General features: G+C 42.6%; 1 protein-coding gene across 1 annotated transcript; it reads right to left on the minus strand.

Annotated features, from left to right (window-relative positions):
* Positions 1–39979: 39979 nt before the first annotated feature.
* Positions 39980–41212, minus strand: LOC128048029 (non-histone chromosomal protein HMG-14-like). The gene has a single exon (XM_052640482.1). The coding sequence runs from the start codon at positions 41075–41077 to the stop codon at positions 40775–40777; it is 303 nt and encodes a 100-aa protein (XP_052496442.1). The 5' UTR covers positions 41078–41212; the 3' UTR covers positions 39980–40774.
* Positions 41213–60980: the final 19768 nt, after the last annotated feature.

Genomic DNA, 60980 nt, shown 5'->3' on the forward strand with positions numbered 1-60980 from the left:
ATCAGTGCCTCTCAGGAACAACTTCATCCAAAGACTGATGGCAGCTAGTATATAAACACTCCAGCTCCATCTCTCAGGTGGGATAATTCTGAGGTGTGTGTTATACACTGACTTCCAGAGTTTTCCATGGAATTAAGCTCCAGGTGCTGACTTGTAGTAGCTGGCTTGGGTTGGCCAAAAAGCCGGTTAGGTTTTCCCATAACATCAAATGGAAGAACCCAAACGAATTTTTTGGCCAACTCAATACATCTCCTATCAGTTGCCCTTCCCATCCTGCCTTGTTTTCCTGCTGCCTATCTGGTGTTTCTTCTGCCTCCCAAAATGTCTTGGGGTCTACTTTTGAGGCAACCCCAAGTGAGACTGGGTTCCTAAGGGTTCTTATATCCTATCATGACTGGATGTTTGGATTCTCATGAAGGCAGGTAGTTAGATTTAAACTGCCTTAGGAGTTAATTCTTGGGCTAGTAGTGGTTTATCAGTGGGCTCCAACCAGTTTGGTACCAGGGACCAGTTTCATGGAAGACAATTTTCCCATGGACCAGGGGCAGTGCGGATGGTTTTGGGGAGATTCAAGCACATTACATTTATTGTGCACTTTATTTCTATTATTACATCAAGTCCAGCTCAGATCATCAGGCATTAGATCCTGGAGACTGGGAACCCCTGGTCTAATTCATTCTTACCATGACTTATGTGGGGTTGTTGAGAGCTATCACCTACAGGATCCTAGACTCTTAGTGGATATCAAAAAAAGGTAATGTACCAAGCTTTCTCCTGAGAGGAAATGTTCTTATCTTGCAGGAATTTACTTTGTGAGGCCCCCTGGAGCAAAGGAAACTTAGGGAACAAGGTACTTGAATATGGTATTATTTTCATTTTCTTGAATCTTACTGTTTCAAAGGATATGCTTATTGCTCTTGTTGTGAATGGAATACATCCTGAACTCATGCAGGGTTTGGGTGGGCTTTACCGGACAAGTCTGAATGGGAAACCTGGGAGCCATCCTTAATTTCCTTAGAGAGCATTTTCATTTTGTTGTCCAACAAAAGTTTATTGAACCTTTATGGGGCTGACCCCCAGGCTAAGCAAATGTGGAATACTCACAAACACACAAAATGGATAAAATGCACAGTTCCATCTAAAAATTCTGAGGTCTGGGACAGCAGTGGATATACCTCCACCACCCTCCCACCCTCACCCTTTCAGAGCTCATTTGGATGGTAATACATTGTGTCTTGGAGAACAATCGGACAATCAGAATGACTTGGTAAATTTGCCTGATTTTAAAAATATCATCTCAGGGAGGGGAAATAGTCTGTCTACGAGACAAATGGTTACCAATCTTAAAATAGTTCTTACTTTATTTTTACCCAGCCAACAAACATTCTCTTTTAGAGTCTTAACCTAATTTCCCAGAGTTGCCTGGCCTATCTTTCTCCTCTCATTTTAATGTTCTACTCAAGTCTTTAAGGTCTCAGTTGGTTAATGTTTAATGCGTTCCACAACCAGTGTTTGATGTTTCTACTTTATTGGGCTAACCAAATTTGTAGAGCAAATTAAAAGTGTGCAGGTCTTTGGCAAGCCACATTGAGATATGTGTTGCTCAGAAACCATCTCCTTGTTCTATACTGCATGCCCCAAATAGTTTCAATTAACTGTTCTCTGTTCTTGGCAATATATGCAGTTTTCTGCATTGCTTTTGGGGAGCAATTAACTTCCTAGATTTATAAACATCATACCCTCATACCCTTTCAGAAAGCAAGTCACAGCAGAGAGTACCGCTTCTATGTGAAGTGAGAGTGTCAGCAACAGGTAACCTATTAAGCCAGATTGACCAAGGATCATAAAAAGTGCACTTGAGAGGGAGTGGGGGAAGCTGGGAGGGGAAGATGGGGCAGGGCGGGGGAGGAGGGAGTCAGAATTGAAGAGCTGGTATTTTTGTTCAAGCAGAAACACACACATAATTTGAAGAAATCATACAAATGTAATCACACACAGATTAGGTAGAGCCATTACTACAATCACCTGAAGAAATATATTATTTCTCTCACTCATGGGTTTAATTTCAGTCTCTTATTTTGAACTAACTGAGCAGCGTCGTGCCATACAATGGACAGGGTGGGGGAAACCGAAGCTTGGAATCTCCAGCCTGCTCGCTCCGGTCTCCTGTTGCAATGCTGCTCTTAACCTCGCTGGGCATCAGCTACACCAGAAGAGCACTGGCTATGATCTCTGGAGTGTCTCCCACTTCAGGTATTTTTGGGATGTGATCCCATCTTTACTCTCGTTTTTAGTCATAAAATGCCTGGGGAATGGGACGTGGGGCTTACACTAATCCTTTATTTTTGAGTTGTTGTTGTTGTTGTTGTTTTTGATGTGGACCATTTTTTAGACTCTTTATTGAATTTGTTACAATATTGCTTTGGTTTTAGATTTTGGCTTTTTGGTCACCAGGCATGTCCCCGACCAGGGATTGAACCTGCACTCCTGGCATTGGAAAGTGAAGTCTTAAGGTCGGGACCACCAGGGAAGCCCCTACACCAACCTTCTTAAAGGACACAAGTTTCACAAGTAATTGCCCCAAAGATGACAACTTCACTTTAATTTTTTTCAAAGAGTGCCTTGATTGTGGCCAGCTATTAGCAATCTTTCTCTCCATGTTTTTAAGGCAATATTCTCTTTCAGCTTTGCCGAGGGACCCCAGTTTGACACAGTGTGAGATGTTAAGAAGGTTCTGGTATGTGATCAGCAGATGAAAACAAGGAATCCCCAAACTGCAGGGTCATTGATGGACCGGGGGCAGGGCGGGGGGCTGCGGTGGGGGGAGGCCTCAGATTTCCCTGGGGTCAGATTTCCTCTGTCTCCTCAAGGCTGCGGAGAGTCAGGCCAGGTCCGTAGCGATAGCTGCTTTCCTGGCACATCAGCAGTGGCTGAACACTAATGTGTTTAACAGTTGGACTTATTTTTAATCTACTGTATTAGGAGCACAAATTTAATCAAGAACAAAATGTTACCAATGTTGTTTTTTTTGTTCCCGCTTATGCATATATCCTTAACACGGTTTTGTATTCTCTTGTGATAGAAAGCTCTCCATCTGATATCTGACTTATTGCATAACATTAGTTTTTTTCTAAGTGCAAGTATATGTGGAGAAAAAAAAAGAGAAACAAGGAGCTGAATTTTCACTCAATGCAGCCCCCCTCGCTTAAAGAAATAACTGCAGTACAGATTTTAACAATTAACATTCCTGCAGTGGATGTCGTTATGGATGGAGCTAATAAATGTTTTCAAACACTCTTCTGCTCAAATACACCGTTCAGCTTATTTTCTGTCATTTGATGGCATGGGTGGGTTGAGACATTCCTCTAAGCTTTTTTTTTCTTCCAAGTCTAAGAAAGAGATCTTATCTTCTTACCCAGCCTCACTCACCCCCTTCCTCTGCCCTTCCCTCTCAGCGCCTACTTCACTGAAACCTGACTTGCAGGTCAGCGGGCTGGTAACAGATTAATTTTACTCTGTGAGGAACACCAAGCATTTTGGCCAGGAAACATGAGAACCCTGTTATAATATTACCGTTTTTCTAAATTAAATATTAGGAAAAATTAAACCAAATTGTGGCACAAAGTGCAATGGAAAATATTTCTCTTCCAAACACTACTCTGTGATAAATGCCTGTGTAAGTGAAAGCACAATAAATGTGCACTACATTAAAAACCTAGATTATTCAGGTTTTAAGACTTATAGCTAAAAGTGGTTTAATGTTTCATGCCTAATAATAGATTACTCCTATCACATTTCTAACCTTTATTTCTCCTAGCTTTGAAGTCCAGCCATATAAAGGTTGTTTGTAGAACCACACGAAAGTTAAAGCAAATATTACTTAGAATGATTCATACGGGCAAGAATTTGCAATGAAGGCAGAGGTATTTTTTTTTTTTTTTTTTTGGTGTGTATGTGTGTCTGAATCAAAGGAAATGAAATGTTTGTAATATTTTTTGGTTGATAAATTTATTAAAACATTTTAGAGGCTTGTAGTAGAGACACAGCTGACATAAACAAACTGACTGGAAACAGATTATATTCTGCTCTGTGGGGGAGGTGGAATTTAAAGGGGGAAAAATTCCCTGGATTTCAAAAATTGCCACCAGGTCACAGCAATACTTAATTAACTGAATACATTAACGGAAAGCTATAACGTAGATGCTAAAAAAAAGTGAGTGAGGGGGAGCAGTCAAATTCATTTAATCCTGTTTTTTGCTTACAGATTAGCCTTTCAGAATGAGCAACCTGATTTTTTTTTTTAAAGGATACATTTACCTTCCAGAGCTTTTCATAGCAAAACATTTTGCATGGTTGCAAAAGAAATTAATTTGTTGCCAGTTGCTCCATACTGGCAGGAATTCTGAATAAAGAATGTAAGCAATCTATCTTTGTTTGCAAGATATAATTAATCTGGCAGTTAAAATTCTTTGGAAACATTCTGATGACTTATGTGGAAAAGTAGCGCAGCATTTTCAAAGAAAACTCAGAACTGTATGCAGGGGAAGATAAAAGATATATGAAGTGTTTGTTCTAAGCAATACTATTCATTTAAAGATCATAATGTAACCCCACCCTAGCAATTATTGTGAAAAACAAGACAAATCTCTGTCTATAGCTTTCTGACACAGTCTTGATTTGAGAAACAAAATAAGCACATTACTGTTATAGTCTAATAGACTGCAAGCTGTTTTATTAGAGTCAGCTGAATCCTGTTTTGCATAAAAAAGAACTCTGTTTGCTATCAAGAACACATTTACATTAATATGACTTTGACAAAGTAAAATAAAATCGCATTAAGATGATGTAAGTAGATAAGACAATGAAATCTCTGTGAGAGAGTTTTGGCATACACTAATTACAGTCAAGTCCCTGCAGGAAAAGAACATATTTTTACACCAACTATCCATGTGTTTGAAAATGTAGAGAGCCCAAAATGCAATCCTTAGTTTAGGTATTTCCTGAATACATTGTGCTTCTGAGGTAGATTTTTTTTTTTTTAAAGGAGCCTGCCTGATAAATAATACTTTCAGTTACTATAACACAAGCAAGTTTCTTTCTGAATACCAGCCTGTAATCATCCTGATTATTTTAAGGGACTTTCCAATATAGGACAGCTGAAAACAAGGTTTTAGATTACATGGTAATTTAGGAATGCATGAAAAGCTAAGCAGTTACCATAATAGGGTCCTGGATAAACTTCATGGTTTTTAGAGCAAAACATAACAACATATGTTTTGTGATTTGTTTCAATGATTTTTCTATATTTTTTTCTGTTCAGGTTCTATCAAAATATTTGGAGACCTCCTCTGTGTACAGCGATTTTATAACCTTATTTTGAAAACTTTGATGTCTCTCTTTTTAGTTCGGTCATTAAAAGAAAGGCAATGATGGATGATGATAATGCTGTGGATTTTATGACTAATCAGTTCTTGGCAGCGGCCATATTTCTTCCGTAGTGAAACTTTAATATTCCTTTGGCCTTGCATAGGCTTAAAAAAAATTCTTTTTTGGAACTGTGCTACACCAGCTACTTATTAAGTGTTACCAAACAGTTCTTGCACAAAAGTTAGCACTCTGATTTAAAACCTGACAAAATAGAGCAATCAGGAAAGAGTATTTCTCCTCCCTCCTGGCTCCTCACAAATTTTGGGTGCCTTGCAATTGCGTTTTCCTCCGTTTTAAAGGCAAGCCTGTAGAGAAAAACTACACAGATGGTAGAAAATTTGAGAAGGAAAAAAGTCTCCCAAGGTTGAGATGGGCTACAGTCTGCATTTCCTGTCCTCAGATTGTCTTTGTGACTATGCAATTTTTATGAGGAGCCTGATTTTCTGCCTGGAATCTTTGATGTATTGTTCTTGAAGTTGCAACAACAAACACCAGGTGTCTCCACTTAGCTGAGCTAAAGGTTCTGAAAAGGAAGGTGGCTTTGCCAGGAAAAGTTGAAGCAGCCTACCCCGTTCCCCGTTCCCTGGTCCTCTCTGCTGCTGCCTGGACGAGCCCAGGAGGGCGGGCATGGGTCGGGGAGGGGAGTTCATTTTTTGATGGATATGCAGGTAGAGCTTGTTGACGCAGGTCACATCTGGAAGGGAGCCGGAATTTGAAGTCATGAAGTCTGGTGCCCCTGGAAACACTAGTGTGCTGGGCAGGGAGTCTAGTGAACCAGGTGCCAGTGACCCAGATGGCATTCTTGGTCTACTTTGATAGGGACTTGCCGTTTTGAAAGGCAAGAGACCAGCAATGGGTGGATGGGAGCCTTCTTCTTGTGGGAGAGAGACACCATGGGGACCTTTCCTTTGGGTACAACTAGTGTGAAAACCGCTGGTGACTCAGGAGGTAAAGAATTTGCCTGCAATGCAAGGAGACCCAGGTTTGATCCCTGGGTCAGGAATATCCCCTGGAGAAGAGAATGGCTACCCACTCTAGTATTCTTGCCTGGAAAATCCCATGGACAGAGTAGCCTGGCGGGCTACAGCCCATAGGGTCGCAAAGTGTCAGACGGGACTGACCAATTCACACTTTCACTTTCAGACTGAAGACCCAGGGGCTGAGGTGTTAGCTTCTTTACTAACACATCTTTACTTCCAAGTTGTGATTTCTGTTAAAATGTATTCATTTCTTCAACAAATAATTGTTTCATCTCTAGTGTGTGCCAGGTACTAAGCAGTGAAAAACTAGACAAAACCTGCTCTTTCATACCATGTGAATAAAAATATGACCCTTCCATTTGATGCCAAGGGTAACAATTGAGGCCAGTGTTTCTCAAGATGTGTTTCATGACATTCCAAATATGGTATTGTGCTGAGACGAGATTTCATGTTTCATTACATCCTAGAACTAGTGGGTAAGGAGGCATCTAGATGCAGACATTGTTAGTAGCCTTTATATACTAATTTGCATTATCTCTTTCCAAGAAATGTCCTCTTTCTCAAATGCACTTGATTAAGGAATCTTTTTTTTTTTTTTCCAGCCTACAAATTACCCGAGATAGAAGCGAATCTTTTGAGGAACATACTTCGGGGGAAATTGTGAGTGGGCACTCTGAATCTTTGTCTTTCCTGAGGTAGATAGGAGGTTAGATTGGATTGTGGAAGGAGGGACAAAACCTAGAATGTGCAGGCCGCCTGTCTAAGGAAGGAGAGGTCTGCCCTGGAGAATGTGACTGTGGAAGAAGCAGTGATGTCATTACAGAGAAAGGTCTGTTCCCCATCTGGTTCTGAGTAGCCTTTGAATGACATGGGAAGATGGGAAAGCCAAGACGTGGGTTCTGGTCTCAGTTCTGCCTCTAAGCATCTGTGTAATCTTGAGTACTTTGCCTACCCTTTTTGATCTTAATTTCTTATTCCTAATAATCAGCACTGAATCTGTGTTGTCCTTTAAACACCAAAACAGCTTTATGAGGTAGGTTATGTTATTGCCTCTATTTTATAGGTAAGGAATCTGATTAAGAGATTGATCAAGAATTGATCAACTGATTAAGAATCTGATCAAGAAACTTGCCCAGTGTCACACAGCTAGACAGTGATGGTGCCAAAAATATTTAAATGACAATCTTGGACCAGCTATTCCATTCTTCAAGATCTAATATTCCGTGATTTGATGAGAGTGACTTTAGATGTGTCTCATATATATTAGGATTGGACAGTCAGTCCTTTAAGCAGAAATCATTCATCTGTCAACAGATTTATTGAACATGTACTCTGCTCCAGAATTAACCAAGGCCCTGGGGAACCCACAGAGAACAAGTCAAAGTTCCTGCCCTCAGGACCTTACAGTCTAGTAAGGATGGAGGTGGGGACAAGTGAACAGGCTGTAACATCTATGTAACAAAAATATTAATGATCATTGACATTTCTATACTGAGTCCTATTATTAAAATATTAAGGCATACTGTTCAAAAAAGCTGAAAGGTAGAAACAACGTAAATGCCCATCAACTGGTGAATGAAATAAACAAAATGTGGTATATTCACATAATGGAATATTCAGTTCAGTTGCTCAGTCGTGTCCAAGTCTTTGCGACCCCATGAATCGCAGCATGCCAGGCCTCCCTGTCTATCACCAACTCCCGGAGTTTACTCAGATTCACGTCCGTCGAGTCAGTGATGCCATCCAGCCATCTCATCCTCTGTCGTCCTCTTATCCTCCTGCCCCCAATCCCTCCCAGCATCAGAGTCTTTTCCAATGAATCAACTCTTCGCATGAGGTGGCCAAAGTACTGGAGTTTTGGCTTTAGCATCATTCCTTCCAAAGAAATCCCAGGGCTGATCTCCTTTAGAATGGACTGGTTGGATCTCCTTGCAGTCCAAGGGACTCTCAGGAGTCTTCTCCAACACCACAGCTCAAAAACATCAATTCTTCAGCGCTCAACTTTCTTCACAGTCCAACTCTCACATCCATACATGACCACAGGAAAAACCATAGCCTTGACTAGACAGATCTTTGTTGGCAAAGTACTGTCTCTGCTTTTGAATATGCTGTCTAGGTTGGTCATAACTTTCCTTCCAAGGAGTAAGTGTCTTTTAATTTCATGGCTGCAATCACCATCTGCAGTAATTTTGGAGCCCCCGAAAATAAAGTCTGACACTGTTTCCACTGTTTCTCCATCTATTTCCCATGAAGTGTTGGAACCAAATGCCATGATCTTAGTTTTCTGAATGTTGAGGTTTAAGCCACCTTTTTCACTCTCCTCTTTCACTTTCATCAAGAGGCTTTTTAGCTCCTCTTCACTTTCTGCCATAAGGGTGGTATCATCTGCATATCTGAGGTTATTGATATTTCTCCCCAATCTTGTTTCCAGCTTGTGCTTCTTCCAGCCCAGCATTTCTCATGGAATATTATGCAGTCATAAAAAGAAATGAAGAACAGATATATGCTATAACATGGGTTAACCACAAAACATCATGTTATGTGAAAAAAAGCCAGATACTAAGGCCACATATTATAGAATTTTATTTGTATGAAACATCCAGAATAGGCAAGCCCATAGAAACAGGGAATAGATTAGTGCTTGGCAGGGTCTAAGGGAGAGGGAGAATGGGGAGTGATGACTTCCTGGGTAAAGGGGTTTTTTTTGGTTTTATTTGTCTTTGTTTGTTTTTTTGGCTGTACCACTTGGCATGCAGAATCCTAGCCCCACTCAGGTATCAAACCTCATGCCCTCTGAATTGGAAGCATGGAGTCTTAACCACTGGACTACCAGGGAAGTTCCCAGGGTTTCTTTTGGGAGTGATGAAATATCCTGTGAGGGTTGCACAACATTGTAAATGTAATCAATGTCACTAACAGTAAATTTTACGCTAAGTTGAACTTTACCACAATAAAAAAAAAATAGTGATGATGGATAAAGCCAGACTTATTATTCCATGTTTATAAATTCACATTCATCACCTGCATTAAGAAAAAGTGGCACCATTGTAGATATAAAGGTGAATAAGATGTAATTCCTGTTCTGATGGATTTTTTATTGGAATGATAGAAGGTCAACAATGAATTATAATAAAGTATAATTAAATCAGCATCACATTGGCAGAATAAGCAAAATGATGAGGAATATTTGGGAGAAAGAGACACTTCATCACCAAGGCCCTGAAGACACCATCAATGGAAGTCCTGGTCACAGAAACAAAAAGACCCTTTGGTGTCACTGTGGTCACATAAAGCAGGGGCTGGTACACAGCCACACAGCTGCCATAGGCTATGGTGGACAAGAAGTAGCAGTCAATGGAATCAAAAAAGGTGAAGAGGAGGAACCAAGCAAGACAGTGAGAATAGGGTAAAACTGCCCTGTGGTCCAGCAACGTGGCCATCATCTGAGGCACAGTGACAGACAAGTGGCAGGTGTCCATGGAAAGGGTGACAAGGTGAAAAAGAAACAATCCATTTTCAGCCGAGGTTTTTGGAAAATCCTCATGAAGGAAGTAGTTGTTCATATGTCTTGAAGGTTCAATAGCAATTCAGTAGATGGAGAAGAGGAAGCCATCAGACAGAGAGGATAAATAACTTGTTGGATGTTATACAGCAGTGATGGAGCAGAAATTGAATCATGGCTCCTCACCCGAGTTGAATATACTGACTGTCAGTCCTCCTTATTTGTGGATTTGGTATTTGCAAACCTGTCTACTCACCGAAATTTATTTGTAACTCCAAACCAATACTTGGGGCATTTTCACAGGTGTTCAATGGACCTGTGCAGAGTGGCAAAAGATTTGAATCACTGGACAAGCATGTGCCCAGCTGAGGTCAAACAAGGCAGTGTTCTGCTTACCTTTCTCCTCTCATTGCTGTAAACAAGTATCCTTTTCACGGTGTCTTAAGTGCTGTGTTTTCACATTTTGGTGTTTTTGGTGGGTGATTTCACTGTTTATAAAGGCCCCCAAGCATCATGCTGAGGTGCTGACTAGACTAGAGTTCCCAAGTGCAAAATGGCTGTGATGTGCCTTGTGTTAGATAAGTTTCGTTCAGCCTTGACTTACAATGTTGTTGGCTGTGAGTTTGATGTTAATGAACCAACAACATGTTTTAAACAAGGTGTCTTTAAGCAAACATATAAAAGTAGGTTGTATATTGATATGTAGATGAGACATGATCAGAGGCTCACAGGAACCTAACCCTCCATTTCCCCTGGGAGCAGTGGTTCAGAATTCACCAATACACTGTTGTCAACAACTTTATTGAACACAATGACCACCAAAAATGAGAATCAACAATATTTATCACCAACTCCCAGATTTGAAATTGGACCATTGTTTCTCTACTCATCACTCAGCATCAACTGCCACCTCACGGCTAAACATATACACATACTCACACAGGTATGCACGTAGGCACACACATTGCAATCTCAGGCAGGCACTCACATCTGTGCATGCACACATATATACAGGCTTCTCCCCAGAGTGGCTTACATCATTTTTAGAGTTCAGAACAAAACAAAAAGTGCAAGGCCCTTGTACAATCATTATGAAAAACTGAAAGACGGCAGAACAGAGTGTTAAGCCAACTGCAGTGTCCTGAGCTCACATTGCACACTCACGAAGCTGGCCCTGCCTCTCTCTCCAACTACTCAGTCATGACCTCACTGCAGCGCGTGGGCTTCTTTTTTCTCTGGAACAAAGAAAAGCTGATCACTGTTCACCCTACATCATTTGAAATGAGTTTATCAAGCCATTTGGACTTACCAAGTGTCTGCAGGGAAGAGGGTTATAGACCCACAGACATACACTGTGATGACTCGGTGGCTGAAGAGCTGGCTTGGCCTCTGGCCTCCTGGAATCAAGGGACTTGGAGGGGATTTCATTTTTCTCACCGACGACCAACCAGAGTCATGTGGGCATGCGTGTCAGAGCACAGCAGAGCTGCAGGGCTCCACTCGGTACCTCGCCAGTCCCCTGGGCCACATTCTCTGCAAGAAATCTCCTTAATGAGTTGATCGGTCCTGATTTAGCCTCCGTGAGGTTCCTGGACAATGCTTGGGACTTGGCAGCCTCTCTCAGGTGGCCTCCATTCAAGGAGTGTGGACTCTCCAGAAAGATGTTCAGACTTCCAGGACAGAAGCAGGCGGAAGGCGGCTGCTAGACTCCTGAAGCTGATCTGCTTGGCTCCGAGTTTACTCTTTATAAAGGCTGTGGCTTAAGTCTCCAGGGAGGAAAGGAAGGGAGGGGGAGAGCAGACATTCTGAAGCAACTCAGCGAAGGCAGATCCCTGGGCTACAAACATTTATCTGGGCTTTCCTCACCCCTCATCTCCCCCAGACATGACAGGAGGGAGATGAAGTCGGGCAGCCTCGTAGGCTCCTGAGGAAGTAGGCTGGGCTTCCTTCTGGAGGGGAGGACCCAGGCAGGTGAACAAGCTCACTGACTGCACCCTGCAATCTGCAGACCTCTTCACTTCTCTCCACTCTGCAGCAACACATCGCAAGACCTTCAGAAGCATCTTCTTCCCAAAAGCTTTCTGAGCCATGGGCAGGGAGCAAGCTGTACTATTTGTATCTGTATTCTGTGGTGTGTATGCTTTCTGTGAAAGTTGCTCAGTTGTGTCCCACTCTTTGTGATCCCATGGGCTGTAGCCTGCCAGGCTCCTCTGTCCATGGAATTCTCCAGGCAAGAAGACTGGAGTGGGTAGCCATTCCCTTCTCCTGATGGCTCAATCAGTAAAGAATCCACCTACCAATGCAGGAGACGCCGGTCTGATTCCTGGGTGGGGAAGATCCCCTGGAGGAGGGCATGGCAACCCACTCTAGTATTCTTGCCTGGAAAATCCCGTGGACAGAGAAGCCTGGTGGTCTATCGTCCATAGGGTCACAAAGAGTTGGACATGACTAAAGTGACTGAGCATGCTCATACGCCTTAACAAAGTGGCAGAGACTGGGTGGCTTAAACAATAGAAGTGTATTTTCCTGCAGTCCTGGAGTCCAGAAGTTCAGGATCAAGGTTTTGGCAGATCTCGTTCCTGCTGAGAGCTTTGAGGGAGAGTTTGTCCCAGGCCTCTCTCCTTTCTTCTTGTAGTTTTCCGGCTGCCTTGGCGTCCCGTAGCTCATAGATGCATCCCCTGATTTATGCCTTTGTCTTCACCTGGTGTTTTCCCTGTGTCTCTGGTTCCAAACTTCCCTCCTTGTATAAAATACGTATAAGGCCCACCCTTCTCCAGTATGTCCTCCTCTTAACTAATTACATGCCGTGACCCTGTTTCCAAACAAGGTCACATTCTGAGGTATGGGGATTCAGACTTCAATGTAGGAATCTGGGAAAACTCAATTCAACCCAGAACAGAGTTTGTGGTCGAAGTGTAGAGCAGAGGTGGGATTTAGCAAGCTGACGCTCGCAGAGATGGGCCAGACCAGAGTGCTGCTTGGACAAGAGGAAGAGGTGGGCCATGAAGTTTCACATGGACTGTGGAGCCAGATTGTGGGCTATTTTAGAAGCCAGGCAGAGTAAATTCAGACTTGGTGCGGACGGCAAGTGGGAGCTGCTATAGACTCTTGAGCTGGATTATAATAGTATAAAAATGGCATTTTTAGAGCAATGGCTCAGGCAGTGGTGTTGAGGATGGATCTCAGGGTATGTTGGTAGTGTCAGGGGGTCTAACTGGAATCCAGGAGGAATAACAGCAGGAGGGGAGTGGAAAGGATGTGACGTTTTTAAAGGAAAAGAATATGGTAGGACTTGATTAATTAACTGGGTTCAGGAGATGGGAGCATTAACAATATGTACTTGAGTTGATGATCAAGTTGAGAAGGGAAAGTGTTCACACAGACGCGCATGAATATACACGCCCAGATGAAGATCTTAGTTTGGAATGTATTGCGTTTAAAATGATGTTTAGCATCTAAGAGGACATGTGATCTATTCAGAGGTCAGCAAACTTTTCCTGTAAAAGGTCAGAAGTAATTGTTTTAGCCTTTGTGGGCCAACTGATTCTGTTGTACTACTCAACTCCTCTGGAAAGCTGCCACAGACTACATGTAAATAAGTGGGCATGGTGTCACACCAATAAACCTTTACCAAAAAATGAGCAGCAAGCTGGATTTGATTTCAAGGCTATATAGTTTGCCAACTTCTGCTCTAGATGATTGGATATACGATACAACCATTTGTTAAAAGGAGAGAGAGCATACATGTCCTTTAAAGATTTTGTTATGTCTTTTGGATGTTGAATGTTTAGTATTCATTGGAAATTTATGCTATCAACTGAAACCTACCTATTTACTCATGCATGCAACATGTTATTGAGAACCAGGTAGGTGCCAAGAATGTTCATATATTATTATGACAATCAGTCCCCACCAGCAACTTTGTGAATGGGCAACTCTTATTCCCATTTTATAAATGAGGAAACTGAGGAAGCCCTCATCAGGCAGTTTGGAACTTATAAACTTTCTTTCTGACTAGGAAGTATAATTAGTCTCTGGGTAGAGGCCTACTACTCAAGGCAAGGCTAGGCTTGAGAGTCTGCATGAGACAGTGTCAAATTTAACATTTGCTTACATGTTGTCAAAGTTTTACATTTGCTTTCAGGGACTTCCCTGGTGGTCCAGTGGCTAAGACTCTGTGCTCCCAATACAGAGCTCTCAGGTTCAGTTCCTGGTCAGGGAACTAGATTCCACATGCCACAACTCAGATCTGGCACAGCCAAATAAATAAATAAATATTTTTTAAAAATTTGCTTTCAATTAATGGTCTTCAGGATAGTTGGACTCTGTGTTCTTGCTAGAGAGAAAGGTCTTAAAATTTTGTGATACCTACAACCTGTCACGATCCGGGAAGTGAAAAAAAACTGAGGGAAGATAATTTAAGGCTCATGAAGCTTGCCCTTTTCTCTAGATTACCTACATTTTTTCCTTTGACCCAGTTGACTGCTAAGTCATTCACAGAATCTATCGTGTATAATTTCAGACAACATCATGATCTCTGTGCTAGGTTTGCTACAAAAAAGTTGTGTAAATTTTGCTCCTGACTTAGCTGAGAGTTTTTATTGAAACATTCCTCCATATATTGCTTCCTATGAGAAAATGATCTCAGAATTTGACATAAGAAAAATCCTTGCCTTCTGAGAAAATATGATTCTGCTCCTCAGTTAAAATGAATTATGCAGCTAATTGTGTTTCCCTTTTTGACTGGGTTTCTAAGACACCCAGAGCCATGACTAAAGTACAAAGATGACAACTGTTGTCATGTACTACCCAACGTTTTCAAGGCCATAGCCTCTTGTTGGTTACTATTTTATTAATTTTATTTTTCCTCCCATAAGCTGCTTCAAATAGTCCTTGGAGAGATGAATATTAAATTTTTTTATGTTAAATTGATTCAGAATCAAAGTCAAGTCTTTCAGCCAATCAAAATAATAACCTAATATCCATTAGACTCAGGAAAAAATGTTGTGAAGGACTTTATGATTAAGGATAAATATTTGCTTTGGTAACTTTTAGAGGATACATGGTTTTTGTTCTATGATGACAAATGATTGCATATCTGCTAAGTGACTTGCCTAAAGGGACTCCTATATGTTGGGCTGGCCAAAAAGTTCATTTGGAATTTTCCTTAAGATATTATGGAAAAACACAAACGAACTTTTTGTCTAACCCAATACTTTAGCCATAACACTAAGGGCTGGGCGAGGACCCAGAACAAGCATGAAGTTTGGAGTTAAAAGATCTAAGGACTCTAGATACTCAAGTGACTTCAAACAAGTCTCACAACCTCAGCTGGATTGTTTTGAATGTCCCTTCAAATGTCACCTTCTAGGAAACGATTGCATACTTGCTGCTGTTTGCCATCCACTCCCTTGCACTGTTCCTCAAGTAAATCTTACTCTTCTAGCAACACTCTAATAAGCATCTGGGCGTCAGGAGCTATATCCAGGCTTGGTTCTATGTCTGTGCTAAACATATCAACATATATATATATATACACACACACACATTATATATATATATATATATATATATATATATATATATTCACTGAGTCATATAAACTACATTTCAAATGGACTTAAGATAGTTCACAAAGATGAATGCAAAAATATAAGATTAAATAAATAAAGAGTAGTTTTATGCAGAGCAAAAAAAATAATTAAGACTAGAAACATGAGAAGGTATGTAGATAGGTAGGTAGGTGGATAGGTAGTAGGAAAGCACCTGGTGAATGAAACCCTAGCACCCATCTGCCTGCAGAGAGCACATTTGGTTTCTGCTCAAACACAAATTGCCTTGGAAACTGAAGCAAATGGAATAAAAGTGTGAAGAAATTTCTTTGTCTTAAATTTAACAAACAGAAAATGGAAACATAGCATGTATTGATTGGGTGTTAAAAATCAGTTGCTGAGTCACTGATCTATAAAGGTGCTTACAGGATGCCGTAAATGGAAATTCCTTCAGTCCAAAAGGGCAGTATGGAAGTTCCACAGATTTGCTACAGTAGAACAAGAAGAAGCGATATTTCCTTTCTGAAGGATTATGTTTCACTGAGGAAAAGTTTTAGTTCTTAACGGCTGCCTATGGCTCCCACAGAATGAGGAGCTTCTTGGAAAGCAAAGCAAATAGTGAGTAGCAGGGAAAGGGAAAAACAAGAAGGAAGCAGGTTGAGGGAATTCAGCAAACAGCGCTTCTTATGAGATTAGTGAGTAATAAGATAATATATGGCCCATTCCTCTTTATGGGGAATATTCTCTGGTGAACTCTTCAAATGGAAAATTCTCAAATACTGTAATGCACTGATATGAAAGATTTATGTAGCAAGAAGCCAGAACAGATAGCAGAAGAAATTTGAAGCTATGAAGGTTGGCAGTCCTGCCATTAATACTTCATTCATTTAACAAATATTTATAGAGTCATTACCATGTACTAGACACTGTGCCAATCACTTGAGGGAATGGGGGCAAGGGAGATAATGATGAGTAATACATCATATCTGTCTTTAGAAGCATGCATCCTAATGGGAGAGCTGGCATAAGAGAATTCTTATTAATGCATTAAAGGTATTTATTGAGCATCTATTATGTACTAAGGCTAGTGCCAGATACTGCAACAAACTAGAATGAACACAATCTGTACTGAAATGCTAAAGTAGAAAAGTGCTATCAGAAGTGTTTTTTGTTTTTCTTTTTTGGTCTCAGCAGAGAATTAACACAAAGACCGCTGATAATTGAAGAGATTAAATGGAATTAGACAGGGTCCATGTAGACATGCAGCAAAGCATCAGGAAGTGAATCAGGTCAGAACTTAGAGCCATTTCTTTCTTGAGCTATTTCTTGGTATACTTCTCATGAATAACTATTTAATTTTATATAAACATAAGATTTTCTTAGTTCTGAACACTGAGATTGTTGGCGCCCTAAAATAGTGACCTCATACCTTATCTAGTGGCAGAGTCTGAATGAATGATCTGAGTCTCCAGAAGAGAATCCAGAGGTAGCAGGTACTCCGTGTATGGTGCAATACCTTCTGCCCCATGGCCAAGGCAGGCATCACTAATAGATCACAACAGTTTTTCCTGCTATGCCAGGTGATCAGGGGTGGTCTTGGCACATAAAGATGAAGTTTTTTGCCCTCTGAATGCCCTTTAGCCCTTGGGATTTTCCTGGACACTTAATACTATGAGAAACAACTGAATACTTGAGTTTCTTCTGGTCTCTCTCTCTCTGTGTCTTTATTGTTTTTTCTCTCTCTGTCTTGCCCACACATTATGCTATGTGCTTACATACATATTTTAGGTAATACTCACAGTAATCCAGTCAGGTAGGTGCTATTACTATCTCCTGAAACTAACTTGCCTGAGGTCTCACCAGTAGTAAGTAGTGAAAAGTGAATTCAAATCCATACCGTGAGCCTAATCCCGGAGCTGAAGCTTGTTCCTGCCTGCAGAATCAGAAATGGGAGGCCGTCTCTCCCAGGAAGTAGGGCTCTTCTTGTCAATGGAAAATTCACTCCTTGTTTTCTAAACCTGAAGGCATCATCTGTATTTCCAGAAGAAAAGGCAGAGTTGGATGACCCCTCAATCTCCAGTTGAGTTCAGTCTCTCAGTCGTGTCTGACCCTTTGTGACCCCATGGACTGCAGCACACCAGGTTTTCCTCAGTTCAGTTCAGTTCAGTCACTCAGTCGTGTCTGACCCTTTGTGATCCCATGAATTGCAGCACCCCAGGCCTCCCTGTCCATCACCATCTCCCAGAGTTCACTCAAACTCATGTCCATCGAGTTGGTGAGGCCATCCAGCCATCTCATCCTCTGTCGTCCCCTTTTCCTCCTGCCCCCAATCCTTCCCAGCATCAGAGTCTTTTCCAATGAGTCAACTCTTCACATGAGGTGGCCAAAGTACTGGACTTTCAGCTTTAGCATCATTCCTTCCAAAGAACTCCCAGGGCTGATCTCCTTTAGAATGGATGGGTTGGATCTCCTTGCAGTCCAAGGGACTCTCAAGAGTCTTCTCCAACACCACAGTTCAAAAGCATCAATTCTTCGGAGTTCAGCTTTCTTCACAGTCCAACTCTCACATCCATACATGACCACAGGAAAAACCATAGCCTTGACTAGAGGACCTTTGTTGGCAAAGTAATATCTCTGCTTTTCAATATGCTGTCTATGTTGGTCATAACTTTCCTTCCAAGGAGTAAGTGTCTTTTAATGTAATGGTTGCAGTCACCATCTGCAGTGATTTTGGAGCCCTCAAAAATAAAGTCTGACACTGTTTCCCCACAGGTTTTCCTATTCTTCACCAACTCCTGGAGCTTGCTCAAACTCATGTCCATCAAGTCCAAGATGCTTTTAACCACCACACTTTCTCTCCAGGATATGGTAAACTTCTTAGGAATAATTTGGAGTAACTGTGATTTTCCCCCACACATAAATGAAACACACTGTTATCACTAAAAAAATATAACAAAACTCTTCCATTTGAAATCTGTGAATAAAAACATAATATCAAATATACATATGTAAATGCAAACATATACATATAAGACAAAAATAAAACACCTTTCCAAAACAACAAACCCATCCAGCCATCTCATCCTCTGTCATCCCCTTCTCCTCCCGCCTTCAACCTTTCCCAGCATCAGGGTCTTTTCCAATGTGTCAGTTTTTCACATCAGGTGGCCAAAGTATTAGAGTTTCAGCTTCAGCATCAGTCCTTCCAATGAATATTCAGGACTGATCTCCCTTAGGATGGACAGGTTGGATCTCCTTCCTGTCCAAGGAACTCTCAAGAGTCTTCTCCAACACCACAGTTCAAAAGCATCAATTCTTCAGCACTCAGCTTTCTTTATAGTCCAACTCTCACATCCATATGTGACTACTGGAAACACCATAGCCTTGACTAGATGGATCTTTGTTGGTAAAGTAATGTCTCTGCTTTTTAATATGGTTTCTAGGTTGGTCATAGCTTTTCTTCCAAGGAGCGAGCATCTTTTAATTTCATGGTTGAAGTTACCATCTGCAGTGATTTTGGAGCCCCCCAAAATAAAGTCTCTCACTGTTTCCATTGTTTCCCCATCTATTTCCCATGAAGTGATGCCATGATCCTAGTTTTCTGAATATTGAGCTTTAAGCCAACTTTTTCACTTTCCTCTTTCACTTTCATCAAGAGGCTCTTTAGTTCTTTGCTTTCTACAAAAGGGTGGTATCATCGGTGTATCTGAGGTTATTGATATTTCTCCCGGCAATCTTGATTCCAGCTTGTGCTTCACCCAGTCAAACATCTCATGTTCCTGCTTCTTAACCAGACAAAGGAGGAAATAAGATGAGAGGCCCAAGTATCTGTGCCTGCATCCACACTTCCCCACTGCTCCCCCTCCCCCCAACCCCCAGTGTCAGTGACCATTACATGGAAGCAACAGCTGATATAAAAGAGTTGGCCTAGAGGAAATGGATTAAGTGCTTGGAACACTAATGTCTTTATCTTTTTTATGGGGAAGCTGATTTGAATTCCATTTCTCATTCTGCCCCATACTCATTTTTTGGGTAAAACAGATTAAGAGGACAAGGTAGGCATTAGAAAAGAGAAACAAGAGACAAGGACTTAGAGAATCATAATTCCTGCCAAATCAAGAGTTGAGTTTTAAGGAGAAAACCTCATTTTCTGAATAAATATTCACAGAACTCAGATGCAGATTGAATAAGAAGTATAGGAAATAAAGCTCTTTCTATATGGTAAATACTTCTTTTAAAATATAAATTTTATTTGTTCATGGCTGCACTGAGTCTGCATTGCTGTGCATGGGCTTTCTCTAGTTGTGGTGAGTGGGGGCCACTCTTTGATGCTGTGCAACAGCTTCGCCTTGCAGTGGCTTCTCTCGTTGCAGAGCACGGGCTCCATAGTGTGTGGGCTTGGTAGTTGTGGCACACAGATTGCTTCGCCCTCCAGCATGTGGAATCTTCCCGTGTTCCCCACAATGGCAGGCAGACTCTCAAGCATAGGGCCATGAGGGAAGTCCATCCTACTTCTTTAAGTGTTTTTCATGGGTTAAAATATTTGCAAAACCTGTAAAGTTGACATTACTCTTTTTTCTTTTATAGGTTGCGGAAAGTGAGGATCAGAGAATTTAAGACACTTGCTCACGATGACACAGCTATAAATGGTCAATCCAGGAGTCAAACCATGGTCCTTAACCCCTAAAGCTCTTAATCAATTTAGTACATCCATGTGAAAATGGTATAAACTATCAAGCACCAAAGCCCAAAGATACTATGAAGTTAGTGAAGCTTAAGCTTCAGGGGTCCTTTCTAAGACCCTGGGAAACACCCCAGTAGTTTTTTTGTTCATAATTTTATATTCATTTATGTACAGAGGCTGTCTTCAATTATATAAGCTTTGGGCCACACAAAACTTGAATCTGCATGGAAGCACCCTATCATTCTAGAGTAGACTATCTCATCATCCTTCCATTCTCATCTCCCACCAGCCCACAGAAGGTCTAGTACAGCATTCTCTCCTCTTGGGTATTAGTCATCATCCAAATTCCCAGTGTTTTCCTCCTCTGGAATCTCATTTTTTGAGACAGCAAGTTGTGTTGGGTGCTGACAGTTTCCAGCCACTCAATAAAGAGTATTAATCTTTTTTTCTGGCATCTCATATACGACATTGCCAATGGTGTGTTTGTAACTCCTTGTGAGAACGGCCAGTCTTCTAATTATAGTAAATTTAGTCAAGGAAAAGGGCCCAGATTTTAAACAAACATCCATTAATTCTGCATTTGCATGTCATGCTCTGAAATCATCTTTTTCTGAGTCACGGATTATCTATTTAGATCAAGCCACAAAAAGCATCGTGTTTTGTTAATTTGGGGCCTTAGGGAAGGGTAAAAGAATTCTAGTCAAATATCCTAAGAGATTCTGTCCTCTTCAAAGTAAAACATCTTGGTAAATCATTAATCGTTCTTGAGTGACTACACATTTAGGACAAGCATATATTTATGCTAAGTGAACTACATTTCCAGAACCACAACAATGTAGAATATACAATTCTTGAAAGAGTCAGCGAGCCCTGGAGAACACTGAAGTAAGGTAAAACTTGATTTGGAAATTAATTTGGTCCATATGATTATTGGGACAAGACTTATAAAACTACTTCTGTTTTTTTAGTTTTTAAAAATGTATGTATCTTTAGCTGTGCTGGGTCTTTGTGGCTGCCCTCAGGCTTTCTCTCACGGTGAGTGGGTGCTGCTGTCTAGCTGCGGGGCACAGGCTTCCCCTGTAGGGCTTCTCTTGTTTGGAACACGGGCTCTAGAGCACCGGCTCAGGAGTTGTAGCACGCAGGCTCAGTTGCTCTGTGGCGTGTGGGATCCTCCTGGACCAGTGATCAAACCTGTGTTCCCTGCATTGGCAGGCAGATTCTTAACCATGGGGCCACAAGGGAAGTCCCAATAATTAAAGACATGTATATGTATAAAACAAACCCAGGTATGTGGAAGAGAGTATTAATTTAGGCAAGAGCACTATAACTAACAATCTGTAGTGGTAACTAACAATGGTGCTGATGATGAGGCTGATAATGATAAAAGTTAGCATGATTAATTATTCACTATGTCAGGTACTGTGCTGAGCACTTTAATGCATCATCCCATTTAATCCTCCTGAGTCTACCATCATCACCATTTTCCAGATGAGGACACTGAGTCCCAGAAATGTCGAGTGGCTTGCCAACATCATTTGATAAGTTATGGGCTTGGGATCTGAGCAAGGTCTGTCTCATAGCAGAACCCAAGTTCTTAGACACTTTTCCAGCTATTTTATCTTTTGGGGCTCAGTTTCCTAATTTGCAAAATGAGGGGCTTGACCTCCCTAATCTCTGCTGTTTCTTCCAGCTCTACAGCTCTAAGATGCTACGATTTCAAGTTGCCATCCTCTGACAGCAAAAGAATGCTTGTTTTTTCTTTTTTCTTTACTAATATGTTTGTTTATCAAATTGATCTCTACTGGCTCAGGGTAATTAAAACCCCACAGCTCTTACATTCCCCAAATAAACACAGGCATGCACATCCAGCATCCCTCACAGCACCACACATGGCATCTTACATGAAAACCAAGAGTAGATGGAAAGTAGCAAGCTGTGCAAACAGAGGAGTAAATATCTGTGTACCCCAGCCCAATGTACTGGAAGTTTCTGCTTATTTGCTGACAGCACCAAGTGCTGACCTGGCCAGGGCTCCCATAAACAACTTCAGATGTTCAGTTGGCAAAGCGTAATATTCATGATTCTAATATTGATGATAACCAGGTGGCACTAGTGGTAAAGAATTTGCCTGCCTATGCAGGAGATGCAAGAGCCACGGGTTCGATCCCTGGGTCGAGGAAGAGTGCATGGAGGAGGAAATGGCAACTCACTTCACTATTCCTATCTGGGAAATCCCATAGACAGAGGAACCTGGCGGGCTACAGTCTATGGGGTCACAAAGAGTCAGACATGCCTGAACAACTGAGCACAGCGCAGCATGCAATAAAGTGGTGGGTTTAGAAATGCAGCATATTGTTCAGCAGCTTGTGATCCAGGTAACCATTTATTAGGTCCAGAATAACAGAATTAACAATATGAAAAAAATGGTCAGGCCTTCCAGATTAAGAAACTCTCATGGCAGTGTTCGTGGTGCACAACCTTAGTTACCATGGGAATCGAGATGTAGAATGTTCCAAGTTCTTGTCATTTCTGGACTTTGAGTATTTGTTTACCTTTTGTCTAAGGTTACATTCCTGAATGGAGGCAGGAGCAGAACAGGATTTCCTACAAAGAGTATGGATGACGGTTCTCTAAGTATAGTCTATTAGGACTGGGGAGAGGACCTTTTGTTTGTTTCACAGGAGCTGATGTGTACTTCCCTTGCTGGCTTAGCTCTTGGACTATTAAGATAAAGTGTGTGAAGCCTTGCCCTCAGGAGCTTGTAGCATGGGTGAGAAGATGTACATAAAAATCTATTTGTATGCTTACTGGGTACATACTTCTTTCTCTGTCTTATGTTCATGAGAAGATGGCATTGGATCTAGGCCTTAAAGAATAACAATTTAAACATACAGACAATGGGATGAGAGTGGAGAGGACAAAAAGGTAGGAAGAGAGGTTAGGTGAGGGAAGATAAACAACAGACTGGACCTATAACAAGCCTGTCTGTGTTTTTCTATTACAGCATCATTACATAGTTGTCATTGTGGTATTATTTGTTGACTGCCTCCCTCAACTGGATGGTAAGCTCCTTGAAAGCAGGGACAAGGAACAAATCTGTTTTATTCACTGGCACATCTCCAGGGCCTATGACCCTGTCAGATCATTAGAAGGGGCTCAGTAGAAATGTATACCAAATAGAAAGGAAGACAAATGTGTAACAGGACTGACCCAGAGTGGAGGCACACGCAGAACCCTTAGATCAAAGACATATGGTAATTCAGTTGTCCAGAACACCAGACAAGATTAAAAAAAAAAAAAAAGTCAGAGCCTTACCTTGGTGTGGTCATAATGCTGGCTAGGCAAAGAAAAAGAATTAAAGAGAAAAACAAGCAGACATTAAGGCTAGAAACAGGGACCAGAATGGGGGACAATCTAATTAATTTCATCAAATATGGGTCAACGATGAGCCAGGCATTATGGAGGTCAAGATGAACTTCAACAGTGTTTCAAAGAAAGAAGATTATGTCTTTTAGGTAAATAATAGCTTCATAGTACAGGCAATGTTTCAAGTAGAACTTGAACGATAGATAGGATTTTCTTCTAGAATGGAAATAGAGAAAAGAAGGACATTCCAAAAAAAAAAATATTAGAGATGAGAAGAGAAAAAGCATTTATGAAGAACCAAACTGTGTGTCCAGTATTAAGTATTATACTTAAGTATAAAGGAGATCAGCCCTTGGTGTTCTTTGGGAGGAATGATGCTAAAGCTGGAACTCCAGTACTTTGGCCACCTCATGGGAAGAGTTGACTCATTGGAAAAGACTCTGATGCTGGGAGGGATTGGAGGCAGGAGGAAAAGGGGATGGCAGAGGATGAGATGGCTGGATGGCATCACCGACTCGATGGACGTGAGTTTGAGTGAACTCTGGGAGTTGGTGATGGACAGGGAGGCCTGGCATGCTGCAATTCATGGGGTTGCAAAGAGTCAGACATGACTGAGTGGCTGAACTGAACTGAACTGATACTTAAATCTTATCTATTCTTTGCTGTACCAAATAGGGTAAGATTATAACTGAGCAAACTGATGTTCCCAGTAGAGCTGTGACTTGAGTCAATGTCTATCTGACTTAAACCTGGTAAATGATGATAATAATATGTAACATTTAGTGTGTCGTCTTCCTTATCCTCTTGGGAAACCCCATCTTTCATGAGTCAGGCCAAACATCACTTCCCTGATAATTTTACCTGTAAGCCTCTGCACTGAGTGTTCTGTAGATACCCTAATTAAAGTAGCTGTCTCACTGTATTGCAATTGTCTGATTATATCTATTTAAGACACATCAGATGGTGAACTTGATATGGTGAGGGACTGGATGTATCTGCCACCTTCTATAGATGTGCTTTAAGTGGCACTTCTTTGTATAATCAAATTTTGAACTCACCATCAGACGAGCAGAGTCTAAAATAAATGGCTGTGTGCTAGCTGCAAGGGAGGCTGGTAAAGTGAGTTTCTATCATCAGTTTTGTGGTGAAATGGACTAAGGTGGTAGAGAATCTCCCAATATACATGTGGTATTCGGATGAACTAAACATTCAAAAAAATAAAAATACAGAAGTCTACCAGAGAAGGCAAAGTTGTTAAATCATTCCCTGATGTACTTTTGAATAAAAAATAAATAAATCCTGGTTTGGCTATGGGTTATGGATAAAGAAAGAATGGGAGAAATGTCAAAGGAATGACCATCCTCACAAAGACCCAGGTAAGCCGGCTACATGGGCAGGGGCAGCAGGTTGCAGAGTTGACCCCCTGAGTTCAGTGTTCACATCACTGGTGGGATACCAGTGATTTTAAGGGTTCATGAATTTTAAAAGTTTTAAATAGTTTTTTAAATGTGATGTATATTGGACAAAAATAATTAGCACATCAAAGCTGTGAGTTCACAGCTGGTATTGTTTAGGAAAAAGGTTAAGTTAGGTTCAGTTTAAAAGGACCAGTTCAATATTAGAAGCATTAAATAAATAATACAGCAGGGGGCATGGAGCTGTGGCATGGTTTCTGAAGGTAGCAGAGGAACAGCTATAGTCTGGGAAAGCTCCCACATGGAGGTGGGGACAGGGCTTTACTCACTGCCTACATGACTTTATCTCAGTGGGTCTCAACCTCATACATTAAAGGAATATGAGAAACCTCAAAACAGGGCCAACATGAGACCTCTTGTGGGGTCTTCATTTGGTTTGCCATGCTTGCCGAGACTGCTTGTGAATTTTAGAGAATTGAATCTGTTCATCTTCCTCAGTCATTCATGTCTGGGAAATGTCAGACCCCCAAGTTATCAATCTTTAAATGTCGATCTGTATCTGAGTGGCCTTTGGGGGAGGCATCTTCATGGGCAGGTGTGTTTTTGGATTTGATGAATGATTTACACCCAAATTTTAGAACTTCCATGGTGGTCCAGTGGTTAAGAATCTGCCTTGTAATGCAGGGGATGCAGGTTGGATCCTCAGTCAAGGAACTAGGATCCCACATGCCACAGGTCAACTAAGCCCATGCAGAGCAACTACTGACCCCACACACCACAACTAAGTGAGGTCGTGCACTGCGACAAAAGATCCCGCATGATGCAACGAAGGCCCTGCAGCCAAGACCTGATGCAGCCAAAATTAAAAACAGAAAGCCCTGCAAATTTTGATTTGCTCTAGATATGGATCTGCTCTCTGGCTCATTAGCATCCTCCAGCTTTCTCATCTGTAAATCCTTCCCTTGAGTTACTGGCCACTCATCCTCAGTTTGTGCATTGACTTGGTTCTGTGCAGGCCCAGAGTTCAGCTGCCAGTCTAGCTCACCAGAGGTCCATGGTGGAGGTGGAAACAAAGTTCCTGAGAATGACATTAATCTGCTTATAGAAGTTCAGCTCTAAGGAAGCTGCATTACCTTTTTTAATGGCTTCCCCTCCCTATCATTTAATTCCTTTGGGACTTTTATGTTTCAATAAGACCTGCTACTTCAGGAAGCAAGAGAGGAAAGAAGTAAATCCAGATTGGAAGAATAACGCGGATGGATACTGTGGAGCACCTGACATTGGTTACAATAGTGGAGCAGCTTCAGCGTGGGGAGACTCTGGCTGAAAACGAAGTTGTAGCCGTGAAGATGGGCTTCCCTGGTGGCTCAGATGGTAAAGAATCTGCCAGCAATTCAAGAGACCTGGGTTGGATCTCTGGGTTGGGAAGATCCCCTGGAGAAGAAAACGGCTACCCACTCCACTATTCTTGCCTGGAGAAACCCGAAGGACAGAGGAGCCTGGCAGGGTCCATGGGGTCTAAAACAGTCGGACACGACTGAGCGACTAAGCAGAGCACAACAGAGCTGCAGCAGTGAGGATGGCCTAGAGTCACTGCGCTGTTGTGAGGCAGTAGCTGAAATTGTTTCATACTTGGATATGTGCATAAGAGAGAAACATACAGTTGCCTTAAATGAAGGATCTTTTTAGATCTTACATTTGGATTACACTAGGAGGGGCTTTTGACTCTACTAGTTAAGCTGGGTGGACTCTCAAAGATAGTGGGGCTAAAGATTATACCCTTAGTAAGTTAGTAATTGATTGTATGGTTGATGGTATTACTGCTCACCAAATGTTCCAGTTTCCTTGTGGTGCATTTTCTGTGGGGCTTTCCTGATGGCTCAGCAGTAAAGAATCTGCATGTAATGTGGGAGACAGGGGTTCAATCCCTGCGTCAGAAAGATCCCCTGGAGAAGGAAATGGCAACCCACTCTAGTATTCTTGCCTGGGAAATCCCAAGGACAGAGGAGCCTGGCGGTCTACAGTCCATGGGGTCTCAAAAGAGTAGGACACAACTTAGCAACTTAAATAACAACAAACTTTTTCTGCAAGGCAGTTATACATTTCTACCGTGTTAAATATGCAAGTGGCCAGGATGCTTTAGCTAATGAAATATGGGTCAGAATGATGCATAATTCCTAGGCAAAGGCTTTAACAGCCAGCAGTGTTTGTTTTTTTTCTTCTCTTTTTCCTCTGTCCCAAAGGCTAGCAATGTTCCAGGTTGGGTTCCAGAGAAAAAGGGACTTGGAGCAAAGGCATAGCAGACCTTCAGAGGATATGCAATGAATTCAAGAAGTCAATCTTTGTTCTTGTAAACCACTAAGACTGGTGTTGTGTGTCAATGGCAGGACAATCTAGCCCATCCTGGCTTATGAGTTAGTAATGATAATAACCCCAGTAATAAGACAATTGCCCTTTTTGAGCACTTGTGTGTACGCATGCTCAGTCACTCAGTTGTGTCTGACTCTTTGCGACTCTATGGACTGTAGCCCAGCAGATTCCTCTGTCTATGGAGTTTTCCAGGCAAGACTACTGGAGTGGGTTGCCATTTCCTATTCCATTTCCTACGCCAAACCCTGAGCTAAGCATTTTATATACTCCATCTCATTTAAGTTGGTAACAACCTTGTAAGGTAGATTATTTCCTCAGTTTACAGATGAGGAAGTTGAAACTCAAGAGGGCTAAAAAGGTTTCTTGTGGGTGCACCATGAGTGTATGGTCAGGATTTGAATGAGCCCTTGCTATTAGCTGCTTTACTTTATTATACATCCGGATTCCAGTAACTGTTGTTAAGCTGTTGTCCCATGTAAGAGCCAAAGGTTCAGATACTCTGATCCATTGGATATGGGTCCTTATAGGGAACTTTTACTGTGTGGATAACAACAAACTGTGAAAAATTCTTAAAGAGATGGGCATACCAGACCACTTTACCTGCTTCCTGAGAAACCTATATGCAGGTCAAGAAGCAACAGTTATAACCAGACATGGAACAATGGACTGGTTACAAATTGGAAAAGGAGTACACCAAGGCTGTATATTGTCACTGTCTTATGCAATTTATATGCAGAATACATCATGCAAAATGCTGGGCTGGATGAAGCACAAACTGGAATCAAGATTGCCGGGAGAAATATCAATAACCTCAGATATGCAGATGACACCACCCTTATGGCAGAGAGTAAAGAGGAGCTAAAGATCCTCTTGATGAAAGTGAAAGAGGAGAGTGAAAAAGTTGGCTTAAACCTCAACATTCAGAAAACTAAGATCATGGCATCTGGTCCCATCACTTCATGGCAAATAGATGTGGAAAAAATGGAAACAGTGACAGGCTTTACTTTCTTGGGCTCCAAAATCACTGCAGATGGTGACTGCTGTCATGAAATTAAAAGGCCCTTGCTCCTTGAAAGCAAAGCTATGACAATCCTAGACAGCATATTAAAAAGCAGAGACATTACTTTGCCTACAAAGGTCCATAAAGTCAAAGCTATGATTTTTCCAGTAGTCATGTATGAATGTGAGAACTGGACCAGAAAGAAGGCTGAGCGCCAAAGAATTGATGCTTTTGAGCTGTGGTGTTGTAGAAGACTCTTGAGAGTCCCTTGGACTGCAAAGAGATCCAACCAGTCGATCCTAAAGAAAATCAGTCCTGAATATTCATTGGAGGGACTTATTCTGAAGCTGAAGCACCATTACTTTGGCCACCTGATGCGAAGAACTGACTTGGGAAAGACCCTGATGCTGGGAAAGGTTGAAGGCAGGAGGAGAAGGGGACGACAGAGGATGAGATGTTTGGATGGCATCACAGACTCGATGGACATGAGTTTGAGCAAGCTCTGGGAGACGGTGAAGGACAGGGAAGCCTGGCGTGCTGCAGTCCATGGGTCACGAAGAGTCAGACACGACTGAGCAGCTGAACAACAACAACAGGGAGCAAACTTACAAAAGCAAGGCATGGTCTCCCATAATCTGGGGGACAAAATATGAAAATGTAGCTAATCAATTGCTTATAATTTATAAAACCTATTATTTATCATATAAGAGAAGAGTCATACGTAATGATTTTCCATTGTAAAACATGCCCTACACCCATAGAAATAACCCAATAATTATACCACCTTGATAGTATGTTGGAATCTATATAAAGTTATATAAAGAGCACAAATATTTACCACCAAAATTCCACTGTGCAGGAAATTTGGGGGGAATATTTGGAGAGACTATTTAATATATAAATATACTACATATGTGTGCTTTCCTGGTGGCTCAGTGGTAAAATTTCCGCCTGCCACTGCAGGAGATGCAGATTCGATCACTGGGTCAGGAAGATCCGCTGGAGGAGGGAATGGCAACCCACTCCAGTATTCTTGCTGGGAGAATCTAACGGGCTGAAGAGCCTGATGGGCTATAGTCCATGGGATTGCAAAGAGTTGGACACAAATGAGTGACTAAACAACAACAACTACATGTGTATGTTTACAAACACTTTAAATTACATCATTTATATGTACATGCTGCTGCTGCTGCTGCTGCTAAGTCGCTTCAGTCATGTCCAACTCTGTGCGACCCCATAGACGGCAGCCAACCAGGCTCCACCATCCCTGGGATTCTCCAGGCAAGAACACTGGAGTGGGTTGCCACTGCCTTCTCCAATGCATGAAAGTGAAAAGTGAAAGTGAAGTCACTCAGTCGTGTCTGACTCTCAGCAACCCCATGGACTGCAGCCTTCCAGGCTCCTCTGTCCACGGGATTTTCCAGGCAAGAGTACTGGAGTGGGGTGCCATTGCCTCCTCCATTATATGTACATATATATTTATAAATACACATATATGTGTACATATCTATTTATCTATATATAATATGCTTTAGAAATAATGGTCTGGTTGACTCACATTTGAACCACAATATATTGTGCCTTAAAGCCTAGTTATTAGATAATTATAGGCCAAAAATACTCTTGGTACAGTATGCAACATTACACACAGTAAGGTTTAACAAACTACTGACGACCAACTAAATTAATAAGATATGACAAAACCACAGCCATTTGCAATTAAAAAACAAGAATAGCAGCAATTTGAAAAGCACAATCAACCAACTCAAGACCACATGGATAATACACTGACAAAAAAGGATCCTTCTCGACACTTGTGGGAATTCCATCCAAGTGAATGTGAGCTTGTGGTGGAGCTTGCACTATTGCCAAGCATTGTGTGGGAGCCAGAATTGTTAGCAGAGTAATGAATTAGCAGCCTCAATAAACTTATAATGTACTAAATTGAATCTATGAAGACTAAAATTTAGTGACCCCCTTATGCCTACAAATTAAATCACGATCAGTTTTCATCCATTGAAATGGCAACTGATCAACAAATTTCATTGGTCACAGTTTAATAATCACTGTTCCAAGATGTCTGGTCAACCAGTTGCCCAGCTTTTTTCTATTTTGACCTTCTCTTTTGATAGATCTTCTCGCAGATGCTTCTGTACTTGAGAGCCCATGCATCTGCTTCCTATGTATTTTCAAAAATCTTTGGGGATCTACTGCTCACCTCTGAGAACACATTTGTTTTGCCAGGTGCTTTAGTGCTGAGAGAGAAGTGCCTTGTGTTGAGGGCTTGCATGGTTCGTCCTGACCCAGTGGTTAGCATCACATTTCCTAAGGCTGAAAGAATGCCAGCCCCTTCGTGGACCATACCTCCAACCTGCTCCATAGGTACAGGGCGAAGGAAGGAAAGGGTGCTTCAGACCTTGGTGGAGAAATGTTTTTTGGATTCCTAGCTGCAACAGCCAGGCTAAAAGCCTTTGTGTGACTTTTCCCCAGGGCTCTTTCTGGACCACGATCCAGGTAATTTTGCAGGCTTCCCCATTCCCTCTCCCCTACTCTTACACCCCGGTACCCCTTCTTGATCCCAAGCAGAGGTGAAGGGTAATGGCTGACTTGGTTTCTGCTCCAATGAACACTGAACAACTGAAGATGTCATTTTCTAAGATTCAAGTTTGATGATTCTTAGTTTGAATCCTGCTGGTACAGCTGCCTGTATATTTTCTCAGCATATATATTACTACTTAGGATACTCTGTGTTACGTGTGGAGTCATGTCCCCCAGAACAAAAATATTGAAGTCCTAACTCCCTGGGACCTCAGATTGTGATCTTATTTGGAGATAGGGACTTCACAAAGGCGATCAGATTAAATGAGGTCACTAGGATAGGATCCAGTCCACTATGATTGATGTAATTTTACAAGGGGAAATTTATACCCAGAGACAGACATGTCCAAAGGGAAGATCATCGGAGACACAGGGAGGGCATTATCTACAAGTCTAGGAATGCTCAGGGCCACCAGACGCTAGGAGACAGGCAAGGAACAGACTCTCCCTCACACCCGTAGGAAGGAATCAACCCTGACAATACCTTGAGTTGGAACTTTTAGCCTCCAAAACTGTGAGACAACACACTTCTGTTGGTTAAGCCACCCAGTTACAGCAGCCCCAGGAAACTAATACACCATGTAACTTTGCCAGTGGTATTAATTCATTAAAATTTAATTCAATTTAACAAGTGCCTGTAAATAAATTCAGGAAGAGGTGGTGATATCCGATAATGGCTTAATGTGCTTCTCCCTCCCCCAGCTCTCCGAATCTCCTCTTCCCCACTGCGACCTATGCCCTGTTTATCCTCCCATCCTCTCTCTGTCCCTAAATCCCCTCCATATCCTCAGTTCCCCCTCTGCCAGCTTAGACTCCCTGGCCATCATTAGAAGCATTTTCTTGCATTTTATCGGCTACCTCACCCTCTCTCTCTGCACTTTTCTGGAAAACCTTGACCTTGATTAAATCCCATTCTGCCTTGACACAAACAATTAAATGTGGCTGGGAAAACACACCCGTTGAACAATAACACTTTAATGAACAGCCGCTAACCTGGGTTACCTGTCTAGCCCTTCATTCTCTCTACAAAGGACTATTTAACTACTACTTCCCCTCCTCAAAATTCTGGTATCTTCTCCTTTCCCCTTCCACTCTTCACTCTCAAAAAGTGACCTTGCTTCTTGTTTGACAGAGAAGCAATGAAAAGAAGACGTCTAAACATTCCAATTTCCACATCTCCCCAAACTTATGCTGTTGCCCTGATTGGCCTCCCTTTACCGTGAGTGGGCCATCCAAGCACCTATCTCAAGCCAGCCCTCCTCCTGGGTGCCAGACTTCAGCTCTTCTCCCTGTGGTGGCCTCCTTCTCTCCTGCATCATCAATGTTCCCTGTTTACTCATCTACTGGATATTTCCCATCAGCATACAAACACGCTGGGAGTCTTCACATTAAAAAAAAAAAAAAGAACTTCTCCCCACACATACCTCTTCCAGCTGCCTCTCCATTTCTCAGATCTTACTTATGGAAAAACCATTGAGCAAATTGTCTTTAGCTTCTCCTCTAATTTCTCTCCTGTTATTGTCTCTTGAAGTCACTCCAGTCAGTCTTTTGTTGCACAGGATTGTCACAAGACTAATCCTGTGATGGTGCAAAGACTTCCAAGTCAGTAAGTCCATTGGAAAATTTTCAGTCCTCATCTTGCTTGACTTACTGGAAGTAGTATACATGCCACAATGATTACTTCCTTCTCATTGAAATATTCTTTCTTTCAGTTCAGTTCAGTTCAGTCACTCAGTTGTGTCTGACTCTTTGCGACCCCATGAACTGCAGCACGCCAGGCCTCCCTGTCCATCACCAACTCCCAGAGTCCACTCGAACCCATGTCCATTGAGTCGGTGATGCCATCCAATCGTCTCATCCTCTGTCATCCCCTTCTCCTCCTGCCCTCAATCTTTCTTTCTTTGGAAATAATCTATTGCCCCCTCCCCCAATGTCCTTTAATGCTTTCTCCTCATTTCCCAAACTCAACATGTTGGCATATCCCAGGACTCAGTCCACATTGAATTTCTTATCTTCTGTATTTGCTTCCATTCCCTAGATGATACCATTCCATCTCATGCTTCAAATATCTAAGTGATCATCATCTCAACTTTATTTTTCAATTTTTCTCTCTCCCTAAACTACAGACTGAGACGCCCACCTGATACTTCCACTTAGATGTCTAACAGATCTCAAGTTTAGTATATATCCCTGGGTTGGGAAGATCCCCTGGAGGATATGGCTATCCACTCCAGTATTCTTGCCTGAGAAATCCCTTGGACAGAGGAGCCTGATGGGTTATAGTCTATGGGGCTGCAAAGAGTTGGACATGACTGAGTGACTGAATACACACCCATATACACTTTGGCCATGCAGTATGGCATGTAGGATCTTAGCTCCCTGATCAGAAATTGAGTGTGGAGTCTTAACCCCTGAACCACCAGGGAAGTTCCTAGATCTCAAGTTTTTAACATAAGCAAAATTAATTTGTAATTTTTTCTTCCAGCAATAGCCTTAGTAAAGTTTTTCTTCCAGCAATCAGTTCAATTCAATCACTCAGTCGTGTCCAGCTCTTTGCAACATCATGGACTGCATCACACCAGGCTTTGCTGTCCATCACCAACTCCCAGAGCTTACTCAAACTCATGTCCATCACGTCAGCGATGCCATCAAACCATCTCATCCTCTGTCATCCGCTTCTCCTCCCGCCTTCAATCTTTCCTAGCATCAGGGTCTTTTCCAAATGAGTCAGTTCTCCGCATCAGGTGGCCAAAGTATTGGAGTTTCAGCTTCAGTATCAGTCCATCCAAAGAATATTCAGGACTGATTTCCTTAGGTTTGACTGGTTGGATCTCCTTGCAGTTCAAGTGACTCTCAAGAGTCTTCTCCAAAACCACAGTTCAAAAGCATCGATTCTTTGGTGCTCAGCTTTCTTTATAGTCCAGCTCTCACATCCATACATGACTACTGGAAAAACCATAGCTTTGACTAGATGGACCTTTGTTGGTAAAGTAACGTCTCTGCTTTTTAATATGCTATCTAGGTTGGTCATAACTTTTCTTCCACATAGCAAGCATCTTTTAATTTCATGGCAGCAGTCACCATCTGCAGTGATTTTGGAGCCCCCCCCACCCCCGCCCCCCGGCCAAATAAAGTCTCTCACTGTTTCCAGTGTTTCCCTATCTATTTGCCATGAAGTGATGGGACCGGATGCCATGATCTTAGTTTTCTGAATGTTAAGTTTTAAGCCAACTTTTTCACTCTCCTCTTTCACTTTCATCAAGGGGCTTTTTAATTCTTCTCCTTCCATAAGAGTGGTGTCACCTGCATATCTGAGATTACTGATATTTCTCCTGGCAATCTTGATTCCAGCTTGTACTTCATTCAGCCAACATTTCACATTATATTCTCTGCATATAATTTAAATAAGAAGGGAGACAATATACAGCCTTGACGTACTCCTTTCCCAATTTGGAAATCAGTCTGTTCTTCCATGTCCAGTTCTAACTGTTGCTTCTTGACCTGCATACAGATTTCTCAGGAGGAAGGTCAGGTGGTCTGGTATTCTCATCCCTTTAAGAATTTTCCACAGTTTGTTGTGATCCACAGAGTCAAAACCTTTGGTGTAATCTGTAAAGCAAATGTAGATGTTTTTCTGGAACTCTCTTGCTTTTTCAATGATCCAGTGAATGTTGGCTATTTGATCTCTGGTTCCTCTGCCTTTTCTAAATTCAGCTTGAACGTGTGGAAGTTCACAGTGCACATACTGTTGAAGCCTGGCTTGGAGAATTTTGAGCATTACTTTACTAGCATGTGAGATGAGTGCAATTGTGTAGTAGTTTCAACAATTTTTAACATTGCCTTTCTTTGGGATTGGAATGAAAACTGACCTTTTCCAGTCCTGTGGCCACTGCTGAGTTTTCCAGATTTGCTGTAATATTGAGTGCAGCATGTTCACAGCATCATCTTTTAGCATTTGAAATTGCTCAACTGGAATTCCATCACCTCCACTAGCTTTGTTTGTAGTGATGCTTTCTAAGGCCCACTTGACTTCTCATTCCAGGATGTCTGGCTCTAGATGAGTGATCACACCATCGTGGTTATCTGGTTCATGAAGCTCTTTTTTGTACAGTTTTTCTGTGTATTCTTGCTACCTCTTCTTAATATCTTCTGCTTCCATTAGGTCCATACTATTTCTGTCCTTTATTGTGCTCATCTTTGCATGAAATGTTCCCTTGGTATCTCTAATTTTCTTGAAGAGATCTCTAGTCTTTCCCATTCTATTGTTTTCCTCTATTTCTTTGCACTGATCTCTGAGGAAGGATTTCTTATCTCTCCTTGCTCTTCTTTGGAATTCTGCATTCACATGGGTTTATCTTTCCTTTTCTCCTTTGCCTTTAGCTTCTCTTCTGTTCTCAGCTATTTTTACGGCCTCCTCAGACAACCATTTTGCCTTTTGCATTTCTTTTTCTTGGGGATTCCCTTTAAAGATCATAGTAACCCCCCAACAGTTGTTCATTCCTCAAAACTTACATTCACCTAAAACTTGTATTTCACACTTAATCTTTCAGAAATAAAGGATATTGTCTCACCTTTTAGAAGGTATATAATACTTAATGAGTCTCCCACCTTTGTAACTCACTGTGGTCCAAGCCACCATCATCTCATACCTGGTTTTTGCAGTAGCCTTCTAACTGACATCCATGCTTATGCTCTGTCACTATACAGTTTTACCTAAGCAGCCCTGATAGTAGTCTGAATTTATTTTTATAACAGCTTAATTGAGATATTATTCACATACTATATATTTGCCTATTCAAAGTGTATAATCTAATGGCTTTAAGTATATTTACAGAGTAGCACAACTGTCAGCACAATAAATTTCAGGGTATTTTAACTGCCCCCCTAAAGAAACCCCGTGCCCATTAATAATCACTTCAGATTTCATCCTAACCTTCCCTGCCAACCCCCTCATCCTTAGGCAAGCTGCTGATCTAGTTTCTGATTCTATAGATTTGCCTATTTTGGACATTTCAGATAAGTAGAATCATATAGTATGTGATCCTTTGTGTCCGGCTTCTTTCACTTAATGTGTTCAAGGTTCATCCATATTATAGCATGATTTTGTATTTCACTGCCTTTTTCAGTACCAAATAATATTCTATTAGGGCTTCCCAGGTAAAGAATCTGCCTGCAGTGCAGGAGATGCAAAAGATGTGGGTTCGTTCCCTGGGTCAGGAAGATCCCCGGGAGGAGGGCATGGCAACTCACTCTAGTATTCTTACCTGTAGAGTCCCATGGACAGAGGAGCTTGGTGGATACCATCCATGGGGTCGCAAAGAGTCCGACATGACTGAAGTGACTGAGTGTGCACACATGCAATATTCTATTGTGTCGCTATATCACACCTTGTTCATTTATCCATCAGTTAATGGACATTTGCATTGCTTCCACTTTTGATTTCTGTGAATAATACTGCTATGAACATTTGTGTACAATGTTCATATTGGACATACACTTTCATTTCTCTTGAGTATATAAGGAAGAGTGGAATTGCTGAGTCATATGGCAGCTCTATGCTTAACCTTTTTGAGGAACTGTCAGATTGTTTTCCAAATCACTACATCATTTTACATTCCTACCAACAATGGATGAGGTTCCAAGTTTCTACATCTTTACCAACACTTGAAATTATCTGATATTTTGTTTATAGCCACCCTAGTGAATGTGAAGTGATCTCTCATTATATAAATCATTCCTTTCAAAATGTAAGTTACATCATGTCACTCCCTTTTCCTCAGTGCCCTGCTGGCACATCACTCATTGTGAACTCTGAGTTTTCACAATGGCTGTTAAGGCCTTGATTTGCCCCCCACCTTTCCCAACCCAGCCCTCTTACCTGCTACTTTGGCTCTTTCTCTTTTTGCCCAGTTTGGCCACAGAGCCTTTGTAGTTACTGTTTATCTGCCTAGAATATGTTTCTTTCACATCCCCACCTGGCTTGCCCCCTTATCTGCTTTGGGTCTCGGGTCACTTGCTGCCTTATTGAGGAGGTCCTCCCTGAGCACCCAGTAACTCTGAGCCCTCCTTCACGCCTTTCCTTTACCCACCACAGCCAGCAAATGGAAGTACTTGGGGTGGGAGACTTTTCAGTAGGTATCCCAAGCCATGTGAATTCGGCAGTCTATACCTCCTACTGATAAGGTCTACACTGCCTATGCTCTTGAAAGACTTGACATTTGAAAAAGAAAAAAAATTTTTTTGACTTTAAGTCTCAGATCTCTCTCTCCGCCCCCGCCCCGTCCCCAACCTTTAAACATTATTAATTATTTTCCTTTTTGGCTGTGATGTAATGGCGTGTGGGATCTTAGTTCCCTGACCAGGGACTGAACCTGGGCCCTCAGCAGTGAGACCAGAGTTCTAACCACTGGGCTACCATGCATTCCCTTTAAATTTTTTTTTTTTTTGTGGGTGTGGTGTTTTGTTATGAATTTTTTTAGTTCTTTCAGGATGAGAGAACATGAGGTGAAGTGCAAACAGCTACCGGATAGGCCATTAACATATAACCTATAACACTGCCAGAGGAGCGTTATTGTCAGAAATTTAGCTCCGTTTATTCCCTGCCTTGTCACTAAATTGCTGTGTGACTCTGGGTAGATCACTTCACCTTCCTGTGTATATTTCCCCTGTTTGTAAACAAAGGGGCGGGACTACAAGATCTTTGGTGTCCCCGCTAGCCCTGACACTCTATATTCTGTCAAACTTTTCACCTAATGAGATATTAACTCTGGCTTAGTTTTAGGCCCTGGGGTCCTGGGAACTGGCAGCTATCAGCAAAAGATCTCCAAATGCAATTTGAACTCAGTGGAGCTTAATGTATTTTTGTATCTGGGCTTCAGGAGATCAAGCTTTGAGTTGGCAATATGGGGAATTCAGTTTCTATTTTTGACAAGCTGTTGGATTTCTTGAATGATACGTTGCATCTGGCAGCATTACTGATGAAGCAGGGAACAAGGACAGAGTTAAGAATTTCAGAATAGTTGAAGGACCTTAAAAGATTGACCCTAATGAGGACAGTAGGTTTAAGAACCAGAGGGTTTGCCTTCCAAAACTCATTATGCAGCACGAGCTACTTCAAGATGGGAGGGAGGTAGTATGAGGGGAGAAGGGTTAGGTGGAAAGCTTTAGGAGGGCCAGGACTCAGGTAGGCTAGACAAGAAGCCTGTTACTCTTGCTCTTAATAGATTAATTGATTTCTTATTAATATGTGTCTGTTGGCAGGAGAGAGAAGTGACATTTATGAAATTGTGAGGGTAGGAAAGGTTGAGGGTGGTTGGTCTCTATGTTGCTTGTAGAAATAAATGATTTCATTCCTGTAAACGAAAGGCCTCTTAAGGACAAGTAAATATCAGAGCTAATTTGCACTAATGTGATGACACATTCTAAAATTGGCTTTCTCTGTGATAGCCTCACCCTGTGTGATTGTTCGACATGCCCTAGGGCCACCTCTACAGAAGACTTTCTTAATGGGCCAGGTTGGGGATGGTTGGGGCTGGAGCCTAAATGCATGTACGAGACCCCTGGCCCCTGCCTAGTAAGAGGCAGAAAGGCTGAAGACGTTGCAGAAAGTAGGGACACAGTCTGGAATTCCTGCCTCAGTAGCTGGGTTTCCCCAGGGCCCTGGTGATGCCATGAGCTTCTAGGACATCTATATACAAGAGTCATGTTGGCTACGTTGGTTTGTGATACATGGCTCTGAGCATGAATCACAGCTGTCTGGATGGAAGAAGGGAGCTTTTAGTACAGAAGGGGCCTGCAGGTTTCATGTTAACTATCAACAATGATTCATTAGCAGTGATTTTCTGGAACATGTTATTGAGAAGGACTCTAAGTTTCTTATCTAGGCACAGGAGACGTGGATTAGCAATGTCTCCAATGAGTGAAAAAGGTCACAAGGATGTGCAACCTAAGTATTTGCTTAATTTTAGAGAGAAAGTTGAGCCCACAAGAGGGGAAGTGACCTGCCTGAGGTCACAAAGCTCACTAGACAGTTGGGAGGAAACCCAGGTCTCTGTTCTCTGATGCCTAAAGTTGTGTCATGCTGGGAGCTGTCTCATCAACAGCTAAGGAAGCCCAAAGTTAATCTGGTTCCTTCCTTTTCTAAGCCCTTTAATGGCTATTGTTGTCTTTCTCTTTTTAAGTCCTTATTTGTTTAACCCTCTGGTTAAGTTGATGCTTTTGAACTGTGATATTGGAGAAGACTCTTGAGAGTCCCTGGGACTACAAGGAGATCCAACCAGTCCATTCTAAAGGCGATTAGTCCTGGGTGTTCTTTGGAAGGAATGATGCTAAAGCTGAAACTCCAGTACTTTGGCCACCTCGTGCGAAGAGTTGACTCATTGGAAAAGACTCTGATGCTGGGAGGGATTGGGGGCAGGAGGAGAAGGGGACGACAGAGGATGAGATGGCTGGATGGCATCGCCGACTCGATGGATCTGAGTTTGAGTGAACTCCGGGAGTTGGTGATGGACAGGGAGGCCTGGCGTGCTGCAATTCATGGGGTCGCAAAGAGTCGGACATGACTGAGCAACTGAACTGAACTGGTTAAGTTTATGTGTTTAGGCGCCAACGGTTTGAAGTAAGGTACATGATGGCTTAAGGAATTCAGTCCATTCCAGTGGAAAGTGGCCCAGGTTCCTACAAGTTCCTGAAAGTCAACAAGGGACTTTTATACTTCTAGGGTAGGCTAGGGTCTGCAGCCCTTGTCCAGCAGGAATAAGTTTCAGGATAAGAGACCTTAGCCCCTTACCCCTTAAGAATAAAGGTGTAGGACTCCCCTGGTGGTACAGAGGATAGGGATCCACCTGCCAGTGCAGGGGACGCAGCTTCAGTCCCTGCTCTGGGAAGACTGCACACGCTGCGGAGCAACTAAGCCTGTGCTCTAGAGCCTGTGGTCTGCAAAAAGAGAAGCCACAGGAATGAGAAGCCTGGGTGCTGCTACAAAGAGTAGCCCCTGCTAGCCACAACTAGAGAAAGTCCATGAGCAGCAACAAAGAGCCAACGCAATCAAACATAAAATAAATTTTTTTTTTTTTCTTTTATAACTGAGATTTTATTGGTTGTTTTGAGGATCACTACACAGACATTTCAATTTGTACACAATTCTTCACATACGTACCAGAAATCTAAAATATCATGTAGTTGTGATTCTTAACAGTTATTCCAGTGACTTTCCAGCTTAAAATTTGGAGCAAACTTTCCTTAACAGGATATCAAGTACCAGTATCTTCAAATATTGATATGTTGTTACATCTTAAGTCCCACTGATTCACAATTTAATATCATATATACTACATACCCAAACTGTCAATCGTTCACAGCACATTAACCAAGTTACTAGGAAAACTGGACTACCACGACCAAAGATGTTATAGTATAGTGCACAAAATTCTGACCAGGAGAGCCAAGATCAAAAAGTGGTTTTCTGTAGGAAATAATTCTACCAAAACAATATGGGAAGAGAAGTAATTTAAAGTGTTCAAGACATTAACTGCACAACTGACTCCAAACTGCCATTTAGAATGCTTTTGTATTATAGGATATAAAAGCTACCCCCCATCTATGGAATGTTAAGCTGACACCCAAGACAATCAAAGCCTCCCGTATCCAATATCCCACTATTTTCTGGTTGTACCAAAAAATAAACAACCAGCAAATGATTTCACCTCTTAAAAAAAAGCATTTACACTTAAAAAATGGGATGAGGTGGGATTCCCTCCTTTTTAAAAATGTTTCTAAAGCTACTAAAAAACTTGCATTTACAAAATAGTTGATAAAAATATTCCTCTGGATTGTACAAGAAGGGAAACAGGGACCACTGACAGGACTTGGTGTGTGGTTATTAATCAGACTTGGCTTCTTTCTCTTCTGCTTCATCAGAGGCTGGGCTCTCCTCGTTTTTAGTCTCTCCATTTTCTGCAGGTAAGTCTTTAGTCTCCTGGTTGGCCACTTCCGCCTGTTTTCCCTTTGCTCCTCTTTTCCCTTTTGTTTGCACTTTTTTGTCTGAAGATTTATCCTTTCCCGCCGCCTTTTTTGGCTTCGTTTCCACTTTCGCAGGAGCCGGTTTAGCTGACAACCTCGCCGATCTCCTCTTGGGCTCCTCCTTCGCCGCCCCCTCGGCGGAGCTGACCTTCCTCTTGGGCATCGTGGCGACGGGGCGGGCGAGAGCCGTGTGCCTGAAGGCCGCGGCGCGCCGAGAGCCTTCGCGAAGCCGAGTAGCCTGACCGCAGCCGCTCCTCCCGCCGCCCGAGCTGCTGGGACCCGCGGCGGGGGTGGTGGGAGAACCAATAAATTTTTAAAAAATACAAAATAATAAAAATTTTAAAAAAAGCAGTCTCTTGGGGGGGGGGTGGGCGGCGTGGAATGAGACAGGTCTAGGACCTGGACCTTTTGCTGCCGTGCTACAATGTTTGCACCTGGACATACCTCTCTTGGAGCAACAAAATACAAAGAAACTATCTGGGACTAAAAATAACTGCATGCATGCAGCAATTAGGAAAAATTTTGGATGAAAGATACAAAAAGACCAAAAAGCCAAACTGCCACTTCTGAAAAGTCCTGAGCAAAAGCAGAGTACCTCACATGCCCCCTGCACACACCACCACCTAAGGGGTGGGCAAACCACCTAAGCCATCCCGCCGACCTGACCTGTTGACACCCCTACCCTTACAAGGAACCGGCTTGCCCACATTCAGGGAACTGGGCAAGCAAGGGAAGCTGTTGTTTGTTCTTGCTGCCTCCTGTTGCAGTGGAGGCCCAATAAAGCCTTGCCTGAAAAAAAAAAGGCTCTGTTCCAAAGGATATTCACAAAACGTGTAGGGAAACATGAAGCTGGGGCTGACTGGCATGTAATGACACCCTGCTTTGAGCCACATCATAAAGTTTCTTTTGCTGTTGCTTCAGCAGGGATGGGAGTAGCACCTAACTGCTTTCATTCTGTGAAAGTGGCACTACGACAGAGGTCGTGGAAACACTATTCTTGGAGCTATGAAACTTTTGAAGGGAAGGTTCATTGTTCTACAGAGACACATCAGGTATCCATATTTCTTTCAAATATTTCCCCTCATAAGTTATGATTTGCAAGCTTTTAGTCTCTGGAATTCTTAGTACCTGCTTTCTTCCTAAACGTGAAGTTGCTAACCTAGACTTGCTGAAGATTTTCATCTTATTATGAGGGTTTGTGTCTAATGGACTCTTTAGTGGCTGTGGGTCCCTGGTCCTGCTCCCTGATGCTGGCAGTATAGATTGGTCTTCAGGAATTGCCTGTGGTAGAAGGAAGCTATCCCACGATGGTATGGCCCCTTCTTGAAGGGTGGTCTGTGTCAGGGGCTATATGTACAGGGGTTCAAGAGCAACCTTGAAGGGCTATGCCAGTCGATCAGCAGAGGCCTCCGTTGCAAATGCATCTGTTGAGCATCTTTTCTCCCTAAGCTCAGTTCTGCTTTCCCCACCTTCTTAGAGGCATTGTTCCTGAGAGCAAATCCCGATAAACATCCTGTGTGCAAATGTTTGTCTGAGAGACTATGTTACAGAGAATACCACCCAAGACAGACTAGATTTTGAGGATGTTAAACAACCCTGGTGGCTCAGATGGTGAAAAAAAAAAAAAATCAGTCTGTGATGTAGAAGAGCCAGGTTCAATCCCTGGGCCCAGAAGATCCCTGGAGAAGGAAATGGCAACCCATTCCGGCATTCTTGCCTGGAAAATTCCATGGACAGAGAGATCACAAAGTCCATAGGGTCACAAAGAGTCAGATACAAATGACTGACTAACACTTAAACTCTGAAGGGTGAGCTTACTGAAATGAGAACACTTTCCCTGGCCACAGATTTAACACACTTTCAATGACTTGAGGTAGTGCTAGGAGGGCTTTTGCAACCTTGGAGAATGCAACGGTCCATGCCAAACAAAGTAGAAATATCAGGACTGCCCAGGCAGATGGTAGAGGAAGTCACGGGATGGCTCAGAGAAATGGGTCTGCTAGAATGAATATACTACATAATGCCAGAATATTCATGAAAGTGTTAGTCGCTCAGTTGTGTCTGACTCTGTGATCTCATGAACTGTAGCCCGCCAGGTTCTTCTGTCCATTTGATTTTCCAGGCAAGAATATCCATTAGCTGACTAATTTCCATGGAAGGGTCAAGTGAACACTCTTTTATCCAAGCAGTAAGGAATGTGTTCATGAGGTGAGCATGGATACCCCTGAGAACTTCAGGGGTGTTAGTCCTCTGGAGCTAGGACTGACAGTAAGAGATGCTGTTACAGAACTGGGCTGTCTAGTTATAACAAAGATAGTAGGATCCTCAAATAATAGAGGCCACGTGGTGACACTTAACACCAGGAGCAAGGCAGGTACAGTTACTGGAAAGAGGAACAAGGTCAAAGTAGCCAGTGGGGGATCTAGCTTGCACAGAATGTTGGAGACATTAAACAGAATATGGTGTTTCTGTAAATCAACCATACTTCAATTAAAAAAAGAATATGGTGTTCTTTAGGTACAAGATATTTCCCTGGTGGCTCAGTGGTAAATAATCCACCTGTCAATGCAGGAGACACAAGAGACGTGGGTTTGATCCCTAGGTAGGGAAAATCCCCTGGAGGAGGAGGAGGAAGAAATGGCAACCCACTCCAGTATTCCTGCCTGGGAAGTTCCATGGGCAGAGGAATCTGGCCAGCTACAGTCCGCGGGGTCACAAAGAATCAGACACGACTGAGCGACTGAGCATACACACAAGATAGACAGGGAACCAACGGGTATTACTTCATGCATACGATAAAAAAAAAAGGATAGATGGTCAAGAAGCTGAAGGCAGCCACCAAAGGGGGAAGAAAGGTCATGATTCTTTACCTATTTTCTGGACTTGAGCCAGTTCTTGGACCTGAAGTCTATTGGCTAAAGGAGAGGTCCGCTCACCTTGAGGAAAAAGGCTATGCCATCATAGCAAAAGTATGCAGTATTAATTCTTTCTGTTCCTTGTGGGCACACTGAGGCAAGGGGATTGCCCAAGCATTTTGAAGAATGTTAGACTTCCCTTGTGGCTCAGCTGGTAAAGAATCTGCCTGCAAAGCAGGAGACCTGGGTTTGATCCCTGGGTTGGGAAGATCCCCTGGAGAAGGGAAAGGCTATCCACTCCAGTATTCTGGCGTGGAGAATTCCATGAACTGTATAGGGTCACAAAGAGTCAGACATGACTGAGCGACTTTCACTTCACAGACACAGGGCTGGAACTGACATCGATGCCAAAAGCAGAAAAAAGTCATCCTGGTCTCCTTATTAGAGTAAGAGAGTTCAGGAGTCAGGTAGTAAATGGAATCCTATCTCTTCCTGGTTCATAGTGAGTCCACATGTTCCACCCAGTGGTCATTTCCCTGACCCTGGACTGTGTAACTGGAATGGATGTTTGGTGGCAGGCAGGACCACCATGTTGGTTTCTAGGTCTATGAGGTAAAAGTTAGCTTAGAGCAAAAGTTCAAGTGGAAGCCTCTGGAACTGTCTTCTACCCCCATGCCCAATGTTAAATCAAAGCCAATATTACATGTTGGAGGAAAAGTAGAGATTGGTGCTACCTTTAAGTATCTAAAGGGTGCAAGGCTAATGAGCATATCTCCACCTTGTTTACCAGCTTGACCACTACAAAAACCGAATGGATTCCAGAGGTCAACAGTGGACCAACACAGTCCCAAGGAAGCATAGTCCTAATCACAGTTGTGATGTTGGCTATGATATCATTGCTAGAGCAGGGTTTTATGTGGCTTCAGATGTGTAGACCAGTGTGTGGTCATCTGGTGAATGTCTTTTTTTTTTTCCATCCTCATCTATAAGAAGAATCAGAAACAACTGACATTTATGGGAGTGAAATTCTTACCCCAGGGCTTTGTGATTTCTCCTTCTTATTGACATCATATCATCTGAGGCGATTTGACTCACCTGGCCGTGATACAGACTATCGTATTGATCCTTTACACTGATAATACCATATTTATTGGATAAGATGAGCAAACAGCAGCAAGTAAGTGGAGGTTTGGGTAAGATATATGTGCTCCAGAACAAAGATAAGTCACTACATTGCTGGAATTTTTAGAGGTCAGGTGGTTTGGGTCATGTCAAGACATCATCTCCAATTAAGTCAAATTATTTCATCTCTCTTCTCCTAACACCAAGAAAGAAGAAAACTGGTAGGTGTTATGTGATTCTAGGACAATATAGTCCACACTTGGGAACACCGGTTCAATCCATTTACCATGTATGTATGCAGAAAGCTTTGAGTGTGCCAAGAGCAGGAAAGGGCTCTGTACAGATCCAGGCTGCAGTGAAAGCACCTCTGCCACTTGGACCATAAGACCTGCAGACTCTATGATGTTAGAAGTCTGTGTGGTGCTTAAAAGACTCCATGTGTAATTGATGGTGAGCCCCAGCAAGAGGGTCACAATGCAGGCCCCTAGGGTTCTGCAGCGAGGCCCTTCCATTCCTAGCAGAGAACTATATAGCATTCAAAAAGTGACACCTGGCATGCTGCTTGGAGCCCGTCCTCCCTTGATGGTATGATAAAACAGCTGACCTTGTACCATTAGGTGGTCTTGTGGTCAGAGTTGCCCATCACTAAATCTGGGTTGAATCTGTCGAGACTGAGAGGATCCATCAGCAATTCATCATCCTCATCAGCTGGACCAGGCATAAGCAGGGTCAGAGGGCACATAAAAGCTGTGCGAGTGAGTGGCTAGGATCCTGTGCCATTCGCACTTATGCCCCAGGCCCTCTCCCTCAGCACACACCTATGGTGATGGAGAGGGTTCCTTATGACCAGCTGTGAGAGGAGGAAAGAGCAGAGCTTGGTTCACAAGTGGGTCTACATGCAGATGGAGGCCAAGAATGGACATCTGCTGCACTATAGTTCTGCTCAGTGACAGACATCAGGGCGTACACTGGGGCCACCACTTTGTGTGAGAAGATAAGTGGTTCAAGGGAAGTAATAATATACACAGACTGGAAATAACATACACAGACTCAGCAGTGATGGTGCTCAGTTGCTCAGTTTTGTCCAGCTCTGTGACCCCATGGACTATAGCCTGTTGGGCTCCTCTGTGTACGGAATTCTCCAGGCAAGAATATTGGAATGGGTTGCCATTTCCTACTCCAGGGGATCTTCCCAACCCAGAGACTGAACCTATGTCTCCTGTGTCTCCTGTACTGGCAGGCAGATTCTTTACTACTGAGCCACCTAGAAAGCCTATGACTCAGAGTCAGTGGCCAATGGTGGGGCTGACTGGACAGCAGCCTGGAGTGAGCATGATTAGAAACAGAGGATGAGATCTGGGCAAGAGGCATTAGGATGGCAGCATGGAGTGTGAAGATCTTTGTCTAGCATGTTAACCTCCACCTGAGAACAACCCCCACTAAACCAGCATTAGCATCCAAGTATCTTCCTACTGCAGAATTTGGGGCTTTGGCCAGTGGTTGACCAACTCATCATTTCAACTTCAACTTACTTTCTTCAGAGAGAACTTCCTCGACTATCTTAACTAAGGGTTTTCCCCCTCTGCTGTAGTATTAATACATCAGTCAGGGGGGTGTGGGACAGGGGACAAATTCAGAGATGTAAGTCAAAATGAAGTTTCAGTTAGCATCTGAGGAAGGCTTCCCCAGATTCCTCGGTGCTGTCCCTGGTGATCTGGGCCTGTGTCTTGCAGGGCAAGACCTCCTTGAGGACAGAGACCATACCATAGTTTTGCATCTCTGTGCACCACTGCACTTCTTCACTTTTATCTTCTTCATTTTTCTTACAGTAAGTCATCCTATTTGGTGTAAGTTGTCTGTGCCTTTGATTAGTCTCCAAATCTTTTCTTATTTACCACTTAATCCCCTATGCTGAAAACGATTCTTGACACAGAGTATGTACTCAATAGATATTTGTTGAATGAAGGAAAAGAGCTCAGCAAGGGTAAGGAACTTGCCCAAGGCCACAAAGCTAATGAATGTTACAGCAGGGGTTTGAATCCAGGCTTCCAAGTGCTGATTTGTGCCTTTGGCCGAGATACTGAACGTCTTTCTTTGTGTCTTAGTTTCTTCATCTATATCTACCTTTGGGACAATAATAGTATCTACCTTTGGGCTATTGTGAGGATAAGAGGAGTTAGTGTATACGAGTTCAGGGTAGTGCTTGACACATATTTGTCATGGCAGAAGTGTTCATTATTAAGTAGCAGAATGGGATTTAAACTTGGGTGTGACTGGGTCTTAAACTTTGGTGGAGACTTTTAAGTGGCGTTTTTGAGGACACTGGGGACTTAGGAGAAGAATCATGTCTGACAAAAGGAAAGAGTAGATACTTGATGTAGTTAACTTCATAACCTCACCAGTCCTCATGTATTGAGCATCTAATGTATACGAAGTGCAATGGTGGGCCACATGGGAGAAGCAAAACTAGAGTATGGTCTCTGTCCTCAATGAGGTCTTGCCCTGCAAGACGGAAGGCCCACATCACTGGGGACAGTGCTGAGGCAGGAAGTGTCCTTCTTCAAGGCTGAGGATAGCTGTTGTCCTGTGACACCAGCTACATTTCACACTATTTATGTATCCCTCCCCCCCCCCCCCCCCCCCCCCCCCCCCCCCGCCATTCCAGATGCATGGAAACACCTATAGAAATCTGGGAAACCTTCCTCAGATGTTAACTGCAACTTCATTTTGACTTACATCTCTGAATTTGTCCCCTGTCCCACCCCCACCCCTCCCCCCCACACCCGACAAGTGACCAAAGCAGGCCTCCTTGTGACCTGTATGTGGCCCTCTTTGGGCTTGACCTCTGGCTTTCTGATGCCCAGACCTTGAGCCCTGACTCAGGTGGAGCTTACAGGCCAGCACCACTCCGGTTTATGCCATGGCTCATGGAAGCGCATGGTCACGTTTTTATTCCTGACACTGAAAACTTGGCCCAAACTACTCTGGGGTGAATTGTATTGCGCTTAGTCTGGTTGTTGGTGCCAGTATTGTTTGTTGACTACTCTGGCGAGTGCTGAGTTCCTATTTAGTGCATGATTTAACTAAGTTTTACTGTTTGAGTTCAACTCTAAGAATCAAGGCAAATCACAAGGTCCATTAGGCCTTCTTTCATAGGTTTGTTCATTTACAGCCACATGCCTCCTGCATTTCTGACGGAGGGGGTTGATCCCAAATCAGATGCTAGTAGTGTCATGGCTTGGCTAGTATTTGGCCTTTTCTTAATGTGGACTTATGGACATGAGTTTTTTTTCCGCAGTTTATTGTGATCCACACAGTCAAAGGCTTTTGCATAGTCAATAAAGCAGGAGTAGATGCTTTTCTGGAACTCTCTTGCTTTTTCCATGATCCAGTGGATGTTAGCAATTTGATCTCTGGTTCCTCTGCCTTTTCTAAAACCAGCTTGAACATCAGGGAGTTCACGGTTCACGTATTGCTGAAGCCTGGCTTGGAGAATTTTGAGCATTACTTTACTAGCATGTGAGATGAGTGCAATTGTGCGGTAGTTTGAGCATTGTTTGGCATTGCCTTTCTTTGGGATTGGAATGAAAAGTGACCTTTTCCAGTCCTGTGGCCACTGCTGAGTTTTCCAAATTTGCTGGCATATTGAGTGCAGCACTTTCACAGCATCATCTTTCAGGATTTGAAATAGCTCAACTGGAATTTCATTACCTCCACTAGCTTTGTTCATAGTGATGCTTTCTAAGGCCCACTTGACTTCACATTCCAGGATGTCTGGCTCTAGGTGAGTGATCACACCATTGTGATTATCTTTGTTGTGAAGATCTTTTTTGTATAGTTCTTCTGTGTATTCTTGCCACCTCTTCTTAATAGCTTCTGCTTCTGTTAGATCCATACCATTTCTGTTCTTTATCAAGCTCATCTTTGCATGAAATGTTCCCTTGGTATCTCTAGTTTTCTTGAGGCGATCTCTAGTCTTTCCCATTCTGTTGTTTTCCTCTATTTCTTTGCGTTAATCCCTGAGGAAGTCTTTCTTGCTATTCTTTGGAACTCTGCATTTAGATGCTTATATCTTTCCTTTTCTCCTTTGCTTTTCCCTTCTCTTCTTTTCACAGCTATTTGTAAGGCCTCCTCAGACAGCCATTTTGCTTTTTTGCATTTCTTTTCCTTGGGGATGGTCTTGATCCCTGTCTCCTATACAATGTCATGAACCTCTGTCCATAGTTCATCAGGCACTCTATCTATCAGATCTAGTCCCTTAAATCTATTTTTCACTTCCACTGTATAATCATAAGGGATTTGATTTAGGTCATACCTGAATGGTCTAGTGGTTTTCCCTACTTTCTTCAATTTAAGTCTGAATTTGGAAAAGACTGATGATGGGAGGGGTTGGGTGCAGAAGGAGAAGGGGACGACAGAGGATGAGAGGGCTGGATGGCATCACTGACTCGATGGACATGAGTCTAAGTAAACTCCGGGAGTTGGTGATAGACAGGGAGGCCTGGTGTGCTGCGATTCATGGGGTCACAAAGAGTCGGACACGACTGAGCGACTGACCTGAACTGAATGTGGACTTGTGTGAAATATTCGAATCCAGCAGTTCATTTCACTCTTTGTTTTCCTCCTGACCTTGTATTACCAGCTTCTCCTTTGCTCTTGGTCTCAGGAAAGGTTATATATTGTTTAAATTGTATGTGTACATAATGGCCATTATTAGTAATGAAGTGCATTCTTTCATGGGACATAATCTCCAATAGTATGCAAATCAGCACATTTGTTCTTCCTCAGCATTTGCTGAAGGCTCCGTTCTTGGGCAACATATGGTCTCTAGTCACCTCTTCACTCTGTTCTGAAAATTTTCCATTACACATCTTAATCATCAATTTTTTTTTGCCCTCTGCTTAAGAAATGAATTAAGGCAGGAAAAATTGAGATGACAACCATTTTTAGATCGAAAAGAACCTCTTCTCCTTACTGCCAAAACCCACTGTTGCATTTTTACATTTTTCTTTCCTTTTTTTTTTTTTTTTTTTACGTCACCAATTAGCGCCTCATAGTGAGTTTTGCGTCTGGCATGCACGGAGTGTGAACTATAAAAATTCTAGCTTCAAAGCTTCTTTTGCTCTATTTTGTGGGAAAAAATTCCCTTTATCAAGAAATTGCTCAGGCACAAGGGATAATTGTTTAAGATGCTTCCCGAACAGCATTTGTCCAGACGGTCAAAGTAATTTTAGAAACTGTGTCGTTCTGTTAAGGTTGATCTGATGAATACCCAGGAAGGGGAAATTAATCAAAGAGCACCTACTATGTGTCAGGCACCATGATTGCCTTGTATCATTCAGTTTTCTTAGTAGACAAGGGAAATAATGTAATTTGCCCAAGTTCATCTATTCATTTGACCATGTATTCTTTTACCAAAAAGTTATGTAATGAGTATTGTCTTCTTTCTCCCCTAGGCATTGAGCCAGGCACTGAGGCTAGCATGCTGAATGTGAAACACTTGATCCCTGCCTTCATGGGGCTTGCCATCTAATTAGGAGGACAGAAAAAATATAAACAAAGAAATAAATCAATGAAAAATAAATGGTGGCAAATAAACAGTGTCAGACTTAATATTTTTGGGCTCCAAAATCACTGCAGATGGTGACTGCAGCCATGAAATTAAAAGACGCTTACTCCTTGGAAGAAAAGTTATAACCAACCTAGACAGCATATTCAAAAGCAGAGAGATTACTTTGCTGACTAAGGTCCGTCTAGTCAAGACTATGGTTTTTCCAGTGGTCATGTATGGATGTGAGAGTTGGACTGTGAAGAAGGCTGAGCGCCAAAGAATTGATGCTTTTGAACTGTGGTGTTAGAGAAGACTCTTGAGAGTCCCTTGGACTGCAAGGAGATCCAACCAATCCATTCTGAAGGAGATCAGCCCTGGGATTTCTTTGGAAGGAATGATGCTAAAGCTGAAACTCCAGTACTTTGGCCACCTCATGCGAAGAGTTGACTCATTGGAAAAGACCCTGATGCTGGGAGGGATTGGGGGCAGGAGGAGAAGGGGACGACAGAGGATGACATGGCTGGATGGCATCACTGACTCGATGGATGTGAGTCTGAGTGAACTCCAGGAGTTGGTGATGGACAGGGAGGCCTGGGGTGCTGCGATTCATGGGGTCGCAAAGAGTTGGACATGACTGAATGACTGAACTGAACTGAACTCCACAGGCAATAAGTAGGGGGTTAAGACAGAAAATAATTGGTGCTACAGGGTGGGTGGAATTTCCTTGACCTTGGATGGTACAATGCAAGTAGGGACCAGAGCCTTGACTCAAACTCCAGTTAGTCTGGCCCCAAAGCTGTTTCTTCCCCACGTCTATATTCAGGCCACTCCATTCTGAGTTTTCATCATGATCCTGATGGCTAACATTTCCTGAGTCCCCAGTAAGTACCAGGCCTATTCAATTTTATGTGTTTCTCAGTAGTTTGTTTATGAAGTAGGAATTATTTTCCCCTCATTTTGCAGATGAGAACCCTGAGACACAAGAGAACTTTGAGACTTGCCCAAGGTGACATTCTGTTTTTATCCCAAAAAAAGAAGGGGAAAGAAAGGATAAAAGAGCCGTGACTGGGAGTCAAGAATAACTTAGATTTTGAATGGCGCTTTACTTCTTTAAATATATCACATGTCTCAGATTAAAAAAGTGATGTGTGTTCATTATAGGCAATTAGGGGAAAAAAAGGATAGAGAAATGTAAAGACAAGAAAAAAAATCACTCACAGTTCTATCAACCAGAAAGGGCAGTATTTTTTTCGATATGTAATAACAAAGATAATTGACACTTAAATAGTACTTACAATGTGCCAGGTGCACATTGGCGTTAATCCCTGAGGAAGGCTTTCTTATCTCTTCTTGCTGTTCTTTGGCACTCTGCATTTAGATGCTTATATCTTTCCTTTTCTCCTTTGCTTTTCACTTCTCTTCTTTTCACAGCTATTTGTAAGGCTTCCTCCGACAGCCATTTTGCTCTATATTATAATTTATATTATATTAACTAACTTAATCATCACAGCAACTCAGTAAGGAAGGTACTATTATTATCCGTATACTATAGACAAGCAAAGTGAGGTAAAAAAAATAGCTAAGTAACATTCTCAAGATTACAGAATCAAACCTGCTTGGGCTGCCTGTTCTGGAGTCCACACGGTTCATCACCCTGCTCCCTCTCTTCTCTAGGAAAGAAGATGTATTCTTTTATAAACCTGGGATCATATTTTACATACAATTCTAGACTCTGCTTTTATAGTGAACAGTATTTCATGGCCATTTTCCCACATCCTTACATGTTCTTCAAAATATTTTTGATGGCTATATGAATATATTTCATATAACCACCTCTCACTGTTACACACTCTGGTTGTTTCCATTTTTTGTGTGCTTATAAAAAACAATTCAAGGAATGTCTCTGGACATAAAACTTTGATCTGCTTCTTGCTTATTTCCTGGAAGAGGATTACTTGGTCAGAATTTTTGGCATTTCTTCAAATCCAAGGTGATTATTAAAAAAGGTGTTCAGATGTGTGGCACATATTTGAATAACAAAAACTCCAGGAAGTTAGAGATCTCTGTGGCTGAGCAGGAAAAAAAAAAAAAAAAAGCCATCAGGGAAGACTTCATTAAGGAGGCAGGTGGAGTATGAGGCAGCCTTTGGACAATGAGATGTCAGAGCCTGATGAGAGAAGAATTTCTTTAAGGTCCTAGGCACCAATCTTCTATAAGTCTTGGGCAGGGTCCAGGTGAGAGATGGCTTCACAGAGCAGAGTCTGAAAGGATAAAAGGAATTTCCAAGGAAGACATGGATTCTGAGGAGAGGAGGTAAGTGGGCCTGGGGCAGTGGGAAGACTATAGGTAGGCCCAGAGACTGCAAGGAGATCAGACCAGTCAATCCTAAAGGAAATCAGTCCTAAATATTCATTGGAAGGACTGATGCTGAAGCTGAAGCTCCAAAACTGTGACCACCTGATGTGAAGAGCTGACTCTTTGGAAAAGCCCCTGATGCTGTGAAAGACTGAGGGCAGGAGAAGAAGCAGGCAACAGAGGACGAGATGGCTGGATGGCATCACTGATGCTATGGACATGAGTTTGAGCAAACTTCAGGAGATAGTGAAGGGCAGGGAAGCCTGGCGTGCTACAGTCCATGGGGTCACAAACAGTTGGACGTGACTTAGCGACTAGACAATAACAACAACAAAGAGATGTGAGAAAACACGCAAGGCTTTTAGCGGATACAGGAAAGATGTGGGAGACAAGCTGAGAAGAGGTCAGCAGGGGCTAGATCGTGAAAGGGGCTCCTACATCACGTTAAGGAAGACTGCCTTTCTTATGTAGGCAACAGAGTTGTTGAAGAGTTTGAGCTTAAAAAAAGATGTTTTTGATAGCACTGTGGTGCCAGGAAGCAGGTGGGGCAGAAGGGAGTGAGGGCAGGGGAAGACCTGCTTGGGAGGAAGTTTGGGGACCCCTGGCACAGTTCTGATTCCAGTAGCTTTCCAAAGCGGGGGCTTGTTGCCCTATCCAGCATTCTTCATGCCTTGCCAAGAGGAGGACAGAGTGAATATTTATAATCACTGACATGGAAATGAAAAAGCTGCAGAAACAAAGAGCACAAACACCTCTTCCATGTTGTTGAGAGTAAGCATCCACAAGAAATATTCACGTATGTCAGAGGAGAAAATAATGAGGCAGCGTTCATCCTTAAACAGATTCAGCCCATCACTGCTGAGGCCCCAGCAGAAGGGGGGCTGGCTGGGGAGCCCCTTCCATTGTCAGCATTGGCTGCTCCCTTCCAAGCAGACAGGTCACTCAGCGCTTTCTTCCAGGCAATTATTTTCGGGATGACTGGTGATTTCGATCAACCAATCAAGCTTTTATAGAAGCCACTTTCCTTGATTATGTCTGCGATCTTTAACTCAGGGAGAGATTTTCCTTGGTATGGCTTGACAGCCTCAAGTTTTCAATTAATTTCTTTCTCCACTTTCTGCATTTTGTTTATGCTTTCAGTTGTGGAGCTGTAGTGTTCATAGGCTCACATGAACTTCCTGTGACATGTGTGTGTGTATTTGTGTAAGTGTGTTTTAAAGGCATTTGAAGCCTCTTTCTGGCCTTCTTTCAATGAATGTCCCAGGAAAGCTGAGTGAACGGAAAGAACCGAGAAGATGCACTGGTGGGTATAGAAGCTTCTGACTACTGGATTCGGGACCAGCCCCCAGGGGTTTTAGAATGAGGCAGCCTCAGTGTTTTCAAAAGCAGGAGGTGAATTTCTGCTCCAAAAGACATTGATGAATATTTTGAATTTTCATGGACACACATCTATTTCACTGTCATGTATTTCATGGAAATGATTGCTTTCGTTTTAAAATAAAATTATTTGCATAATATATGTGACTTAAAAATGTGCTGTGTGTGTGCTAAAACACTTCAGTTGTGTTTGACTCTTTGCAACTCTATGGACTGATTCTGTCAAGCTTCTCTGTCCATGGAATTCTCCAGGCAAGAATACTGGAGTCGGGGGTTACCCTGCCCTCCTCCAGGGGATCTTCCCAACCGAGGGATCAAAACCGCGTCTCCTGCCGCTCCTGCATCGCAGGCGGATTCTTTACTGCTGAGCCACCAGGGAAGCCCAAAATAAAAATATCAGGTATATATTGGTTCAGCTGTTATATGGAAGGTGGCACATCTCTTGAAGGTGGCACTTGGATGTCTTATGATTAGGAGACATTGAGATGAATTTTGGAATCAGAGAGGCATGGATAAAATTCAAACTCTGACTCTTTCTAAATATGTGCCCACGGGAAAATTACTTACTATCTCTGCACCTCTGTTTTTCATCTGTAAAACCACCTTTAAGCATTGTTGTAGGATTTAGAGATTCATTGGTTCATTCCTATATTTATTCAGTCATTAAAGTCTATTGAATATTGGCTAAGTGCCACTCACTGTCTGGGCACAGGGACCACAGCAGTGGACCAAAGTCCCTATCTTCATGGAGCTCCCTTCCTACAGGGGACTGGACACAGGCACCAAATGTATAGATAGATTTGGAAGAAACTCCAGTTCTAAGAAGAACACAACCACGTAAGGGAGGGGTTATAGCAAAGCTTCTGGAATGTTGTCAGGTTGTCTGAAGAAAAGCAAGGTGGTCACTGTGTGGTGGAAGTGGATAGAGCGAGAGGGAAAAAGGAGGAAATGATTCCTGTTCACAGAACAGTTCCTCACAAGGAGGAACTCACACCCTCTACCCTCTGCTGGGGTGGAAGGTGCTATGCAGGTACAGTAAAGCCCTTGGGTTTTAACTGTGGTGGGATGAACAGTGATCAATGTATGCATGCATGCTCACTCACTTCAGTCATGTCCAACTCTTTGCAACCCTGTGGACTCTAGCCTGCCAGGCACCTCTGTCCATGGGATTCTCCAGGCAAGAATACTGCAGTAGGTTGCCACGCTCTCCTTCAGAGCATCTTCCTGACCCAGAGATTGAACCTGTGTTTCTCATGTCTCCTGCATTAGCAGGCGGGTTCTTTACCACTAGTGCCACCTGGGAACCCCTGGAAAGTGATCAGTACATTGTATATATTCAATATGATCAATTCAATTAATATTTGAATAGTAATGGACCTAGTAAATCTAGTTACATAGTAACCTAGTAACATGTATTGAGCACTACATTAGCCTCCCAGGTTTTGGCAATACCAAGATAAGCTGTATCAGTTCAGTTCAGTTCAGTTCAGTCACTCAGTCATGTTCAACTCTTTGCAACTCCATGGCCTGCAGCACGCCAAGCCTCCCTGTCCATCACCAACTCCCGGAGTTTACTCAAACTCATGTCCATTGAGTCAGTGATGCCATCCAACCATCTCATCCTCTGTCATCCCCTTCTCCTCCCGTCTTCAGTCTTTCCCAGCATCAAAGTCTTTTCAAATGAGTCAGTTCTTCACATCAGGTGACCAAAGTATTGGAGTTTTAGTTTCAGCATCAGTCCTTGCAATGAATATTCAGGACTGATTTCCTTTAGGATGGACTGGTTGGATCTCCTTGCTGTCCAAGGGACTCTCACCACAGCTCAAAAGCATCAATTCTTCAGTGCTCAGCTTTCTTTATGTGAGAGTCCAACTCTCACATCCATACATGACTACTGGAAAAACCATAGCTTTGACTAGACGGACCTTTGTTGGCAAAGTAACATCTCTGCTTTTTAATATGCTCTCTAGGTTGGTCATAACTTTTCTTCCAAGGAGTAAGCGTCTTTTAATGTCATGGCTTCAGTCAACATCTGCAGTGATTTTGGATCCCCCCAAAATAAAACACTGTTTCCACTGTTTCCCCATCTATTTGCCATGAAGTGATGGGAACAGATGCCATGATCATAGTTTTCTGAATGTTGAGTTTAAAGCCAACTTTTTCACTCTCCTCTTTCACTTTCATCAAGCAGCCGCTCCAGCGCCATTCAGCCACAGTGCCAGCGCAGTCAGATAAGCAGTATAGAGGGGCTCAAATTCTTGTTGGAGAAAGAGTTGTCTAATCAATGAATACCTAATGTTCATTGTATACTTGCTATGTGCCAGACATATTTACAAGTTTGTTTTTTTTTTTCCTTAATGCAGTAACTCATGTAGTCCTTACAAAGGTATACAATCAGTTATTATACCCATTTTGCAGATGAGGAAGCTGGGAGCACAGCTTATTACCGCTCACCTTTCAAAAAAAGGAGAGTGAAATAAATATGCTCCCTTTGAGATTCAAAGTGCAGTGGGTGTGCAGAGCAAACATTACCCCAAAGAAGGGAAATGCAGCCACAGGACTGGCCCTGGAGGGAGGCTGCCACCTACTATCTGTGATGGTGGCCACTATCCCTCTCCTCCTGCTGCTTCTGTTTCCTCATCCCTGAAATGAGGTCAGGAGGGTTATCCCTCCCATAGGAGAATCCTGAGAACCGTGTATGCGAAATGCGTTGGAACAGAGCCTGGCATGTGACAAGTGTCTCTCAAGTCTTAGCGATACACCCCCAGGCATTATGAAAATACTTCATGAACTGGCTGCCCTAGGCCGGGGCCTTGAGGACTGAGTGACAGAAAGCAAAGGTGACTATGTTAATTTTAGGCTGACAAAGAACCTCTCAGGAAATTTAAGTGTTGAAAGTTCATGGTGTGGCTGGATGGCGGATGAGGGTATAGTGGACAGTTCTTTTAATTCTGTTAATCTGTGTCCGTGAGGAGACCTTGACAGCCATCCTAAGCACAGTGAGCTTTTTTTTTTTAAAGGCCCAGGGAAGCTTTGATCCTTTGAGCACTGGGAGCCTGTGATCTGACCTGTGCTTTCACAGATGTGCCCAGCAGCTGCACGAGGAGTGCAATGGTCCTGTGATAAACACTGAAGGTCTGACCCAGAACAGGAAGGGGTGGAGAGGGGAGGTGAGGGACAGAGACATCACGGAGGTGCAATCTACAGGGCCTTATTCACCTACTTCTTGGAGCTACACACACACACACACACACACACAGAGCAAGAGAAACTCAGACTCGCTCCACCTCAGCCTCTTTCTGTGTCCTCAAGGGATGAGTCTACTTATAGTTCCTTAGTCTTCCCATCTGTTAAGGGGGAAAAACAAAGCCAGAATCTCATGGCTCCCAATGGGATATTGTCATATGTTACGTTAGCATCAAGAATCCTGTGAAAACGCAGACTTGCTTCACTCCCCATGCTAATAAAGATCTGTCTTCCTACCAGAAGACAGTACCATCGAACTCACATTTTCTGAGCACTGCAAGCACTGGTTGGGGTTTGAGCTATTCACTTGCTTCTGATCTGAGATTATTCTAAAAAGATTTTGCAGCTTAGGCTAATTGGGTAATTGGGATGTTTCCAGATGAAATTCGACTTGTATTTTTTAAAAAATGCTTTGAAGAACTGGTTGCCATGGCACTGCTCTGCTGACAAGATCCTTCACTGGCTCCCACTGAGCAGCAGTAATGGGCTTCTGTTTATTCTAAGTTTTAGGTCACCCCACCTGAACGTCTTCTCCAAGGAAGCAAGGTACGAAACTGAAGGAATTAGTGGAGTCTGTCCCTTGTTCTCCTGGACCGGGGTGCATCTCAGCAGATGTGGAGACTTGTCACTGTAGGGGAGGGGAGGGCTAGTGGGGAGGGACTTCCCAGACCCCTCTCCTCTGGGCAGCTGGGAGTCAGTCGGGGAAGGAAACTCTGTACATCTGCCACAATGTAAACGGGATGGCTGCTTTGGGCTAAGAGCACTAATCCTCTCATCCTGTCATATTTGCGGGCAAATCGTTGTTTGGCAGAGAGAATTGTCTTTATTTTAAGAAATAACATGGTCTTAAAAATTAATATTTGTGTTTTCATAGTATTATTGTTCTAAATTGGAGAAAGCCTTTGTTCTAACTCAATTTTCCAACCTACTGGACAATCACTCTTACCCGTCGTCCTTTGGCTTCTTGTACTGAGCGTTTGTTATAAGAATGTGAAACATCTTCCCCAGATGCAGTATTTTTGGCTTCATTAAAAGTTTTTCTAGTTCCTCTTCAGTCATGTCAATATTTACCTTGGACAATGCTTTGTATCCTTTTGTTTATAATTCCAGAATTCTCCAAGACAAACTGATTATTCATGACTCCCTGGCCTGGATTACACTTTAAATATACCTTATGTTGACGTTTTCAGAGTTCGAGTCCCCCAAACTACTTCCTCTACTTCTCGTAGATTAGGAACTTGTAACCTTCCATACTCACTTCACACCCTGGATTTTCTTTGCCTTTCAGGGATCTTCCAAGCATGTCCATCTTGTTGAGTATGCTCTTAGAACATGGGCAGGTGAAGTTTTTCCTCCTTTCAAGGTTCCTGGATCCCTCCATCTTGCCAAGGATGCTTTTAGAATGTGGCAATTGTACCCACCTTCCTTGAATGTGCCCATTGTTTCCCCAGAGATCTGACTCTTCAACTTGCTGAATTTCTGGTTACCAAAACACAGAATGCGTGATCCCTGCCTTTGTTGTCTAAAGACTTCCATTTAAACCCCTCAGTGACTAAAAGGAGGCCTCAGTGGTCAACCAGAAACTCTAAAGCTACAGCACGTTTTTTCTTGAGAAGCCCACTTATACGGAGTCTTTTCTCCTTAATTGCTCAGCATTTTATGATTTGGTGTGCTTCCTTCAGTTTTCTGCACATGCCTTACAGTCATAGAGGATTTAAAATTTACACAGTATTTCACATTCATTATTACATTTGATCCTCATAACAACTTGGTGAGAAAGACCCAGAAGTGACCTGCTTGAGATCACAAAGTGATGTAAGTAAACCACAGTTTTTGCCCTCAGGGATATTTATATTAATAAGTGATTTGATTTTATGTAAGTCTTTCTGTTCCTGTGAAACACTTTTTCTTGCTTTGGGGACACTTCATGTGCTGTTTTTTCTGCTTGAACAGCTCAACTTCTCCCTTTGACCAGCTCAACTCCTACCCATTTTTCAAATGTCAGCTTCGATTTTCATTTCCTCTAGAAGCATTCCCTTGTCCCCCAAGTCTGGGCAAGAGTTTCTTCATTTATGTGCTCACAGCGCCCTTAAAAATAGATAAATAAGCTTACCATTGTGTCTGTCACCTAATGAATACTTGACAAGCATTTGCTGTTACTGTCATTCCCCATCCTATCTCTTACCTGTGCACTTTCTGTTTGCCATTGTATCCCCAGTACCCAGCCCTGAGTTGGTGCTCAATAAACGGCTGTTAAATAAATGAATGATGCCCAAGGGTTCTCACTGGATCCTTGAATTAAAGAACAGAGAGGGTTCCAAGAGGGTCCAGGGAGTTTGGTGTAGTTCCAAATTCATTCTTCATAACACTATCTGTATGTTGATAACTAATGCGGTTATCTGTTGCTTGTCCTGCAAAGTGTCCTTTCCCCCTTACTGTGTCTTCACCTTTTCCTTTGGGGAATTGCTCCTCTTCCCAGTTCTGGGATTAGTGTTTCTCAGATGTGTTGCCCACATCTTGGGATCAGGAGTAGGCCTTATAAGCAGAGTCTATGCTGTGACAACCCTGGCTGGTAACTGTTACTTTCGCTGAAACTCTTAGTTCAGTGAGGGTCTTGTTTTCCTTTGAAGGTTGAAAGTGATAGAAAGAAGCATAGCACTTCTGATTCTTTGGGAACCTGTGGAGGGATCAATGAGGCCACTGCAGAATAACCAGAGCCAAAGAGGTGGTGATAGAGTGAAGGCTGATGAAGACATCATTGAATACCTCGATTCAGCAGGATCTGACTGTGGATTTCCAGGTTTATGAACTCTAGACTTTCTTTTTGATTGCAAGTAGTTTGAGTTGTATTCTGATCAGTCATGAACAATGGACACGATTCTGACTAATTCAATTGAAACCAAAACACTGTGGTATTTTAATTATTGACATTAGTGCCTTTTGTTCCTTTGTGGCCTTGCCTTTTGCTTTCACTTCACTCTTTAAAAGAGAAAACAGCACTTTTTTTTGCCTATCCTCCAGTGTTGGGCTGCTCCCCACAGGCCTGCAAGCCCTATTCTTATCCAGCTTTAAGACTGAAGAATGAACCCAGAGTCAGCAGCAGAGACATCAGTGGTTTCCTGGATGGGGGATCTTAGCCATGTAAAGCAAGGTTCTGTAGCAACACTCCATGGTGTGTGACAGACAGTGGGCAGAACATGGTGGCCAGTCTTCTCTCCCCAGAGGGAGGGGGAAGATGTCTGCTATAGGAGGAACTGATGTCAGGTTGGCGCATCAGTTATCAGGGAGAGGGGCACACCCCTCACTGCCCCTCTGATAAGTTACGAGTGTGAGATGTTCTGATCTAAAGGTTAGAACAATCACTAGCTATGGCAGAGGTAAGTATGTAGGAAGGTCAGTGATGTGAGTAGACGTAGGTGAAGCAGGCACAGGTTTGGCAGGGGATATACAACCACCTCAGGTAGCCTGATCATACATTCCACCCCTACATATCCTGTACAACACTTAGAATCTTGCTCGTTCCCCCAACTTCTGTGATATCCCTGGGGTCATATATGTAG

Source organism: Budorcas taxicolor, chromosome 5 (genome assembly GCF_023091745.1).
Source record: "Budorcas taxicolor isolate Tak-1 chromosome 5, Takin1.1, whole genome shotgun sequence".
Classification (NCBI taxonomy): Eukaryota; Metazoa; Chordata; class Mammalia; order Artiodactyla; family Bovidae; genus Budorcas; species Budorcas taxicolor.

Coding starts and splice junctions, on each gene's coding strand:
- LOC128048029 (XM_052640482.1), bottom strand. CDS start 41,077: ATGCCCAAGAGGAAGGTCAGCTCCGCCGAGGGGGCGGCGAAGGAGGAG.